General features: G+C 39.6%; 4 protein-coding genes across 8 annotated transcripts; 3 read left to right on the forward strand and 1 right to left on the reverse strand.

Moving 5' to 3' along the window:
• The first annotated feature begins 1,224 nt into the window (after positions 1-1,224).
• LOC137129948 (DOMON domain-containing protein FRRS1L) lies at positions 1,225-4,052 on the forward strand. Its single transcript, XM_067509427.1, has 5 exons — positions 1,225-1,769; positions 2,130-2,214; positions 2,488-2,626; positions 3,490-3,736; positions 3,820-4,052. Exons 1-5 carry the CDS (start codon positions 1,553-1,555, stop codon positions 3,990-3,992), a joined length of 861 nt encoding a protein of 286 aa, XP_067365528.1. The 5' UTR covers positions 1,225-1,552; the 3' UTR covers positions 3,993-4,052.
• A 142-nt stretch (positions 4,053-4,194) lies between these two features.
• On the forward strand, positions 4,195-20,759 carry tmem245 (transmembrane protein 245). 2 transcript variants are annotated; one of them, XM_067509419.1, is made up of 18 exons: positions 4,195-6,278; positions 7,568-7,685; positions 8,724-8,819; positions 9,225-9,332; positions 9,820-10,023; positions 10,116-10,285; positions 12,150-12,173; positions 14,853-14,957; positions 15,036-15,118; positions 15,208-15,298; positions 15,415-15,513; positions 15,627-15,758; positions 15,991-16,113; positions 16,537-16,682; positions 16,766-16,866; positions 16,972-17,146; positions 18,330-18,524; positions 18,613-20,759. In XM_067509419.1, the coding sequence occupies exons 1-18, from the start codon at positions 5,682-5,684 to the stop codon at positions 18,659-18,661; spliced, it is 2,616 nt and encodes an 871-aa protein (XP_067365520.1). In that variant the 5' UTR covers positions 4,195-5,681; the 3' UTR covers positions 18,662-20,759. The 2 variants fall into 2 exon arrangements, with proteins under 2 accessions (XP_067365520.1, XP_067365521.1); XM_067509420.1 differs by lacking the exon at positions 12,150-12,173.
• Positions 20,760-24,065: 3,306 nt separating this feature from the next.
• On the reverse strand, positions 24,066-56,248 carry galnt1 (UDP-N-acetyl-alpha-D-galactosamine:polypeptide N-acetylgalactosaminyltransferase 1). 4 transcript variants are annotated; one of them, XM_067509421.1, is made up of 15 exons: positions 55,799-56,248; positions 55,128-55,237; positions 43,526-43,632; positions 38,175-38,314; positions 37,918-38,086; positions 34,007-34,173; positions 33,327-33,454; positions 33,150-33,229; positions 32,568-32,738; positions 29,485-29,602; positions 28,980-29,160; positions 27,617-27,756; positions 27,437-27,535; positions 27,153-27,287; positions 24,066-26,311 (listed from the first exon to the last, which is right to left on the reverse strand). In XM_067509421.1, the coding sequence occupies exons 4-15, from the start codon at positions 38,311-38,313 to the stop codon at positions 26,165-26,167; spliced, it is 1,674 nt and encodes a 557-aa protein (XP_067365522.1). In that variant the 5' UTR covers position 38,314; positions 43,526-43,632; positions 55,128-55,237; positions 55,799-56,248; the 3' UTR covers positions 24,066-26,164. The 4 variants fall into 4 exon arrangements, with proteins under 4 accessions (XP_067365522.1, XP_067365523.1, XP_067365524.1 ...); XM_067509422.1 differs by lacking the exon at positions 55,128-55,237; XM_067509423.1 differs by lacking the exons at positions 55,128-55,237; positions 55,799-56,248 and adding an exon at positions 44,956-47,995.
• A 12,085-nt stretch (positions 56,249-68,333) lies between these two features.
• ino80c (INO80 complex subunit C) lies at positions 68,334-70,763 on the forward strand. The gene is made up of 5 exons (XM_067511721.1): positions 68,334-68,638; positions 69,321-69,437; positions 69,517-69,628; positions 69,899-69,966; positions 70,050-70,763. The coding sequence occupies exons 1-5, from the start codon at positions 68,462-68,464 to the stop codon at positions 70,179-70,181; spliced, it is 606 nt and encodes a 201-aa protein (XP_067367822.1). The 5' UTR covers positions 68,334-68,461; the 3' UTR covers positions 70,182-70,763.
• The last annotated feature ends 883 nt before the right edge of the window (positions 70,764-71,646 follow it).

Raw genomic sequence — 71,646 nt, forward strand, 5'->3', positions numbered from 1 at the left:
TCACCTACAGGATACAAACATGCAAAGTTCTCCTGTCTATAATAAAAAATGTAAACTTATAATATAATGTGTGTATTATATAGTTAATATATATAAGTATTTGATTTTACCAAGATAACTAATTCAAATGTTTTTATTTTGCAAAAACGTGTGTAATAAAATGTGTTGCATACCCTCCGCACAAAGTATTAAACGGCATTTAATTCTAAGGATCTGAGCACCAAAGCTGTCATTTTGAGTTATTGTAACAGTCTTTTGAAATTTTAAATTCTTTTAAATTTGATCATCTGTTAAAGTAGCAAGCAGTGTAAAATGTTTATAGTTCTGAGAGTATGTGGACTGTCTTCACAAGTAGCTAAGTATTCAGGATACTAGAAAATTACCATGATCAAGTGTAAGAACTCTAATTTCACTTTAGGCATTTCTGTCTTGATGAGTCTGTAGCATATTGCAATTCACTAATGCTGTTTCAAGAAGGGTCAAGAAGAACTGACTACAATTGCGTTTAGTTAGATTTATTCTGTGCTTCTATGGCAGTGAAGAAGGATTTACATGATTCACTGCACTCGCATCAATCAGCAAATGGTGTTGTTGAGTGTTATGACAAACCAAAAAAGAAATGATAAGGATAGTTAGTAGCTTAAGCAGAGTTTTTAAGACCACCTGAATGTAAGGCTAAAACTGTATATGGACTAATATCACCATCAAGTGGCAGAACTGTGTACATCCAGGACAAACACAAAGAAGGAAAAAGTAACAATGGAATGACTGAAAGCAGACAGGTGATGTTTTTGAACCAAGTTATGCAACAAATCATATTCACCCATTTAAGGGATTTACACATCTTTTCTGTAGCTGGTCACCTGCAGTGTTTCTGGTTCATAAGGGACTGAGAGACATAAACAGAAAGTGTAATTTACCGGGTAGGTTAACTGAATCAAAATGTATTTAAAAAACATCTGCTTTATATTAGTTAGGCTACTTTAGTTTGGCCATTTCCATATATTTATTGTTGTTGTATTCATGCTTTTATTTTGAACATCACCTTGGCGGAGACGACTCATACAGCTCAAAATCTCTGAAAGAGTATGAGCTGTGTTAAAATCACTAATGCATATCAATGTCTATAGAGCAAAATCCCTATTTGACTGATGCTGATAACGGCACGTTGCAGGTGCCCATTGGGCATCACAGTGATGGAGGGGCAGAGGAGAGGGAGGCCGGGCGAAACCATTCATCTGACCAATACATCTACAAAGATTATTGCGCATTAGAAAGCCTCTGGATTCAGATTTCAAAGAGGATTTGGGGCGTGTTGTTGAATTAGAGGATAAGATTATGAATCGGGGTAATTTAGACTTGTATTAGCCTCTGAATCACATCGCAAATCGCGGTGATTCCCCCCACGTCCCTGAGAATAAACAGCCTAACAGCGCGCTGGGATGCAGGGATGGTTTCTGTGACGCTGCAATGGGGAAGATGCCGAAATGAAAACCAAAATGATCCGATTTGATGTCAGGTTTGTTTAGTGGTTCGATAACGGCTCTTCTTTATGTTTTTGGTCATGATTGTCCTGCGGAGGCTCGTGCAGTTGCTGGTGCTGCTGATCCAGAGCGGATGGTGGGGGGTCGCAGCGAGCCCCACGGATGAGGGAGCATTCCGGACCGGCCACGGGGAACACGGAGATCCGGGACATCAGGAGCCTCACAAAGACTCTTACAGCACCTTCACCTCTGAGTTTCTGGAGTCCAGATATCTGTCTGATGACGGTAATGATCTAGCTCAATTTACCAAAGATTCACACATTGTGTATTTTGTTACATGCAGCACAGACCAGAGGCAAACAATTACACAAATCTAAAGTTTATTCGTAAGATTTAGGGAAGATGATTTATTTAGTCTCCAATAAAAACTGTCTGGTCTGCACAAGGCCTTTCAGCACCCAGGCCAGTTTCCTAGTGGTAGCTGCCCAGCCTCTCTATCCCCCCCTCTCTCTCTCTCTCCCACACACAAACACACAAACACACACACACACACTACAGATGGTCTCCCCCAGTTTGCCCTTTGACTGTCTTGAAAATAGCCAGTTTTTTTCTGGAACCAACAGTTGCTGACTTTGTATTTTGCAGGTTATCCTTTTCCAACTGCCCCACCAGTAGACCCCTTTGCCAAGATCAAAGTCAGCGACTGTGGAGTAACCAAAGGCTGCGTAAGGTAAAGAGGATGATGTTTGTCGCTAGCTTTGTCCTTCTGAAAACATAACTGCTGCTGTATTCCCTAGGGATTCTTAATCTTTTAGACTTTGGGCTAAAATTGGAAGCTCTCTGCTGTTTAGTCCTTAAAACCTGAATGAAATAATTGACTAATGCTCTACCTGTGCTCTTCCATTGCTGTAAATTTCTGAACATTGTGAACTGAATGTTATGTCTGTTTTAATAGTTTCATATTTTCCAATTAGTGATCAAATTACTGCTTGCGTTTGTCCAGATATGGCAAGCCAGGGTGTGATGCAGAGACGTGTGATTACTTTCTGAGTTATCGTCGTATTGGTACTGATGTGGAGTATGAAATGAGTGCAGACACAGACGGGTGGGTGGCCGTGGGTTTCTCCTCTGACAAGAAAATGGTGAGCATTTTGCACAATATCATTCTCATTAAGCTAATCTTATGTATTATTTGGGACAACACAGAAGAAGCTTGTAGTCTGTACAAAAAATAGTTAAATTAACTAATGCATGCTTTAAAATCATGTTTTATTTAAATTATACACTTCTAAACATGAATTTAGAAAAAGACAAAAACAGAATCACCTATGGATGGTGGTGAGGTGGTTGCCACTACTACTCTATGATAGTAGTTCAGCTCTGCTACTGGATATGCCATTTAATCATAGACACAGAATTTATAAATCATGTTTGAAGGCAGCAGGGCTCCCGTGATACATGTGAAGGCCTAAAGAATCATTAGAATAGAAAAAAATGTCTTTAACTTCTTTAATGTTTATTTACACTGTACTTCCTCTCAATTTTGTTTAGTGTTTTCACCTCTTTTAAAGCAACTGGTTTACGAGTAAAGTAATGTGAGAATACTGTTCGGCTGACCTGCTTTCAATATATGTATACACTTAGGACAGTACCAGTGATGAGGCATCACAAGTATAAACTAATATAATTTATTATTTAGTTTTTTCATACAGTGGGATCCAGAAGTCTGAGGCCACATCAAAATATGTGATATTTTCAAGAAACCTGGAAATAATGTGACAATTAGTAGTTTTAGAAACACAAGGAGCTATGGAGACATGGCAAGGTTATGTGCAATTTTTATGTCGAAAAACAAATGTTGTTACAGTTTATTAGCTGACCTGATGAGCTACAATATATCAGCACTTTAGAACGTTTGGCAAATGTTGCTTGCTACCGTAATAATAATAATAATAAGCAGGAACAAAGAATAAAATCTCGTCATAACTTTTTCTTATTTCTTTAGGGAGGAGACGATGTCATGGGCTGCGTCCATGATGACAACGGTCGTGTCCGCATTCATCACTTTTACAATGTCGGTCAGTGGGCCAAGGAAATCAAGAGGAATCCAGCCAGAGATGAAGAAGGCGTTTTCGAGAACAATCGGGTGACCTGCCGTTTCAAACGCCCCCTATACGTCCCCAGGGAGGAAACGCTTGTTGACCTACACCTGTCGTGGTATTACCTGTTTGCATGGGGACCTGCCATACAAGGTGAGCAATCAAGCACGTACATAAACTCATTTTTTCTACCCTTAATGCCACCTTACATCACTGTCTTACCCTTTTTAAAACAGGTTCTATCACAAGGCACGACATTGACAGTCCCCCAGTCAGCGACCACATGATCAGTATCTATAAGTACGAGGACATCTTCATGCCTTCCACAGCCTACCAGACCTTCAACTCTCCCCTCTGCTTACTGCTCATAGTAGCCCTCACCTTTTACTTACTAATGGGAACACCATAATGAGGCACAGCAGAGAAGAAGGGAAGAGACGATGAAGCAGCAATAAAAAGTTGCCATTTCTGTCAGATGCCACATTAAAATCTGCACTTTTCACACAGAGTTATTAGAAGAGGTACATTCTCTGGAAACACAGAAGATCTTGACACATTATTAAACCTATAATGTAGAAGCATCAGTGTAGGAGCAAAAGGCCTGATAAAAAAAGTAGAGTTATAGTATAAGTGGGCAAATTATTTTCAGTATTTATGACAGCTTCCAAGTATTTAGAAAATATAAGAAGCACACAAGTCTTCAAAAATTCTGCATGCACTGGGAAATCTGGTACTGATTTCAAAAACTAACCCTTCACTGATGATGAGAAGACAGTGCCTCATGTTGAACTTGGCTAAAACACAAATGTTTTCTGAGGACAAATGAAACTAAACAGCTTGCAGCTGTTTGCAGACCCTTCCTCTCCCTTTACTTGTGTTTATAAGGTCATTCTTTTTAGAAACTAAAGGTTATCTGATGGATTGTACTATCAAGTCTAGTTTCAGGTTGTATGTTGTAACATTTTAGGAACTGCCTACATTATGCATTTACGGTGTGAAAGATTTTCATTGAGGTTTTTTAACTTTTGTCATGTTACTTATCAATATTTTCACTTAAATTTGTTTTCACCTCATTTCTCAACCACAGGGACAGTTGTCTGTCATTACTGTGGCATTAACAGACAGAAAAATACAGAAAGAGACTGCTAGATCACTCACTATTGCCCACATGAGCAATACAACAGAGAAAATTATCAAACTGATGTAGAAAATTTTATTTAGACATGGACTAGTTGTCACCTGGGTTGTAAATGTAGCCTTTTGATCCGTATTATAGACTGAATATATGGAAATGCCTCCCGCTGAAGGACTCATCCGTAGCTGAGTTTATTATTAATAAACCTTTTTTAAAAATAAATACAATGGTGTGTTTAGAAAATACAGATTCTACTTTGGAGGAGCACACAGCTCTCAGTCTCAAGCCACTGGGCAATTAAAGCTGTAAAACGCTGTAGCCGACGTTAAGGTCATGTCACTGAGGTCATGTTTCTGGCATTTTCTGAATAATTTCAATTTAAGAACTATCTACAGTATAACAATTGGTCTAACTATCAAATAGTAGCCTCAACTATAAGCTTTTAACCATATTACACCAAAACAGTTCTTATCTGTAAAAGCACAAGCAAAATTTATCTCATTATTTGAAAGATACAAGTTATTAGTCAGCCTATTTAAAAGCTGTATGTGATTATATCCTCTTTCCCATTGTTACGATGGCAAATGTGCTGTCCTTTGCTGACCCCCACAGTATATTTATTAATATTTTATTTAATTAATATATTAATATGGGGCTTCTGCACATATTGGCTTTAAAGTTATAGAGAGACATCACCTAGTGTCACACCTAATAAACCAAAAACATTCAGTACTTATTTCAACATTTAAAACAAAACACAAACTATAAGATGTAACACGTAATAACACAAAATAGCCAATAAATACGAAGAAAACAAACTTTAAAAATAAAAACAGGAAGTGTGTGGGTTTTTTTTTCACTACATTACCCATGGTGGCACTGGCCACGTCGATAGTGCTACGTCTAATGTTTTCCTCCCTCACGCGGCACATCCCCGGGTGGAGCTAGGCGGAATCGGGGAACATGGCAGACGAGGAGGACTCGGCAGAGCCGGCAGCTGTCTCTGCGCCGGAGAGCCCTCACACTGGGCTGCCTCACTCAGTCTCCTTCCCCGAGAGCGTTCAGCCGGCCGTCGGGATGGTGAGCCAGCTGCTAACCCACCCCTCCTCCCTCAAGTTTGACAAAAACATCAAACAGGCCTTCTACAACACGGGGGCTATGATCTTTGTGGCTATCTGCTGCGGGGCATCTGTGCTGGTCTACTTCATCCTGGAGGCCTTCCTCCGCCCGCTGCTCTGGGCAGTGCTCTGCGGGACCTTTCTCCACCCATTCAAGTACTCCCTGGCCCGGCTCGGCCGCTCATGGCTCAGCAGCCTGCAGGAAAGCGGGACGCCCATAGTGGTGGGGACCCTGCTGGTTCCGGTGCGGTGTTTGAACTATGGGGTGGAGGCGATGGGCAGGCTGGTGCTGGAGAGGCTCACGGTACTGCTGGTGATCGGAGCCGGGACGCCTCTAGTTTATTTCCTCTACCTTTTCTGGAGTGTCATCGGCATGCAGGTGATCCTCGGGCACGTCTGTGGGATAATCGGGGCCGCCCTGGACTGTTTTCACGCCGTGTGGGTGAGTGAGTGACCGGTGGCAACCGGTTACAGCCCCCCACTACCCCAAAGGTCATGTCAGGGTGTGGGAGAGGTCAGTTCTGGTATCTGGGTGACCCTACACAGGCTGCTGCTCAGAATCAATGTCACTATATTAATAAGAATATTTCTCCCAAAAATTATATTCTGTCTATAAGGAGAATGGATGCAAAAAACAAACAAACAAACAAAAACAAAAAAACAGCAACAAATTGATAACGTGTAAAGCGGCACTGTTTATTGTTCTGCTGTCTTTAAACCTGTTCAACAAAAACGTAAATACTAAAATGAAACAGCTGATCAGTGATCAGTCCAAAAATAAAACTTTTTATTTATTAAATATGCCCAGTACTTCTGGCATGTTCAATGTGAAGATCTGCTGGTTTTCATATATGTTTTGGTTTGTTTGGAATTGTTAACAATTGCTAATTTTTTAGTTTAGAATCACTCCTGTACATGAGATATATTTGTAAAGAGATGACACCATCTGGTCATTCTGCTTCATTAAAAAATTATATCTAATAAACAATAAAAGGTTTGCAGACTGATTTACAGCCGATAGTATTACCTTGAATATCTCAAATAGCGGCTAATTTGGTTAACCTCAATGTGGAAGGTTTTTTCTCTGAACATATGCCTAAATTTGAATGTCAGCTGATCTAATTTCCCACAGTTCTAGTGTCTGATCGATCAATACCTTATTATTCCCAAACAGCTCTAGGGGCCTAAGACCAGCCTCACTTTGATTAGACACAGATTGCATTAAATTTTCCACCTTAGACAGCCTGTCCTTTCTTTAAATGCAGAGGTAGACTGACACAGGGGCCTTGTCTATAAATAGGAAGGAGCACACTATATTAAATTACATTGAATGATGTTTTTGTGTTAACTGGAACCAGCCAAAGACCTTTGTGACCAGCTGATTTCAGACTGGAGAATCATGTTTCATGCTTTTACTAACAAACAGCTGCAGATACTTCAGGCTGTAGGTTGATAGTAAAGCCCAGAAAGTGCATTGTGATTACATTCAGGTTAAGATCAGAAGAATTTGTTTTTGTGACATGAATGAATTTGTGAAGAGGCTGACATTGTTTTTAGAATCTTTCATTGACCTAGTAAAATTGGAACACAAAGTGACTGATGAATTAGCACAGCATTGTTGCTCAGCCTTACTAGGAGCATCGAGCGAATGGATTTCAGCATTTTCCCCTTATCTGATTGTAGCCCATACCAATCGCTTTCTGTTTCTGTTTCTCTTTCGTTTTATCTCAGGTGTGCACTGTGGTGTTTGGCTACTTGTTGGCAGTTTGTTTTAAGTGGAGTCCCCAAACTGAGTGCTACCTGAGGGCTCTAGCTCTTCCTGTCTGGGCCATCCTGCTCTTCTTTATTGGTAAGTGCATAAAGAAGGAGACCGGGGGTGGCTATAGCTCAGTTGGTAAAGGCAGTCGTCCACGGACCACAGGGTCAGTGTTTCGATCCCCGGCTCTGGCTATATGTCGAAGTGTCTCTGGGCAAGACACTGAAGCCTTAACAGCCCATTCCCCTCCCCAGCTTTATAGTGCCGGCCCAAGCCTGGTAGAAATTGGGGAGGGTTGCGTCAGGAAGGGCATCCAGCGTAAAAATTGTCCCAAATCAACATGCGGACGATGCTCCTCTGTGGCGACCCTGAACTCACGGGATAAGCCGAAAGGACAAAAAAGGAGAGGACAAGGAGACCCAGCAGAGTGGGCTCAGACATGTTGGTTATCATTTCATACTTTCATGAACACTACTTTGTTGCATTTGGGTTTCTCTAATTTTATATATGTAACAAGTAGCCCAAAGGGAGCTTTAGAGAATAAAGCAAAACATTTTTTTTTTGCCAGAAGGTGGAGCAGTTACAGGTCTATGATTCAATTAAACCATGAACAAACAGCAGCAGATACTGCAGGCTGTAGGTTGATAGTAAATCCCAGAAAATGCTTTGTGATTACATTTGGGTTAAATCAGAAGAATTTGTTTTTGTGACATTAATTAATTTGTGAAGAGGCTGACATTGTTTTTAGAACATGCAGACTTACACAGTAAGATGGGGAAGTATTTTTAGGGTGCTGAAAAAAGACAGACACCTCTAAGTGTGAAACTGTAAAAGTGACTGATAGCTGTTGAGACGTTCTGCTCAAGAGAAAAGTAAGAAAGATTGTTTTCTGCAAACGGTAGAAATTGTGTCTTTATAGTAATGTTAAAGCACAAAAATGATTTAACCCATACTTAATATTATGCCATTGCAAAACATTTCGAAATAAACTTTGGCTGCACACATCGAGAAAAAGTAGTGTGCCAAAGGTCAGGATTTATGACCAGAAAATAACTAATAATAATAAATAAACACAATAGCATGCATCAAGAAGATACTGTATAAAGCTGTCGCTCTTATTTCTGTTTATAGCATCTCTGACTGGCTCATGGAGAGTGCCCATATCTGTGGTTGTGGTTATACTCCTTGTCGTGGGCTCTCAAGAGAAACCACCAGTCCCTGGCAGAGGTAATGATTTATGGACATACACCCATGTTCACCACAGTAAGAGGTTTTTTAAACAAGTTTAGAAAAAAAAAATTTCACGTTAGGTTAAACTTGATGAAGTACCTTAGGCTCTCATCCAATCATTCTTTTGATGCTGCAGTGGGAAAGTACACTCGATACAATGACAACATTTATAATTTGTTATCATTAACAGCCATATTAAGTTATGTGGCCACAGTTTTTCTTGTGCACCTTTACCTACAACACAAATGTCCTTAGGTGCACAGTTTCTCTCTGAAATAGTGCACTTATGGTCATAAATATCAGACTATATGGGAAACGCACACACATGCAATGTTGCACAGTTTGTTGTTTAAATCCTCTGCTTCTGTTAATGTCCCTTTCGGTCTCTCTTCATATCTCCAGGAGAGCTTTCTGGGCAGGTGTTATCATTCGCTGCTAATACATTTTACATGGCAATATCCTGTAGTAACTTTCACTTGACAACTGAGCCCTGTGACAACTCTGTCAGAGGTAAGCTTACATTTTGACCCATGTAATTCAGTGTAATACTTTTCAGAGGTTTTTATGGCACAAGTCAGAGGCTGCAGATGATGTAAGTGTCACTGTTTATACAAGAAGAAACAGCTAGAAGGTTGCAGGTTCGTGGCCTTTCTATGGCTTTTCATGTTCTAGCATGCTCCACGCTTGTGTGGGTTTCCTCCGGGTAATCCGGTTTCTTCCCACAGTTCAAAAACATGCATGTTAGCTTAAGTGGTGAATCTAAATATTCCCATAAGTGTGAATGTGAGTGCGAATGGTTGTCTGTCTGTGTATGTCTCTCTCTGTTGGCCCTGAGACAGACTGGTAATCTGTCCACGCTGTACCCTGCCTCTTCAAGCCGATAGCCGTTGATCTTTGATTGAGACTCGGTACAGTAAACCAGCATTCATCCTCATTACTTCGTATTCAATTACTTCTGATATGCTTCCTCTTTCCCCTCACTCTCATCTTCCTCAAGATGGTGTGCAGCCTGTGGGCCCACTTCCCACCACCCCTGGGTTCCCTCGGGGCTCACGTTCATTACCTGCTGGCCTCTTCCAGAAAGAGAGAACCTCCCACAGAGCAAGTGATATATATTTTATTCTGTTGGTCTGGGCTATAGTGCTGGTTCAGGTCTGGCTCAACCTCTGGATCCTCCAACTGCTGCCAATTCCTGTGGCTGGTAACACCTTTGCACAAATTTACTGTATAAATGCACACATCCATTCATATGCTGCTTCTTTTACTAAGCTTCATGTTGCATTAACACATCAGTGTGGGTACTGAAGAAGCTGGTGGTCCATTTTGGCATGAAGAGCTTTGCACAGAAAACTCTCAGCTCATGGTGGATGGTGCTGGAGAAGTTTGGACGTGATCGAGAGGAGGCCCTGCTGCCTGGACCAATCAAAGGCTTGGCTCACTTCCTGCTGCGTGTAGATACTAAGGTAACACCTACTGCTGGTGTAGCTCCTGTTCTTATTAAGTTCACACATCCTCATTCATACACATTTTCTGTTAAGCTGGTACACCCTTCTGCACTTGCCCATTTCTTTCACCAATAATTACTGAAACTAAGACAGACAGGATATATTCAAGTTATTTCTTAAGGATTCTAGAAAATGTTTGTGCTAAACTCCTACTTACAAAAAACAAAATAAAAAAAACTAATCAAAATCTACTTATGTAAAATTAGATTAAAAATAAACTAGCTATTAGTTAGTTGTTTTTTTTTTTGTTTTTTTTTTGTTTTTTGCTGTTTGATGAACTTTGAACTCCAGCAATGCCTATTTTTGCTTATATCCTTATTTGGTATTAAATTCGAAACCAAAATGAAAGCCCCACTAATTATTACATTTAAATTGGATTAAAACACACAATGTTAAATGTATGACTTACAGTATATAGACAAACCCACACAATTATCATAAGACACTACGTTTCCCACACTGCACTCATTATGTTTTTTTTCTAGCAGCAGCAGGTTGCCGTTTTCACAGAAGAACCTCTAATAAACATACACTGGCTGGTGAACACATTGAAGCATTTAGCAGTGAAAATAAATATTTTCCATAGGAGTTGGTAGAAACCATAAAACATGGCTAGAAAGAGTGTTTGAATTATTTACTGGACCAGTAAATATACTGGTCCAGTAAATAATAGTATATTAATAAGAACAATATACTGTTGTGCTTAGTGTCCAAAATCAACCTTTTGCCAATATCACCTACTGTTTGTCATTGGTAACGTCCCAGAAAATGTCCATAGTTTTTGGCAATACCATACACCCCTTTTTAAAGGTATAGTCTATGATTCTAATTACATTACCAATTTTGTCATGTTTCTTTAATTGTCCCTCCAGAGTTTATGCTCAGAAAATATTAAAAGAATATGGATCACACACTCTTGCTTGTGCAGACCAGGGAGACATAGGCAGCAGAAAGCGGTTTCTGGAGTTGTTGTTAGTGTCCAGATTAGACCAACAGTGAGGGGAAAGTGCTCGGTTTCTGTGCAACAAGTCACAAACAGTTACTTTGTTAACCACAGACATGCAGCTAACTTGCTACTTTGCAAATGGCTGTAGTGGTTGTGACACTAGCTGCAGCTGCTCTAGAACAGTTGTAGTCAGGCAAACTCTGTCACTTCTTGTTGCTATTTGGCCACAACTAGCCTTCCGTTTTTGGTATTTGGTTGTGTTTTATGTTTATGTAGTCACATTACATTTTGTCTGAAAATGGTAATAGTGATAGTGTAATTGGATTGTTCTAGCTAATAACTACTATCGTTTCTGTGGTTACATGCTCTCCTGAATTGTTAGAGATGTAATCTTAAGTGACGAGAGTGGATTAGTTTATGTGCTGAAACAATGAATAACCATAGACTGTAATGTCAAAAATTGCTTGAATCATGTACTGTATCTTTAAAGAAATAAAGATTAAAAAACAAAATTTTCTGAAATCAGCAACTCTAGGCCAAATTGGAAAAATACTGAAGTAGATGTGACAGGTGTAGTCTTGACATTTCTTAGGTTGTTTATAGTAACAATAATCACATTGTTGCTGACATCTTTTACACATAAAGATGTCTTTGTCTTGAAGGTTTTGGGATGTGGTTAATCAGACTGAATTTGCATCCCACTGTTTAGCCAGTCAACGCACCCTATAATAAAACCCTGCCTGCCACTTTCTGATCCCTCACTGCTGTACCCAAAAAGAAGTTGTGTTCTTGTTGCACGGGTACATGTGATGACCGCTGCAAAGATCTTTCCAATAATAATCCTTCCTTCCAATGTCTCTTTGTCTCCTCCCCAAGCTCTGGCATTGGCTTAACAAGCAGGTAATGATTTGGAGGTGCAGAATGCTGACAGAAAGAGAGACTGACAGAGTGTGTGTGTGTGTGTGTGTGTGTGTGTGTGTGTGTGTGAGAATAGGATAAACGAATAATCTGGATATTTGTGTGAGCCTGTGTGGAATGCAAAGGCGATGAGAACACATTTTTAGTAGCTTGGACTGGCACTTTACCCATCCACTGTCATCACCCTTTCATCCTGTCTTTATGTCTGTACTCGTTGCTTTCCTGCTTTCTTTTATTTTTAATTTATTTCCCAGGAAGCTACGTTCAGGGAAGTGGGACTCTTTGGTCCCCCAGCCCGGCCCGTACCTTCCCTGCTGTAATGTAACTGCCTGGTTTGGCTTGAGAGTGTCTGAGCTGCATGGAAATATGTCGTATGATATGATGTAGACACAGCAGGGCAGAGCTGGAATAAAGGACAGTAATTTTCATTAGGCATTTGATAGAAATGCTGCCCATGACCGGACAGAAAGAACAGGATGTAGGGCTGTAGGGAAAGAAGCTGGGCATGAACAAATAAATGGAAACACCACACAACTTGTTAAACTGAATTGCTAAATTAAATGGACCACCATTTGGGTTTAGAAGAACTTATTTCTCTATCTCGCACTTACCACTTCATTAGGTACGCATACGCATACACAATCCAATCCAATCCCATCATGACAGCACCTCTGTTATAAATTCTGCTTTTACAGCCTTTGAAGTTGAAACCGTCAAAAATACTACGTGTTTATTATTAAAGTCTTTGGTGGTTGGTGGAGTTAGTTAGCTAGTGGTGGCGCTAATGTTTCGGCCCCCTCATTAATTTTAAATAAGGTGGCCAAATGATTAAAATCACCTTGTAATATGACTCCACTCACCACTTTGAACTTAATAATTTTAGGTTGGAACCTAAAAACTGAGAAACTATAATCTTGAAAAGGTAGAATTTATGGCAAAGCTGCTGTATTGGATTACATTAGACTTTACATGTATACCTAATGAAGTAGCCAGTAACTGTATCTGTAGTACAACATATAACATTTTCCTTTATTGTTTTAGGCACAAAGGATATGTTTTTAAAATTTAATTTTAGTGGATATTTTACTTTTCTTAGCATCATTAAATCCTATCTATATATCAAAACTATCAGATATTAAGCCACCTATTAGCTATTGTCTGTGAAGCCAAGTCCTATTAGTTTCATAACTTTTTTTGGGAATGATTTTTCCACCTAAGGTTGATTTGTTGACATAGGCCTCTGTTAAGAACAATGGACATATGACAGACTAATATGAAACAACATAAGACTTCCACGTTACACCCGAATAAAATGTTTGCTAAAAATTGCAGTGCACAGCCGTGTTGTGACATTACCAAATCACATTTCAGTGAACATTTAAAATAGAGACCTTGTGTGGAGATTTACATGTGACATTTTCCTGCTTGTACAACTCAGAACATGCCAATGATGGCAAGTGATCCTGGTCAGAGCAGCAGTAAAAGCTGGCACAACTTATAACACTACCATCAACATGTTTCACATCCATGTTTTACTTACCTTGCTCAGGGTGCATTTGTCTGTCTACCACTCCTGGTGACTGTTCTCAATTTGTACATGCTCTGCCGTACAGTGGACAGGAGTCCAAACTCTTCTTTAAATTATGCAGGAGCTTCAAAATCCAAGCGTGATTGTTATTCTGTTGATGGAATCCCTTTAATTTCCCCTTCAAATTAATTGACAATCCTAGTGGCTCATTTAAATTTTGTGTAGGAAAATATAACTTTCCAATTAAATGTTTTTTTTTTTCTAGGTTGTTGAATTTGGTTCCTCTCATCTAGATTTGCATATATTTTGTTTTAATGTTAGTCCACAGGCACTAATAAAAAAATTAAATAAATAAAACTGCCTTGACGATGGGCTTTATAACAGATATTAAATTTTTAGTTTAATATAGAGAACATGCTATGGGTGTTTCCATCTTTTTGTTAACCAGTATTTTTGAATTTTTATGACCAATAGTTTATCTGAAATTATTTATTAAAACTTCTTGGCTGTACTGACTGCCACATCATCTCACCATTCACATAATGACAAACCATTAGTACACAGCCTTATGACAACAGGGTGGCCACTAACAGAGCCTTTTCCAGTAACTTTAACAATATAACTTAAATATTTAACATGTGGTTTTTGTGACATTAACACACACATATGTGCAAATCGCAGCTGTTACTAGTTGGCTGGTGATGCACTTTTTGAGCATTGAGAAACCTGAGTTAAGGATTGTAGCACCTTGCAACAGAATAAACCTTTACCTTGCAGTTTTTCCAAAGTAAGACATTGATATGCAGAAAAGTCATACATACAGCAGCACAAAGGCTAAGTTTTCCACTTGCACATTTCAGGGCTAAAGTGCAAAGGTGTGTGTACTGTATGTGTACTGATATCCTGCCTGTTGGTTCAATAAATCAGCCATGTTATGGTCCTTGGGGGCCTAATAAGGCAGCTTTTAAATTCAAAAGAAAGACACAGGTTTCTCCATGTGTCTGATCACTCTGTTTTAACCGCTTCACAACGACACTGACTTTGATTCTACTCTTGTACATCCCTTTTTTCCCCTCCTTTGTTATGTGTCTTTGTCTTTATCTTTGTGTTTGTCATTTTCTGCCTGTATGTAGATGATCGTATGGTTGGAGCGATCTCTGGATAAAATCATCAGCATCTTCATTATCTTCCTCCTAGTCACTGGGACCTTGCTCATGGCTCTGCTCCTCACAGCTATGGTACAGGTTCTGTTACTTTACTGCATTTTGTTGATGCTAACATAGTTCTGGGTAACAAATCAACTTTGATTTTTGTAGGTTCATAATGAAAGTGTCCACATCATTGAGGTGACCAGTAATCTCATAAATGAGACTGTGTCTAACCATCCAGAATGGGCCAAGTATGCAAGTTTACTCTCTTCTTGTTTATTTCTTTTTTGAAATTTCTCCTCGGCTGATGAATTAACCTACTTACATTGTCCCCATCTAGCTGGCTTCCAGAAGCTCGTGTTATCCAGAAGGCCTTGAACTCAGCTGCAACTAATGTTTATCAGCATGGCAGAGAATGGATAACACAGAAGGTGAAAGTAACACACCTCTGTCATTTCTCTAAAATGAAATATGAGAGCTATGAAAGCAATTGTGAGTATTTTCATAATCAGATATGCAACAAATCTTTTTTTTTCTTTGTGTGCAGCTTCATAAGATGCTAGGGGACAAGGTGAACCAAACAGCTGTAATTGAAAAACAGGTTTTGGAGCTTTGGGACCGACTGTACCACTCCTGGTTTGTTAAGGTAGCATTGAATGTTGAAGGTCAGGCCAGTCCACTTAATGTCTCGATGTTGGGGATGGATGTTTACAGTGACTTAAAATACTAAAGGAAATAACTATTCTGTGCACATTTCAGAACATGACAAATTCTGGACGCCAGCGTGGCCAGAAGATGATGGTCCAGAGACAGAACAGCTGGTTAGTGGACATCCTGGACTGGAAGGACATTGCTTCATTTCTACAGGAAAATATTGAAACTCTACTGTCTGTAAGTATGCTTGTGTTTTTACAGTATTTGATGTTTGAAGGAAATTTGAGGATTTGCATATATTTTGTTTTAATGTTAGTCCACAGGCACTAATAAAAAAAATAAAAAATAAAACTGCCTTGACGATGGGCCTGCTTTGACAACTGCGTATCATAAATCACTGACATATTTATGATGTGTTTCAGAGGGATCGAGTTTTCCTTTGAATGACATGTTTAATGTTGTTTTGTAGATCCTGGAGTCCCTGTGGGTGGTAATGAGCAGAAATGTCAGTCTTCTCATCTCTACAACGACCACTCTCCTCACCGTCTTGTTCCACAGCGGCACGGCTCTGCTCAACTTTGTCCTAAGTCTGGTATGAAATATTGACCGATGTAAATCATCTAGCACAAATTAATAAGACTTGGGTTTGTTCACTAGTGAGAATCACATTGCTCAGGTTTTTGAAGTTCACTTTTGTTGCATCTTTATTATGTTCTAAAGCAGAACCCTAGCAGAAAGAAAAGTTTCAAAAAACAAATGTGTAGTGGGGATGGACCTCACCGACCCCAACGTACACTGGCGTATTTACGTAATCGATTACGTAGATGTGTCACCCTACCTCTACATTTTTAAAATATTTTTCCTTTTGTTTGTAATTGGTGCACTTCTAGATGAGGTCTCTTGTTTCAGAATGTGCTCCTCAATGGCATAAATACCGGTAGAATAATCTAATTTGGTCGCAGCGACAATGAAATGTGAATTACTTATATTTGTGCGGATTATTGTGTGTATGCAGGTCATCTTTCTGACCACTCTCTTCTACCTGCTAAGCTCCAGTGGAGAATATTATAAACCTGTGAAATGGGTGATCAGCTTGACTCCTCTCTCCCAACCTGGACCTTCCTCCAATATCATAGGCCAGTCTGTGGAAGAGGCCATCAGGTGATCATGTGCAAAATCACTACAGACTCTAAACCCTATATTAAGATTATATTTGACCTTGTCTGTGTGTGTTTGTTTGCAAGAGGAGTGTTTGATGCCTCTCTGAAGATGGCTGGCTTCTATGGCCTCTACACTTGGCTCACTCACACCATCTTTGGCATTAACATTGTCTTCATCCCTTCTGGTGAGTCAGCATGTTCACGTCCGATCATGCTGTCCTCATACCTGCACCTGCCAAAACACATTTAGTACTTTCACAGTCTTTGATTCCTTTTCTTCTGGCCTGTAGCTCTGGCTGCAATCCTGGGTGCTGTGCCATTTCTGGGGACCTACTGGGCAGCAGTGCCAGCAATGTGCGACCTGTGGTTGGTACAGGGAGAGGGCGTCAAAGCAGTGTTGCTGCTGATCTGCCATCTGCTACCGACATATTTTGTAGATACGGCCATCTACTCGGATATCTCTGGGTATGTATGTGTGACACTGTTACCAGCTTCTGTGTGTGTGCTGTGTGAGCTTCCTCTTGTAGTGTTGTAACATTTGGTTAACAAATTGCAAGAAAGTCTGTAACAGTAAATGTAATGGATGCAGGCCTGGTTGATGCCCTAAAAAGGCTTTCATATGAAACAATGTGTTTGCTCAAGTCAATAAACAGTGTGTCCACTTGTTTTAGCCAGTTTCATAAACTCTCAGCTGCTGGAGATGAAATGAAAACAACACCAGACCGCAGGCAGATAATACCCCCTCTGAGCTCTTGATGAAACCCAGCTTTGTGCTAAACTTTTTTTACTGTAGTGCATGCGTCCTTGGTCAGTTAGACTTAGAATAACCACAAAAACACATTTTGTAAAATTGCTGAATTTAACCACAAATGTTTAATCACACGGGTAGCTTTATGTTTAAGACACACTTTCAGTGCATTCATTTCATGGATATGTCAGTTTGCAGTGAAACTTGTATAGTCATTATGAACAATTGTGTTTTTTTTAAAAAATCTGTTATGGTGAAAGAACTGTCACTCGCAGTTTCATGCTTGTAATGGTGCTTTCAGCAGCACTCCAGTACTGATGCACTAGCCCCCTGCCAAAAAGTTTCATAGATGATCATCTGAGGCAACCCAGCTCTGCTGCAACAGCATTAATTGTGTATTTTGATATATTAACAATGTTTTGTGTCTTATTCTCATCTTGTTACCCTTTTATTCCCCAAAGTTTGCTTATTGTTATCAAATAATGACAAATATGTTACTAATACGTACACAGTAAGTTTGCTGTGCTTATCCTGTAAGTCACAGGCTTCAATCTAAAGCATTACCCAAACAACTAACCTAAAGATAAAATGAGGCACAAAAATGAAATTAAATCAACTCAGCATCTACATATTCATGTAGTTGGTGATTTGTCCCAGCAGTGAATCAGCTGTGGCTTAGCAAAGACTTTAATAACTTGAGTGAACTTGGGTGAAGTTCAGCAAACAAGAATTTTGGATTTTGTCCTTATTTTTTTTTTTTTTTTTTTTTCATCATAGACATAGAGTAAGCATTGATCGCTGTACAGCCAGTGTGGACAATAGAAATTATTAAATTATTATTAACTATCTTAATCAAATCAGTAACTGTAACTGTGACTTTTTCTTTTCTCTATGCTACAGTGGTGGACATCCATATCTGACAGGTCTGGCAGTGGCTGGTGGAGCATATTATCTGGGTCTGGAGGGGGCAATCATCGGGCCTATCCTTCTCTGCGTCCTGGTGGTGGCAGCCAACATTTACAGTGCCATGCTGATGAGCCCCAGCTCTGCAGTGCCAACACCAGTGCAGTCAAGCTGGCCCCTTCATCAAATGAGGTAAAGTCAACACCTGAAATACAAGATGTGACTCTCAGAAAAACGTAACCAAGCCACTTTCAACCGTCATCTTGTCTGTCGATCTCAGGCCCTTTACAGACTCCACCCCCTCTATTCTGAAGAAGACCAGTGAGTAAGAGGTGGAGGGTGCGTCTCTGTGAAGCATCATCTGGCTTCCTATTGGTATATTCCTCAGGGGCAAGTGCTCTCTCCCATAAAGCTTCTAGCTCAGGAGTCTGCGCCAAAAAGGAGGAGATGGCGACGTAATGGCCTTCTAATTCTTCAATATGTTTCTCTGAGCAATATGGCAACAGCTGCTATTATTCAAAGCCTTTAAGTTACAAATGCGAGCGAACATCCTGATCCCAAATGGGCCAGTAGCATTTATGAATATGAATGATGGAGATGTTGATGCTAATCGCGTCATTATTTTTTTTTAATTTACACAGTTCAACCACAACATTAATACCACCCAATAGTTTTTGTCTAATATTGGGGTTGACAGGGGTTAGAATGTGAAAAATATAATGCTGGCCATGATAGACAGGTGTCAGAACACTCTGCAGACTGGTCAGACTGCCAATGCTGACCCCTGTGTATCCCAACATGAACACCACCAAGAGGATGTAATATAGTGGCTGACTTGTAGATTTTCTATTCTTAGCCAATGGTTTTCAATTGTATTATTTAATCTACAAAGCTCCTGATTTCCTCCCTGCACACACCCTGACTGTCTGTTACAGTATGTGGTTGTGCAGTATTTGTACTCTCTACCTCTCCTCCTCACGTAGAGTTTGGGTAACGGGGAACTGAATCCCTCTTGCAACACAAATGTCTGACTAAAGAGAAGGAGTCGTTGACTGTAGTTTAACTTACTGTGTCCTTCAGTGACATTACAGTAGCTGTGAGTTTAACACTACATTATTGCTTTAACAAAGGTTCGATTGTGCCAGCATTTCAGTTTTCTAGTTTCTGTATGTTGAATCAGCAAATATCACTGTTTATTTTTTTTAATAGTTACAGGTATTGACAGATGACTACCATAAGTGGATCAGAGTGTGAAAGCAGAGGATTACTGAGGGATGACTTTTTGTTGTTTTTTTTATACCGATGGCACATACACATTAAGTACCAGTCAAATGTTTGGACAAAATATTCTTTTTTTTTCTCCTTCTTATAAATACTGAAGACATCAAAACTGTGACATAACACATTCAATTTTGTAATAAGAAAAATCAGAACAAAATATTTTTCTGTTTTTTTCTCTAACAATAGCTTTACACACCTTCTCTCAACTAGCTTCATTAGACATTTACCTCAACGCTTTTCCAACTGTCTTGAAAGTTTCCATATGTGCTGAGAACTTTCTCCGTCACTCTCTGGTCCAAATCATCCAAACCATCTCAACTGGGCAAGGGTCAGTTGTTTCTATTGATCTCCATCTTCAAAACATTTTGTCAGGGCACATGTGATAATTAAAAACCCTTCCTGGTGAATAGGCTATGAAGCTGGTGAAGACATTGCGAAGCTGCAAGCTAAACAATAAGTAGTTTTAAAAATCTCAATTATGAAATTTTTTGCTTTTATTACACTATTGTATATAATTATTATGTAGCTTAGATGTCTTCAGTATTTTGAGCTCACATGTGGAAATGACCTTTGAATAAGAAAATGTGTAAACATTTTACTGGTGCTGTAGATGCAACCAAACCATTTTAACACACCCAGCTCATCTTGAATCAAGTTCAGAAGTTGATATTAACAAGTTTGAGTATTTGTTTGGGCACTTTTAACTTTTTTTGGTTTAGTTGTTGTTACAACTGTGACTTACATCCCTCAGAACTGTCACGTATAATTTCTACTCACCTCTCTCGCACTCTTGCACTTGTCCACATACTTTACAGTCTGAGCACTTTTCTGAAATGAGAATATGAAGCTTTAACATGTTGTGCAGAAAAATCGTTAATGATCAGTGTGTCTCATTACATAAACGGCCACAGTGTTAGGTTAGTGATATAATCTGGGTTGGAACATGTGTGTGGCTTAGCAGAGGTTTCACTAAAAAGGCTGTAGTTCTCATTTAGTACTGTTGCTGTGTGTTATTTTTAATTACTGAATATGCACTGACCCAAATAAATATCATTTGAACTGCAGTGGCTTTCTTGGGGACCTCATTTGTAGCAACTAACGATTTCCTTTCCTTTTTAAACAATGATCAAATGTTCAGTTTAAACTTGTTTTGGAAAAAGTAAAAATGCTTATTTCTGTTTCTCAGAAGTGACTTATTGTGCAACTAACCATCTACAATCCCCAAAGACAATGCATTTATAATGATACAAGATGAGTTTTTTTTTTCCAAAATAAAAATAAAACGATGTAAAATACTTGTTATGCAATGGAGATTTGAATGTTTATTCAGTGACATTAAGAACAAAACTCCAAGCCAACATCTTAATTGCTGCTATACTGCCATTGTGCTTCAATAAAAGTATTAAACCTGTGCATTCAATTCTCATTACAAAGAAAAATATTTGTCTGTGGCTGAGAGGCAACTCTGCTTCTGCAGGGAATTTTTGAACTCTCTTCTGATCATTGTACAAGTACTGTTAAAAGAAAGGAAAATGATCCTATGTATGTTACACATGCTGAATGTCCCTTTCTCTAGGGAGAATTATGTTGAAGTGTGAGAATATATAGCAGGGTACAAACTGAAAAGCCATTCAAAATCCACCGTGGATACTTTAAGGATCACTAAGAGTCATTCTGTACTGTGGAGGGTTTACAGACTGTGTGTAGAGGAAGCAGCTGGGAATAAACTAAAAACCATTCAGGTATAAAGTACTTCTTTAGGAAAATCTCTATTTGATCTATATAGTAATGAATGTAGGACATTTTAATATCGTCCTGTAGAATCTATACTAAGGAGATGAGTTGTGAAGCTTCTTGGTTGACATAAATATAGGAAACCGAAATAAAACATACAGTACATGAGGGTTTTGCAGCTTGCAGAGAGTCCTGATGAAGAGAAAATGTAATTCTCCTACCTGAGAGCTGATGCTTTCCAAAGTTTTCCAACTGACTTCACAAATTTAATCTGTTAAACAAAAATAAACCAAAGATTTAGTTGTTTGAAAGTGAGAGGACTGGTTCAGTTCACAGAGGAAATGGATTTTTATTAACCCCAATTGTAGCTCTTAGATTAATTACAAGAGCCTGATCCCACAATGTCATAACCTCAAAAACGCACACTATAAAGTAGCAAAAAATATAAAGTTAATTTCACAAACAAGAATCAATAAAACAAATAAATTAGATGGACACACACTTCAAAGGAAAAAAAATAACTCTGTTCCTCTGAACATGCTTCAATATTCTGTCTTTTCGTGAAGTTTCCCTTTGGGCAGAAGACTGATTAAGTTTTGATCCATTTCTTCAGATCAAAGACATCACAAAGCTCTTCTGAAGTCTGCAGCACATAAACCAGAGCAAAGTCTTCCTGAGCTCTAAATCTGCTTTACGGCAGAATCATTCATTTCAGTCACACTGTGGAACAGAGTGAGGTGTGTCCTTGTAGAGGACTTTTCTTGAATCTACACAGTAGATTTATTTTCATCGAGGACCAGAAGAAAGTAGAGAACAGGACAAGGTTTACACTGATTTAGACTTTGACATCTGAGTTCTTCCTTTCTGACTTCTTAATAAATAAAAGCAATTCAGTATGGCCTGGTATACACCTGTTTTAGTAAGTATACAGACCAATTCACTTTTTGTGCTATAGATTTAATTTCACAAGAATAAAAGCTACATTTTTCAATCTACATTCAGTCACCTCTGATGCCAAATGACATAAGTCAAAAAAGAAAAAAGTAATTTGCTAAAGTAATAATTGTGTAACTTCATCAGCTTACATAAAGTGGTGCGTCTTTTGAAACTTTGTGCTGTAAAATCAATGAGCTTTACCCCACTTCAGTTCTAGACAAATCTCAAGTAAAACTAAAAGCAAAGCGGATCCCTAATGATAATTGGGCAGCATCATACCAAAGACAACGTAAAAGCTTTTGTAGACAGAGATTCCAGTTTTGCCAGTTGACCCACTGCAGATTACCTGGATCAGCTGTGTTCAGTCAATCAGGAGCTGAAAAATACCATGTCCGATGAGGATGGAGTTGGGGGAAGACAAAGTGAATTGCAAAGTGTTTTAGCACCATGTGGTCATCGGTGGGTTGCGTCACTGAGGACCAGGGTTGAAAACCATTGAGATATAAATGAGATATACAACACAAAGTGTGAAAGTGAAGGCGTCTGAATGCTTTGAGTTATTCAGAGTACATTGGATTTTTATCAGATGGAATAGTTGGTAATCTTAAATGCAGACATGTTAGCCAAAAAAAAAAAAAAATTACCTAATTTACTGTTCAGGAGACGCTCTTCATGCAGCAACATGTAATATTAAAAATCTTTATGCAAAGCACTAATATATCTTCTTGACAAATGAATATTCAACAGATCCAGTCAATGAGTCTGAATAATCCACTATCCACAAAACATATACTGAATCAGCTGCCTCACTCCATTACCTTCACACTGCTCTGCTGTCCCCGAAGTCCCCACAAGATTTGTTTGTCTGGACTCAAAGTATGCAGAAATTTGCTTCTCACTGTGGGGAGATGAGAGAGTAATCTTTTTAACAACCATGGGTCAAAGTGTACATTCTCTTCCTTCCCTACAGATAAAACAGAGCCAGACCAATAACTCCGGTCAATAAATTAGTTGAAATTAGCTTGTGGTAGATATATGGATCAGTATACATCTGCCAACAAAAAATGTCAACACAGATTTGGTTCCATAGATTCATTAACTACTGTATAAAGTATCCAGCTTATCATCATACTGAATACTAATAAACATGTGCTATAACAGACAATCAGTTCAGAAAGGGTGCACTAACCTGGCAACTTTAGAGATTTTGACTGCAGTGCACCGTCCTCGATGACAGACTTTTGCCTCGACGTGATGAAGCTGAAGCCAAACTTTTCTGTGCACTTCTTGTCTATGCTTCCTTAAAGACTGAGCTTGACAGTTCATTACTGAGAAAAACCGCTGCTGACAGAAAAAAAGCGACCAGGTCGACCTACTCATTTGTTCTCAAGGTTTCAACTAGATCACACTAAACAAAGCACTTTAAACACTAGTGCTCAAGAGATTTATGATTTTACCACTGATTTACTACTGGCAGCATTAAATTCTCAATTTGTGAACATGACAGGGTAGTTAACATGGATATAGAAAATGTGTGATTTAAAACTAACAAAAAAATAAACCTGATTATCATTTCAAACTGACTTAATATTTTTATGCTCTCAAATATTGATATTGCCTTAAAGAAATCAGTATCAGTTAAGCCAAACACTAAAATAATTCATCGCATTTTGTGAAATAATTAACCACATATGTCAGTGACCTTCGTACACAGTTACTGACCGAAGAGAAAGTGTATATCACAAGTAAGCGTGAGGACAAAAGAGGCAAAAAAACTCCAAGTACTGTTCTGTAAACTTTGTCTCCTTTATTTTCTACATTTGGATCAGCTCAGTGTGGAAGCCTGGACATGTCAGTTAACCTCCCCCTTCAAAACAAACACACAAACAAAAAATCTAAATCAGGACAATTGATACACTTCCTCTCCGTCTCACAGTAAAAAACAAAAAACAAACAAAAAAAAAGTTCACTTCTTCACCACACACTCTCTCAGACATGACAAACAAGTCAGTGGCCTCCTCTCGATACCGTGTCCACAACAAAGATGAACCAGTGACTATGTTTAAACCCTTCCTCCACTGGAGAAAGATGAAATGGTTAAAACCTTTAGGACTCCTGCCCTGACTTGCAGCTGCAGGAGTGATATAATAAAAGAATAAAAGCATGATGGTTGAAATGATACTACCTGTCTGGTTCACTTAGATATGAATAGAAAAATACTACAAATGAGCATTTGAATGTAATAATGGTTTAAGATATGTTGTCTGCTGCTGCTGCTGTGCTTTTTAAAATCCAAACTTTGACACTTTCACTCCCTTTAAGTTTTAGTCTGTAGCTGACTGACACCTCAGCAATGTCTCTTTAGTATTCTAACAAATATTTTCCAGGCATGCTTACCAACTGTAGATATGTTTCCAGGAGAGTGCGGAGACTTGGCGCTGTTTACAAAATAAAAGCAGCTTTTTTTTCTTGTTCAGTACAGTGGAAGCCGGAGCCCGCCGATCTGTCGTCAGTCTACGCTACAAGCTCTTGGTTGTCCAACGGTGAGGAATCTGAGAACGGTCTGCTCTAGTAAACAGGGAGCTGTTGGACTGGGATTAGTACTGAAGACACTCACTTCCACCCATACAGGCACATTCATTCAGACACTCCACTGGAGGAAAGAAGCCCTTGGAGTGTATTGTTTTGTAAGAGGTCATTGAGAAGTAGATGACAAAATGGATTAAAGTTTCAGGCTTCTGTCACCTTTTTCCTATTTGTATAAAGGATGTGCATGTGTGTGTGTGACTACGTAGTGTCTGAAGGGACAGTTCCCTATGGTTTAACACTACATTAGGCAGTGAACATCAGTTACATATGCAGAATCATTTTTGTGTGTTAGCTCTATGTTAAAACATCTTATAGACACCAGAGACAGACAGACTATGGGAGAGACTAGGGTTAGTGCTCTGTGGCACTCTCACAGGACTCTACAATCAGACAAATTCATGTAAAAACTGCACATAGAAATCTCAAGATATATGAAACATTAGTTTTCTCTATCTCTAGGTCTCTGCTGATGGCAGATGTCAGGTCCTCCTGTTCGGTCCTCTTGTTTTTGTTTTTTTTAGTAGTTTTTTTGTGCAGTCCCTCAGGAAATTCCTCAGGGAGGAGGCTTCAGTCTGTGGGATGAAGTTCTGATGAGCAACACCAGAGGGAGACATACACTGCTGCAAGACTGGAGGAGGGGCTTGGACACCATGAGTCTCACACATACAAACACTCTCTTCACACGCTTCTTCGTAATAGTTCACCAGTTCATTTTCAAAATCCATTATAAAATTAAATTTAAAAAAAAAAGAGAAATTAACAAGGAATTTAACCTCCTTTTCAAAGTATACATTCATCTCAGAGTGTACACCCACACACAGCACTCACACACAAATAAGTGCACACTCTCATAAGAGGCAGTCAGTAAACTTAAGTGATAAGTTGAGGGGTGGATTACTTTGTCCAGAGTAGCTGTGAGAGCAGAGCGTCCACTTCATCAGCCAGTCTTATATTCACACACAGGGGCAAGTCTCTGTCCATGGTAAAATCTCTTTAAAGAAACAAAAAATGAAAAAACAAAACAAACAAAAAACAGCCATTGTCTCCTAGAGAGTCTTTCCTCTCTTCTCGCTCTAAGGAGGGTCAAACACACTCCTGTCTCTGATCTCTGGGCAGAGGTAGTACCGTCCAATCTGTCCCCCTCTTCTTAAATCTCCTCATGGGACGTCTTTCCTTTCCTGGTCCCCAAATCTAATAAACAAGTTCGCTCCCCCGATTGGTTACTGTGGGCTGCTGTGTGTGTGTGTGTGGGTGTGTGTGAGTGAGCGTGTTTGTGAGTGTGTAGTGTGTGGTCAGAAGACCTCTGGTAATGTGACGTTGCGGAGCAGCCACTGTTGGGAGCGCAAGTGTGTACAGTCTCTGACGCTGGGCACCTGGCTGTCCTCCTCGCTGGCTTTGTCCAAACACTGGTTGCTGTTGACGTGGACCAGAGTCAGCTTCTGCACAGAGGAGAAACATTAAAGGTGTGTGTGTGCAAACCAGACTGTACACTCCTTTACCATTTTTGTTACTTCTGATAACTTGCACTAGCTGAATGTAGAGGTTTAGGGTTAAGTTTGCATCTCAAACATGCAGCTTCAGTGTTCAGGAATGCAAACGTAACCATAAGCCTAACATAATAACATTGCACATTCAGCTAGTGCGAATGTTCTTCTTGTTCTAATGAAGAAACATTCATAAAAGCCAATTGTGCCTAAAATTATATTGATTTTCAAAATAATAAACTTTTGCACATGACTGTATTTAAATACATCTTCACTTGAATAGTACATCCTTACACAAGGGCTTTATTTCAATATTGTCTTTTTTTGTAAGACTTACATTTTGAGGCACAATTTATTTTGGCTGTCAGCGTGAGAGCCAATTACCCAACACAACCACAGATAGAGTGACTGGTTTGGGTTGACACATTACCCAACCCAGTATATATAGCTCTATAGCTGACAATAAATATCCCCCTGACTAAAATGACAGTTGGGCTGAAAAATGTGCTGTTACTGGGAAACATTGGGCTTATTATTTTCTGTAAAAAAATCTGGGTGTTCACCTTTGTTGCCTTTTATTTATCAAGAAACTATTAAAAACTCGACAAAAAAACTCCACATTTTACAAAAATGAGCACGTAAATGTACTTGGATAATCTGCACCTACCTATTTTTTTTTTGTTAAGTTCTCATGACTTTTAATGACTGGATGCATATCTTGAATATTTATGATGAGCATTCAGAACAGAAGCATTTACAGGGTTTAAACATTTATAGCATTTTTTCCCCCACTTACCACAGGGTCGTACTCCCAGAGCTGGTTGCCTTTCAGATGGTGGCACTTGAGCATCATGACGGGTCCGTTTAGCTTAGACACATCTAGACATAAGTCGTCCGTCCTGATCTCCTTATTGGCTGTGTAGGAAAAAACCTGCAGTACACATATACAGTTCCAAGATTTTGTAAAAAAAGTAATATTCCTTAGATTGTTCCTACCCCTTCTCTCTTTCACACATTCACCGCAAAGTCACTTGGTATACATGGATTTATGTTTTTTGCTCTGTCTCAGTCCTCTGTTACCTGGTTGCCTCCCATGCCGTGGCAGTTAAAAATGCCGACCTTCTCATTCTCCTTGCGAGCCATGTTGTCCAGACACTGATTGGTCTCCACATTACGGATCTGAGCCGGACACACACGAACATCACAGTAAGAAACAAAGCTACCTAAGCAAAAAGCAGATGTCTGATTTAGACGCTGTACCTCTCCCAAAGAGTAATAGTGCCTGGGGATCTGAGAGTCAGGGTAGATGTTCTCCAAGTACCAACTGAAGGGTTTACACTGAAGCTTTTGTCTCAGAGCTGTACGAGACGTGATGTCGCCATAGTCCACTTTGGTCACACCTGGTGACACACACACACACACACACACAGAAACACGAAGATGACATAAATAGCACCAACACTTGAATTTATGGAGTTCTAGGTTTATTGAATGGCTGTTTGTTTGTTTTCCTATACAACCATTATGTGCGGCGTGTCACCTGAAAAGTAGAACAAGCATTACAAACATTAGTCTGAAGCACACAAACACAATGTAAGTAAAACACAGAGTTCAACTGTCTGATGGTCAAGTATTAAAGCTGAAGGGCTACAACAAAAAGCTATTTGTTGAGTATGCAGTCATTGTTAAACTTACAGAGCGGATTCATGACCGCTCGAAAAGATTTCACTGAATGTTTAGTTTGTAGTTTTGTCAGTCTAAATATTTTGAAATAGGGGCAAAATAATCCACTTCTTTTTCAGCACTCAGTGAACTGCAATATAATAATTGCTCTGTTCCTGAAGAGCGGGAAACAGGAACTCTTACATGTTGTATGGACTGGTTCCAACATGAGAGAATATTTTTTTTAAATGAAATAAATGTAAAGTTATGCCATTTGCAAATCAGTTACATGTAACAATAATATAGGGGAGCTCAAAGTTCAAGTTTTGCTTTTGTTTTGCATTGTTTTGGAAGTGAGGTGTAAATTAAGTTAACAACTGTCAGCCACCACCATCACTAGCCTCTTCTGTGTAAACTGTACATCATTGCTGGTGCATTGGTGTGTTGAACGCCCTGAAAAAAAAATTAACAAAACAAACAAAAAACTGCAAACATGAACAGAATGTCACACCAAATAATGACATGAAAAAGAACGATTCAGGCCAACAATGAGGCTGCATTCTCTAGTGTTACTGTAAAGACACCTCATGCAGATGGTTAACTGTTACCTTCATTTGCCTGTATACAGTCCTGTCAATATGTCTATATGGGAAGGTCTAAAATGAAAGTGACAAATTCACAAGGTGCATCACATCTACAAATATTTCTTTGTGTAGGGGAGTTTTGCTTTGCTTTTGATTACCTCCTCTTTGCCTCTGCGTGTGTGTGTTTGTTTGTTAAAAGATGCTTCATAGCATGAAATTACTTTCCGCCCCCATAGTCTTGCACTGCTGGTTCACCAATTTTTTATCACTGCCACTAGGTTAATAGACAGAGCACACCTGCAACCTCCACACACAAGCACATACAGTACATGGATACTTTTATGAGCACAAACACACTCACACACAGTCTAACTCACCAGGAGAGATGATGTAGAAGAAGTTTTTAAATTCATCCATCCACACTTCTGCCAGGCGTCGGTTGTTTTTGTTTATGATCTGTCCTGTTCCCCCAGGGAATGTGTAGGGTGTTGCCTTTCTGAACACGTGACCCACGTGAGAGCATGTGACAATTTCTAGAGTCCCACCACACTGCCAGATCTGTTAAAGGCCAACACACACGTCAAGTGAACTGTATAGAATAGAATTACTGTAAAGCCTGATCGCTGAGTGAGCAAAGGCTAATCAGTGAACTCTGCTGGGAGGTAATGACGGGGATGGATCTCGTCTGTGTTGGGACAGTCTGAATAGGTTTGACTGAGAGCATATCAGGATGACATCTGACAATTAATTGACTCAACAATTGAGTTGAGCAGTCAACTTAACATGTAAGGGTCTGAACCCTGCCAGTTACTGCTTAATGAATTCCTGCAAGTGAATGGAAAAATGCAGTCTAGTTAATTGGCAGCGGGTGTGTTCACTCACTCTGAAAGAGATTTCCAGGTTCTCTCCACCCCAGATGTCCATGCCTGCGTCATATGTGCCAATCTCCTGGAAATAGTCTCTGTCTATGGAGAACAATCCACCTGCCATAGTGGGAGTTCTGGGGAGAAACCGGCGAGCAGGGTAAATTAAGGGTGAGGTGAGTCAATGCCACTTAATTCACTAAAGGCCTGCTTTCTAAAGGTCACGCAGTATCTACAGATCGCATCAGTTTTATATTTCACTGCTGTCACCCCCTGTTCTTAGTCGTCTTCCTGTTTTTTCATTTTCTGTTTTTTTGTTCAATTCTGTTGTTGGGATGGTTATGTCAGCATTTAATGGACTTCCCCCCATTTCTCACCCCTGAGGAACAGTTTCCTCCATTTACAAACCAGGATTATTTTCCTTTACAGTCTGTTTTTGCTTTTGCTTAACATCTAGGTTCACTTACCAACACACAATAACATAGTAAAGTAAAACATAAACAAACAGATGAAAACATATCCTGAGAGTAACGGTTTGCTTGCAGTATTTAGCTGACAAAGGGAAACACAAAGCAATCCAGAAACAGAGAACAACAAATACTTGTTAAACAACATCTGTGTTGTTAACAATCAGAAATAATGAACCAATGCATGAATTAAGGCAATATTAATAACAGATGAGCATTTTTCTTTTTACAATAATCATATCAACCTTTTAGCTTACAAGTAAATTACTATTTTTATGAGACTCAAACATATGACAGTAGAACAGATAAAACCTACAATTTCTCTTTGACATGTATAGTGTAACAAAAAAGCATCTCTAATTAAAGCTATTACCTTAACAATGTGTTTACCACATAAAACACTGTTTATTTCCTAAAGCAACACAAAGACACTGAAATAGACAGAGACACAACAATAAAGAAATAGAAACTGTAATTAATTTCTACAGTCTTGCAGTAAATTCTTTGCACTTTTTGTCTGGAAGACTTAGTGGAGCTAACTGGAACAGGGATGTTTAATATGTTCAGAGGATTTGTCACAAGACTTCAGATAATTGTGTTTTTTTCTGTCCAGTACCTATAAAGAAAAATTTTCCAACTTACCTCAGAATTTTGCACTGTACTGTAAATTACGAGGGAGACCATAACAACCACTTTAGCTGTTGAGGTTTCCTCCTGAAACATCCTTTTTGAGGCTTCTCGGGGTGAGCATTGACCAATGAAGAGCTCATGTGTCATAATCATATTATCAACGATTTAACAATAAAAATTGAGATCAGTGTGCTTTACTGACACTTGCTTCTTCTCTCCTCTGTTATCTAAACAGACTTTACAGAATACCATTACACAAGCTTCATTCTAAACTCCTTGTTGCTCATGCACAATAGGTTTTATAGATAGGATAGGATAAGCTTTATGTAAATAATTATTTTAAAGTGGTTCTTTAATTGCCTGCCCTGACACTACTGTCTGACGTTTTACTTTTTTAGGTCACTCACAAGACACCCTTTGAATAATTGTGTCATGCATAAATGTGAAAAACAACTGAAAACAGGGGCACAGAGAGTTACATAAGATATATTATGTGTGAGACCTTGAATAATGGTGTCAAGAATGCTTAGAAACAAGAGCAGGAAAGAGAGATGACAGACAGGCTGAAATAAGCTCTTGATTTTACCTCCACAGTTAGAGAAGTGATATAAGGAATTTTTCAATAAGAGTGGTGACTTTACCTACATGGGGAAAGTTCACAAACCTAAATTATTTATTATTCCTGCCTTCAAAACTATGTGTTTTTTGCTGAAAACCAAACAGCAAAGTAAGTTTTTTCTATGCACAACAATTCTCAATGCCTGTCAGTAATGTTGAAGCTCACAGGATATACAGTACATTCAGAAAGTTTCAGACATCCTTTTTTCCATTTTTCTTATGTTGCAGCCTGATACTACAATCGTTCAAACTCATTTTTACCTTTTAACCTATACTTAGTACCCCATAATGACAAAGTGAAAACAGTATTTAGACCTTTTGCTCAGTACTTTGTTAAATCATCTTGATCAGCTTTTACAGCCTCAAGTATTTTTGGCTATGACACAACAAACTTTGAACACCTCCACTGGAGGATTTTCTGCCATTATTCTTTGCAAATCCTCTAAAGGTCAGTCAGGTTGGATGGGAACCGTCGGTGGACAGCCATTTTCAGGTCTCTCCAGAGATGTTCAATAGGGTTCAAGACAGGGCTCTGGCTGGGTCACTCAAGGACATTCACAGAGTTGTCCCTAAGCCACTCTTGTGTTGTCTTGGCTCTGTGCTTAGGATTGGTCCTGAGCACTGTGGAATATGTTTTCATTGAGAAATTTATTGTGGTACTCTATTCAGCTTTCCCTCAAACCTGACCAGGCTCCCAGTCCCTGCTGCTAAAAAACACCCCAGCATGATGTATCACCACCACCATGCTTCACTGTAGGGATTGTTTTGGGCAGGTGATGAGCAGTGCCTGGTTTCCTCCCGACATAACATTTGAAATTAAGGACAAACAGTTAAATCTTGGTTTCATCAGACCAGCAACCCTTAGTCCTCAGGTCCATTTTTGCAAACTCTACGCAGGCGTTCATGTGTTTGGACTGAGGAGGTGCTTCCATCTATCCACTCTGCCATGAAGCCCATATTGGTGGAGGGCTGTAGTGATGGTTTTCCCTCTGGAACTTAGTCCCATCTCCACATAGAAACAGAGCGCTCAGAGCGGTCAATTTGATATTTCAGTTTTTTTTCTTTTAAATAATAATACATTTACAGACAATTCCAAAATCTGTTTTTATTTTTTCATTATGGGGTTCTGAGTGCAGATTAATGAGAAAAAATAAATCTATTTGACTGATTGTAGTATCAAACTCATCTGTTATGATCTTAATGCCTTATTGTTGCTCTCGCAGGGAAATTATCTTTTCTTTCTTGTCCTAGGAGGGAGGTCACAGGTCAGCAGCACAACAGTAGCCCTGGAGCTGGCAGAGACTGAACAATTTGCTTAAGGACAATTAGATAATGCAAGTCAATCCCAGATAGTGATGCTGAAGGTTCATCCTGCAAGATCACTAACCTCACAGGTAGTGTGCGGTCTCCTTTGCGGCGGTCCATCTCTCTCTGGGGTACAGGATACCAGCGGAAGTTGAGCTTCCAGTTGAAGCCTCCGTATGTCATGTCGGATCCTGCCATATACTCGAACGTATCATCACTGATCACATCGATGATGGGGCATACCACAGTTCTTCTACAGAAAACAGTAACACAAACACTTTAACACACACATAAACACGCACAGTAGATTAGTCTGCTGTTTATAACCTGAGTTGTGATTGATGAACATCCAAGTGCTCATTTGTAAAGTGTGGGTGTTCCAGACCTAAATATTTTTAACAATGGGCCATGCTGGAACTTCTCCACAGTAATCACTAATTATTCATTACACCTCTGTAACATTTTTGTGAGTGTTGCATGTGTTTTGCGCGTATGTGTGTGTGTCAGAGTGTGAGAGGGGAGTACCTACTTGTGGGAAGCATTAAACAACAAATGAGTAATTAAGAATCAAATAAATCTGGAGGTTTAACAAGTTTATTGATTTTTTGTGCTTGCCAATGGTGTGTGCGCGCACTTGCATCTTTTGTGTATTTGTGTGTCTTACTTGTCATGCTTGATACGGGCCAGGAGAGGCTCTAGCCAACCTGTTGTGCATTCACAATGAGCATCCAGAAAGGTTATAACCTAGAAACAAGAAGACAAACACAGCAATGAACATACCATATGGTAAATGGAACATCCACACGCTCGCGCACATACACACAGACAAAGACACACACACCTGGCCAGTGGAAATGGATGCTCCTTTAAGACGAGCACGAATAAGTCCTGATCGCTGCTCCATCCTCACTACTCTGACAGGAACTTCAAGTTTTTTGATATATTGCTCCAATGGACGCTTTAGGAAATCTGAATAGAAAGGTAAGACATAAATGAATTAAATGTAAATCAATACACATTTATGTCAAAAGCAAATACAACACAACAGACGCTGAATTGGAATCTGGTATCTACAATTCAGGTTTACACATTTTGTAGCAGCAGAGATCAGAGGTAAATGTGTGCTTGTGTGCAACTGCCTTTAGCATGTCTGCTGACATCCCCCTACCTGCAGAGAGCTCCCCTTCTTCCCTTCACACACACACACACACACACACACACACACACACACACACACAATCCTGAAGTCCTATAGGGTGAAATGGTGCTGTGTGGTGGTGAACTGGGCTGGGGGGGTGGGGGGTTTGATGGTTATAACAGAGTGTAATCCCTGCGGCTGGTGAATTAAAGACCTAATCTCTCCCAAACAGGGATTAACAGCATTGCAAAGGGTGGAAGGTGCACAGCCACACGCACAAACCAGTCAAATCATACCACAGCACTAAAAAAATAGGCTAAGCCTCAAATAAGAGGCACTGAAGGAATTATCTGCAGTGTGTGTTAGAGTGAGTATCTATATACCTCTCTCACTGGCATCATCCACCAGGACTATCTCCTCTAGTAGAGTATGTGGAGAGCGGTCAATGACAGAATGGACAGTTCTCAGTAGCGTGGTCCAGGCCTCATTGTGAAATACTATTACCACACTGGTACGAGGAAGATTATCGGGGTATAACTTGTTTTTGCATCTACGGAGAAAATACAAAACAATCAGAATCAAATATTTAATGGCACAAAACAGGCCTCATTCTAAAATTATACAAAATCCTTACTACAATAATACATATAATTGTTCGGAAACTGAAATCAAAACAACAAATTTCGCAATGTGTAGCAAGTATTGTGTAAAACATATCAAAACCCAACAAAGACATGGTTAGACAAAGACGTGCAAAAAATTAAGCTGTAGGCTTTGAACACAGACAAAGCTGAACTGACAGAGAAACAGGGAGAAAAGAGAAAACGCTAGTAGAGACATCACAATCCAACCTCTGTCTGATTGTAAGAGACTGCTACAGACAGAGCTGCAGCTGAAGTGAGTCTATACAAGAAAAAGCTAAACAAGAGCGAAGTAGCTGGGACTTAAACCTCAATTAAACTGCATTACTGAGTTATGAAATCACTGAGTTAATCAGATTAATCAGTTATGGACCCGAGAAAAATAATATTTTTATTGAATTCATACAAAGAATACTAAGGGTAAATAATGTTTAGGCAACCAAGCGTAACACAAAAATTTAGACAGACAAAAGCACGTTCACAATCTCTGTCTCTCTCTCTCTCACACACACACACACACACACACACGCACACACAAACAAATAGTGAGTAAGCAAGATGACAGTTAAATAAGATGCTATTTAGAGTGTGAGTCCTTATCATAGCAGTATGAAGCACAAACATCAAACTCTCGTTGGGAGACAGAAAATGACGTGTCTTACAGAAGAGAGCAGGCATGACTGGGGAGACAAGAGAAGACGGATTTATGTGAAGTAAAAACTAGGACCTATTGAAATAGTTCCAGTATCCCAAGTTGTTCTTGAGGAATGACAGAATTATCATATTTGTTATTTTGCAGTGTTTTAGCTCATTAAACACAAAGTTTGTGTAGTTCACATGGTATCGATAAAAGTATACTTCTATATTGCACGTATGTGTTTGCATACTACATAGCTACACTCAGGGAAAATTTTTTAAACATTTCTAAATAATTAATAGTGTTTCAAAAAAAAGTACAAGGCTATTCGAACAAGGCAAGACAAATTGTCACATGTATCAACCTTTTCTTGAGACATATGAGTTTTTCATATTCATCTCAATAAGAAAATTACCACTTCATTTCCTGCTACGAAAGAATGTTTTAAGTATTCAGAGTAACACACATTTCAGAGATTGATTTGACTCATCTAATGCCAAATAAATGTCAAATGTTCCTTTTAAAAAATGTTTTATAAAAAAAAACGAGAGCAAATTACGTCAAGAAAGCAATATCCTGCCATGATACCTGCACCCAAGCTCTCTGAAATCTACCTCACAATCAAAGGGCTTTCTCAAAAGAAACAACCCAAACTGACAGCCCCTGACGTTCTCTCTGACAACCTCAACTTTCAAAAGTTCCCACCCCAATGATCTTTTACAACACTTTAATACTTCCTCGCTCTGCTGTTGATTCTTTCAAAAGAATTGCAACAGCATTGGGGGAGAGGAGGTTAAGAACATACTCCATGCTGCAGCTGTCTCTGGAGCATCTTAAATAACACACATTGATTCTCAGACTGTGGTGACCATGCTCCTGTTCTCTAGAAGGAAGGGAGGCTGATGAGCACACAAGATGATTCATTGTAAAAACAGAGACGCCCTTCAAGTTTTATACATTTCATTAATTCTTTCTCTCGTTTCACAAACACAAAGTACTGTAAACACTAAAGACTGTCCAGCCTCAATCTTTGCTGTGTAGCTCGATGAAAAACAAGATCTTTGTGTTTTCACCAAACCAACATATGCTGACACACCCACACACCAGTGTGTCACATGACGTAGATTTTTTAAAGTAGAGCAACAATTGGCAACAGCCAAACAGGGTAATGAATTATGGTCAGTTTTTTTCAACCAGAGGATCGTGGGAATAGTTAGGATGCTTCTGATTAAGCACTGTCACTCTTGCTACATGCACCCCCCCCACACACTTTATATATTGTTCACAAAAAATGCATTTTTCAGAATGTTTTTATCCCAAGGGGTGTGGTCGCAACAGTCAGTATATATAAAATCACAGGGCTTAACAGAGGCATGAAAAATGTTTAAGTCAGGATGTAGAAAAGGAAAAAAGGTTTTCTGAAAGGTGTGGTAATGTGGTCGTTTTTAAAGCACTGAACAAATGCATTTCTCATGATAATGAAATGAATCATAAGTGAGTTCAAAGTTTTACCTAATGGCGACCTGCTTGACAATGATGAATTCATTCTCTTCTGATCCACACACCCTCCCACCCGCAAACAAAAATACACAGGCCTACACACACAGGCGTGATATTGACTCTGCCTTATCTCCTAATTGAAAAAGCAGATAGACGGGGGAAGGCTAAAGGAAAACATACCTAGTAATCAACTCTCGTTCAAAGACTAAAACCCATTTCACGGATCAATGTCCTCTTTCTTTCCTGTCTATCCAGTGTGCATGTGCCCCTGCCTATCAGCCTTCTGTCTGTCAGTCAGTCTTTCTGTCTCTTTAAAAACCTTCATTGCTGATCTGTGCATGTTCCTTTTTCCCGAAGAGAGAAAAAGGTGGATGAGAGGCCGAGCTGGTTTCCATGTGCTTAAACTAACCTTGACACTTCTTCCAGACGGCTGGCTGGATGCACGCCTGTCTGCCTCTCTCTGCCTGCCTGAAGTCAACTTGAAGCCAATGGTACTGACAGACACTTAAGCAGAACACTAAATTCCTCATTATAGAAAAGGACACAAATAACCTAGAATTACTACAGCAAAATAACAGAGGTAGAAACAAACTGTCTACTATTTTAATTATCATAATTTCTGTTCACTGTGTTTGAGGGTGATTTCCATCACATCTTCGTAAAAGTGAAAGCCGTGGTAGATCACAAGTTTACAAGTGCTGTTATCTTCAAGGTCTCATGAAATGGTATCATTACTTCCTTTATGTGATGTATTTCCTGTTGAAATGTAAAAGTAAAAAAATCTTCATTGAGAGCCAATGGGCTATTATGTATGGAGAAAAAAAGTGCATGGAGCTTATTGGAAAGGCAGTAAGTCGGGACTGTTGAAAACGTTTTGTTTCACAGATCATGAACTTTATTGGTATTAGAGGAAAACTGGCCATGAAAAATGACCAACAAAAAAAGCATTACTATGAACTAATTTTGAGGTCATGCACTTTTTAGGGGACCTAAATAACTAATAGATGACTAAAGAGAAGGATACAAGCACTAAATATTTTGATTGACTAGTCTAAAAAAGGTCTAAATCTATAACACAGGTGACCCATGTGATGGGTTTAAAATTCTTTACATTTTCAGGCTCTTGAATTTTTTTGTTACTCTTTTGTCTCTGTGAATATTTGGAGATATATGTGGAGACCCCTCCAAGCCAAAAGCCATTGATCTTTGTTTTATTCTCTACACTGTATGTAGTGTATTTTAGGTTATAAACATACTGATTGATACAATATTATCCTAAATATTGTTGTTGACGTTATCATCTCTACCTCAATGTATAACCTTGCTTTCCTACATACCGTTTTCATAATTAACCTTTAGAGCACAAAAGCGGGTAGTGCATAGGTTTCAGGCCAGATAAATAGCTTAAGGTTGATCTACAATGTGCACTGTGGCAACCACTGACAGCCATTTAAGTAGGACTTTATGAGTGGAGTAAGTGAAAGAACAGATGATTAACTGTAGGGAGGCCTCTCACCCTTCCAAGCGGACGTCAGGCAGTGAACGATTGAGAGCAATCATCTCAGAGGCCATGAGGTTGAACTGGTTGATCTTAAACATCTCCTTCATCTTCTCCTGGTTCTCTTTTGGGATCACCACAGGCTTGCCCCCTTCCCCAGGCCCATCCCGCGGCCTGACCAAGGCATCTGCAGTGGATGCACAAACATACAATTAATCAGTAGATGCTGGAAGATGTAAGAGTGTTTCCATCATTAACTGACAATATTCACCAACCTTGTCTGCCAGGCAGCCCTCTCTCCTTTATGTTATCACATTTGTTGCACTCACTGAAGTAGAGCAGAATGAACATGTCCAGCATCACCCACACCAGAGAGGTGGCCAACACCACCTTACAGTAGGCAAACCTCCGCATCCTAAACAAGTGGTAAAAGAAATGGAGAGAGAAATATTAACGTTCTAGCTGAGGTGATGAGCGCTGCACACAAAATCACAGATCACTCCTCAGCTCTTCTCAGGTCCCCCTTTTTCCCCCTCAAATTTTTGCTTCTGAGTATCTTCTCAACACATCTACATCCTTTTGCCTGTGTGGATGCCACTTATACTCTGTCTTTTGGCTGTTATCTATACCTTTCCAAATAGGCACCTCCACATTGTGAAAGAGCCTCAAAATAGGCAATGCACATCGTTGGATTTTTTTAGTCACACTCCACATTAGAAAAATAGTAAATCTACAGTATGAGCACATTTTAGAAGATTTTCAGTAAGGTCGGAGACACCATTATAAGAAAAATGAACAGCGTCATTTGTGTTATTTGGGTTGATATTTACAAAGTAACATTTAAACAAACAAAATCTACTGTATCAACGCATCTACTTTTTGTAGATTTAACATAGTAAATCCCTGTGTGCCAAAGTGTGGTCACACACAGCAGAGCAGAGGGGGAGAGCTGTGATAGTAATTGCTTTTCTTTACTAGGCACTGAGAGACAGACAGATCCACATTAAAATTCCTCTGCTCCCCTTTCCTTCTCTACTCCAGCACCGTCCCTCCTCTGTTTGGCCGATTCTCTGCCTCAATGATCCCTCAGGTTGCAGCAACACAAGCAGAAGGGAGAAAATTAATTAGGCCACGGTGATTTCTCTCATGCCCCTGGGAAGAAAAAAAAAAGGTGTTCGTGCATAGCTAGCTTAGCTTAGCAGCCACAGAGCCTGCAACTGCAGAGAAGCATTTCTAAATTCCACCTGATAGGATTCTGGTTGCAGAAATCATATTAACAGCAGAAAAATATAGTGAAGATCTCTCTGGTCCCTAAAAGTGTTTCTTTGATCAGACTTTTGTCTGCAAAGCCAAAACACGTCAGTGTCCTGACAGTACAGTGCACTTGACTTCAGTTCCGCTAGCTTGACAACGATGTCTCATGCTGTTCACAAGTCGACCTATTGTCTGGAGAGGCATGGCATTTAACTCCATTTGCCCTTAGGTGATTGAGGTTCTGGGGTGCAGGGATAAGACCCTCTACACGACGACTAAGCTGATCTTATAGGTTTTCTATGGCATTCAGGTCTGGAGAAAGTGCAGAAAGTGCACTTCATATGAGGTACCCCACCCACTGGGGGACTCAATTAAGCAACTTTGGGTTGTTCCTCTTCTTAACCGGCTGCTTGTGGCACATACAACTGAATATTCCTACTAATCAGGATTACATAATTATTGAAAGACAATGTATAACTTTCCTATTTTCATAAAGATTGCTTATCAAAAAACTGAATTATAATAAAAATACATTTAACATTTTTCAATTTACAACTTAGTTTTACATTTATGAGGCCAACAAACTGAAACTTGTACATGGATATTCTGATATTTCAGACCGCAGTAGACATATCATAAGGCCTGTAATAAGTCAACGTCTATCTCTAGGTAATGCATGCTTCTCATTCTTTATGCAAAACGCAAGTTGAGTAGGACTTGGAGTGAAGTTTGGTGCAACAAGAACAGCTCTCTGATCCCTTCATGTGGTGACTGTACTACTATTGTAGGGGAAACACTGAACCAGAAATAAGTTCCTTTGCAGTGTAAAAAAAATTTAATAAATAAATTTTTTTTTATATACATATATTTATAGATTCACTACTATGGTGTACAGTACTCTCACCATCTTGACTCTTGTCAAACCGACATGTTCATACTATTGACTGCTGTATGGTTCTCTCTCTCTCACACACGACAACACAACACATAGCACTTCATAGTTCTTAATCTTGCTCTTGCACAACTACAGAAAGACAAAAGTCTAGTATATTCCTGTAAGGTAATGCTTTAGAAAAATACTGTCCAAGATACGGTATCAGAATTCATCCAATGGCCTATCTTTCCTCTCAGAATTCTTGAAATTCCAGGACCAGCAGGAAGCTTACAATTCTGTCCTCGCTTTTCAAACTCTCTCCTTTCTGTTTGTCTGACTGCTGCTGGAGTGTACCAGTATCACTTGACCTCCACGCAGTAACCAGACACAACCTGATAACAGAAATAGCAGAAACTTGGATATGTCTCACTTTTCACCTTTCCTGGTACATAAACACAGCTAACTCGTACACTAAATAGTGCACAGAGAGGGACACATTTGCTATTGTTCATAAAGTCATATCAAAATGCTGTCAGAGGGTGTCAACTGGTTTTCCTTAATGCTATTTGATCACAGCAAATGTGAGAAGCCAGACAGCAGTGCTCCAAGCACCAGCAGAGAATATTTATATACATAATATATTGACTTTTCACGTGTGCACGCACCCACACTTTCCCATCGCTTTCTCTCAGCCCTGCCCCTCCAGTCAAGGTATTTCTAATCAGGCATGGCAGAGGACACCTCAGGTCTACTCTGAGCTAACGGCAGCCTCGGGCCCTGCTTCTCTCTGTGTGTAGCCTGTACGTGAGCGTGTGTCAGTTTGTTTTATGTTGGGTGCTAGCCTCTTTGAAGTCTCTTTTAAACAGTCTGGCTCTCTATGACATTAAACAGACACATAATTCTCCACATCTCCATCTCTGTGCTCTCTTGCTAATCCATTAACATATCACGTTCCCTCATTTTTCTTTTACATCTCCATCCTGGGCATCTCACTCATTTTCCCCACCCCCACTCCCCTATTCATCTCTTAGTCATGTCTTCTTTCAAGAGCTGTTGCCATCACTACTTCCCTATGAGAACACAATTTTCCCCTTCACATCCTTCTCTGTGTCTCTACGTGTCCCATCCTCTCCCCTTCTTCACAGGATTAATTTCCCCTTTAGAGTTTTCACAACCATCATTTCTCAAAACCACTTGGAAAGAATCAGAGGGAGCAAGAGAATCCAGAGCTTCTCTTCACAATTTACGACTGAGAACATGGAGCCTCCCTTTTGGGGAAATGTTTATATGCATAAAGAAAATTAAGAGGGAGGCGAAGAGGGAGATGGTATTTATGTGAGTGAGTGCCAATGAGAGAGGAGAATTAGTGTGTTACTAATCAAAATTTGTGAGGCTAATTCATATAATAAACTGCTAACATTGTTTATTTACTTACTCTCTATCTACCCTCTAATTTGTTTAGTCTTTATAAAACAGATTTCTTTTCTTCTAACCACATTCTTCACTATAAACGAGAGTGTAAAATTCATCTTGCTCTTTTAAGCATCTTCAATGAGAAAAACCAGAGATGATGATCTTCAAGTGTGCGAGCTGTCTTTAGGTCAATGTGGGCTTGATAAGCTCAACAGTTTCCAAGACAACGCTGATAAGAGTAGTGATTTTCTGAACAGTGGCAATGCCTCGCTCAACTGGAGCAGAACAAGGCTCAGGCTAATATTAGGGAATTAATACAGAACAAGGTGGCCCGAAGCCCCATCTCCATTGCTCTCCATGGAGTAGTTGAGGTACAAAAGGCAGGGGTCACTTCATTTTCAGGTCACAACCTTGACTGCAGAGCACAGACTTGTCCCATAGAGGAAGGACAGTGAGATGAGGACTGGGACAGAAAATGACGGAGCAAAAAGAGAAAGTATACTTTATGCATATGATGTACACAATATGAATGCAGGGAATACATATTTCTGTATTACAGGATTTCCCATAGAATTTATTACACACATCTATGAAATAAAAAACTTTTAGTTAGAAAGAAGAGGTATTATTTCACAAAACAAAAACATTATTTAGGCCATCTATAACGAAATCGATTATAAGTCAGGATCTGCATTGGTTTTTTGGGACTTCCTCCTAAACATAGGCATTTAAAATTACCAGCTGATAACTGATTGCTTGGCACAGATGCAAACACTTCAATCTCCAATCACCTGCCATTTTTGGCCAAAATCAATACACATTATTGATACTGGGGTGTTCTCTTAATGACTGCAGAAAGCCCAGCTGCCTGGCTATACCAGCAAACAAGAACACACAGGCAAAACAGCAAATATATAAACATGTATCAATTACAAGACTAAAGAACACAGAGACCACAATAACATGCCTTTTGGTTTCTGCAACTGTGTGTGGCCGGTGTGCAGCAATAGCTTTTTTAATTACTCATCTGATAATGCCACATTTTCTCCCCAATCTTGTTTATTTCCAATTCAACCAGCTAAAGGGGGGGCGGGGGGCACAAGATGACAATTTATGCAATCAACATGGTACTCACACACAAAATATACAGCAATATACAACAGTTGTTTGACAGGACAGATTTGTGATGCAGTCCTCTGCTGTACAGTACACTATGTCTGCTGTTCTCATTTCTGATGCCAACCACACAGGATTTATGAGGCTCTGGCATCACAGCAGGGTTTTCCCTGCTTACTAACTGCTGTAACAGTCTACTTAGATTTTTTTCTAAACATAAATATTTGAAAAATGTGAAAGACATTACACTCTGCTTTTATTTAGCAGACAAGAATTTGTTCCAATTAAAGCAGAGAATTTTATGGCTATTTCTAGTAAATCCAAATCTTCTTACAGTGCCAAGAGCCATGTTCCCGAATCCAAATCCAGCATTTATGAAATCACTAAGGTTATTTAAAATTAATTTTCTTTCAATATTATTTAGTATTGCTTATACCAGAGTAGGACATAACTCATCATAAGTCATAATGAAAAATAATAAAAATTCCATGTGCCACCCACTACAGCTTATAGCCAAATTTGTTTTATTACATCCAAACATAAGCAACACAAAGTAATAAGAAAACATGTTCTTTGGAATTTGAGTTGTGTGTATGCTCAAAATCTCTCTACATTGAGTGTGTTCCCTCATTTTAAATTTAGCCTTTCATATAAATGCCTCTTTGTGTTACTATTTCTACAACACATCTTGCAAGGAAGTAAATGTCCTAGGGAATAGGGGGACTGCTAAAAGTGTTCAAACCTAAGAACACTGGAATATACTCTTTAGATTAATCTCACTTGAAATGCTCATTACCTTCAACTGAACAGAATGTATTTTTAGATGGAACGAAGGACTGTGGATCCCCTACTGTCTCTATGAAACTGAAAACAGACCTCTTTGTGGCAAGTATGAACAGATACTGTCCATCAACCGGTTTAATGTATGTAGGGGCCTGTAATGACAATCATTTAATTCTGTAAACAAACCTGTCCAAATGATGACAGGGCGCTCTTATGTGCAGGGTGCTCCACCAGCAATAGGGCGGAGCTTCAGAGATCCCACTTCCTCTTTCACTTGTTACTCAAACATGATCCTTGAAAGAGAGATAAGAAAAACACAAAGATTATTGTTTTGCATCAAACATCAAAAAGTTACGCGGAAATGTCCAACTTGTTGTGTCATTCTGAAACTAAGGGCAGAAAAAACCTTTAAGGAAAATGGTTCTTCCTGTTCATAAGAGCCTTTAACATTCCAGTTACAGAACATGGATTGGGGACTGTTTTTTCCAAACTGCCTGGATATCGGACCAGGAGCGTTCCAATCTTACCACAGAGACACAAAACTGCAATGTGACCACAGGAAGACAAGAGAGAATATGTCACTCAGTAGCCTTAATCACACTTCCTGGTTGTGCCTGCACAATAAAAAATAAATAAATTAAAAAAAGACTAAGCTTACTAAGCTTATATATTCACAGTCAAAAGTCACGTTTCCAGTTGCAGCCCCTTCCCAGTATTGGTGGATATGCATAATTACTCAGTCAAACGTATCTGAATATTGGACTTTGGAAAGATGTCATGTATTTCTTTCATTGTTGGCATAGCTCTGTATTTCTTTGTGTTGTGAGAATCCTTAAACCTCAGTCTTTGAACGCCTACCAAAAGGTCAAAAACAACCAAAGTTACTCTTGCCTTGAAACAGGATAAAAAAAAGATAAAAAAAAGAGAGAGTAATGGATAAGTCAGAAGGACAAAGGGGTAGAGGGAAATAGGGATGGACAACTGGCACATTCTCTGAACTGCTCATTTTACTGGATTAATCTGAATTATTTTTGAAAAATCCACACAGAACGGAGATGACAGTGAATATGACTTCGTGTGAGAATATGCTATGCTGTGTGCGTGAGTGTATGTCCTTCAATCTGGTCCTTGGCCTATTTTAAAGCCAAGTCATCATTCTAGTCCACCAGGATTTTATATTGCCAGTGTGTGTGTATTAATATAGTTTGTATTACAAGAAAAGTCATACCATAAATCTCTACTTTAATCTTTACTGTTATGCCACACACTCCTGCATATGAGGAAGCAGCACTGCACTGCAGGTATGCATCAGTATGTAAAGAGTCCTGGTCTCCAAAGCCGTCTCTGTGGCCTTCTAGGTGAGTCCTCATTTCCTCCTAAGTTTTCCCTCTATCCCCTTCTTTGTATTACACATGTCTCAAATTTTCTCTCTTTCCATAACTTTATTCTCCTTTCATCTTACTCACATCTCCACAACGTATGAGTGGGATATAATACCTCTGCAAATTGGAAGCAGGACAAGCAAGAGCTTCTAAAAATACTCAGATTCCCCTGACAATCAAAAAATAAACCGGCAGAATTACACACACAACACTGCAGTGCAAATAGCAACCTACTGTATCTCTGTCTGCAGAACAAGCCTCTCCCACTTCTTACTGTTTTCTGCATCCCTTGTGCTCCTAGTCAATCTATGAGTGCTGCACTGAGGAAGAGCAAGACCAAGACAAAAATAACACAGGAAGAGAAAGTGTGTAAACACCTTACAACACATTTGTGCAGTACTGTACTTAGTCGTTGTGCTAATAACATTTAAAATTGAATGAGAGAGACTCCCTGTTTATTTAATTGGGCTTCTTTCCAGCAGTGCAGAAAAGTTTGGAGGCCTTCCAACATATAAAGCTACCTCAGCTTTTCCTACACTTGGGCAATAATTGTCTTATTATAAATGCAAACTCACCTTATCTCTGACCTTGCACCTTAAAAAAAGAAGAAAAAAAAAGAAACAGAACACCTTATACATTAACATATCTTACATATCAATCTTAATATTACAGCTCGCTCTTATTAATTTTCTTCACTCTCATTTTTCTGTGGGGCTGCATCAATCCAACCAATGCCAATACTGACCTAAGTGGATCAGCTACTCACCAAATGTTACCAAATTACATTAAATGCTCTTTAGCGCCATTTATTTAAAGCAACAAGACACTTTGTTATGTTGTTGATGTTTTATATGGGTACAAAAGTGTTTAGCACAAAAAAGTGGCTACAGTTAAGTAGCTTTGTCACAGTTATAACCTACAGTAACTTACATCAAAATGACCTGTATATTGTTTGTATTAATAATACTGTATACTGTATTTTAAATTTGGTAAATGAAACCATTGGTACTGTAGTTGAACACTGGGGCAGCTACAAGGAGTATAGACTTCAGCCTGTTCTTGTTGAATTAGTGCATATCCAATTCTCATCTTACAGTCTTCGTCATCCCTCCTCATTCTCTTTGCTCCAGCTGTGACCAGCTGAGAACCAACAGAGAATGCAGCACAGCAGCCAAGAGGCTGGGCTTTCATTGTCACAGCCCACTCTTGCCTTTATCTATCCCTACATAACACTTCCAGTTATTAATTCACTAAGTCTAACCGTCTCTTCTCACATGGAGACTGCGTTCCATTCAGTCAAGACGGCACAAATCTAAAGGTGGCTATGTAGGTCTGCACTCACGTAACACCTTGCATGCTAAAGCTTGAGGCTTCAAAGCAGGACTGAAGCCAAACAAGGTTGAGAAGCTCTGAGACAACCTCTGTTCAGGACAATTTAGAGGGTAGTGTGGGCTGAGCTAAAACTAACAGACATTTAAATCAGTCCTTCACAATTCCCCAAGCTCTGTGTGAAAACACTGTGACAAACCAGCCATGGCCAAGCATTAAACCTAACTGTTCCGCTCTGTCTCTAAATCCTGCCACAGGAACAGAGACACGAAGGAGAAATGAAACTGTGTAAGACAGAGGGAAATGTCTCTTCTTAAGACTGTGTGATTGCTTGTTATCAACATGTGTGTGTGTTTGGTCTGCTGCCAGGTTTTCTCTATGTGTTATGTCACTGTGTTTGTAGCGTATTGTAAGAAAAGCAAACAGTAACAGCAAACAGCAAACAGTACTGTCCCAATTGTGTGACAACTAGACCTCCCCTCTACCTCCTTCAAGTCCTCCCCTCGACCTCCTTTACCATCAGACACCTCATGACTCCAGTGCTGTGGGAAAGGAAAACCTCGAGCAGCCTGAAGCACCCTATAAACACCAAATTCATGCTACAAAGGGACTAAAGGAAAGGCAACAAAAGTTGACAACAGTTTCACTCGAACCTGCAGCTGCATTTCTGACAGCTTTCCAGGGGAAGCCCAGGGAGGAAAAGCAGGAATTCCAGGAATAGAGCAGGGTGAAAATAGGTAAGGAGCAGCTGGTCCAACTTCCCTGGACACAGCACTATGTCATAGTTGTCCCGGATGAAATGGCTCGCACAACAGTTTGGTTTGCTTCCATAATATGGACGTACTCGGTAGTTGGTGACCCCACCAGTACTATAACTTTCTAGATACACTTTGCAAACTTCCAGGGGCAAGCAAAGTAGAAAGACGAATAAGTGCGACTAAAGAACAGACAGAAAAGGACAGATGAAAGGAGAGTCACAGAGAGAAAGAGAAATCTGTTTCCTGTTTACAGAGAGTAGAGAGCACAGGAAACAGAACAGCAGGCTGCTAGAACAGTGTTAGCGGGAATGACACTGACAATGCACACACATACTCACTACCTTCCCTCCTCTGTGTCCTGAGTGATTACACAGAACAGATTTAGCTCACAACTTTCCCATCTATCTGTGTCTAGCTGACATCTAGAGCCTAGTGATTTGTTCTTGGTTCCATATCTCCCTGCTGTTGCAGCTCTGGCCAGCAGCCATATTAACAGGATCAAGCTTAAGAGTGTGCATGCCCCCAGCTGTGCACTCAAACGCTTCCTGCAACATTTCCAATCTGGGACAAACGTCTTGGTAGTTCTACACGGCAAGTAATCTCCTCCTGTAGTGTGGTAGCAAAGTGTGAATTGAACACATTTTCCTTACAACAACTTTTTTAGTATATACACAGCAATAACAAGAATGATCTTGAAGAAAACTGTTTGTGTCCGGGATGAGAGGGGTCGGATGCAATCCTGGCTCCCCTTCTTTGTGTCCTGGAGATGTATAGCTCCTGGAGAGATGGGAGGCTGCAGCCAATAACCTTCTCAGCAGGGTGGATGATGTGCTGCAGCTTGGCCTTGTCCCTGGCTGTGGCTGAGCAAACCAAACTGCGATGGAGGATGCGAAGATGGGAGGATGGATTCGATGATGCTCCCACTCGAGCTCTTGGGTGATCGTGGTGCCCAGGAAGCGGAAGAACGTGACAGAGGTCACCTGAGTGTCGCAGAAGATGACAAGGGGAAGGGGGCTAGGTCCTTCTGAAATCATCCCCATTGTCTTGAGCGTTGATCTTCAGGTTGTTCATGCTGCACCATGACACCAGACGGTCCATCTCACTCCTGTAGGCCAACTTGTCTACATCAGAGATGAGGCCGATGTCATCTGCGAACTTCAGAAGTTTGACAGACTGGTGAACAGATGTGCAACTGTTGGTATACAGTATATATATAAATATGGTTGAAATTCACTCATCTGTAGCGGAGAGTCCAGGATAGGATCACACAGCCACATTTCCGGGAAGCAAAAAACACAGGACGTAGAAAAGTCTCAGTTTTTGTTCAGCACTACCGAAAACTAAAGAGTACATTTAATGTAGTAAAAAGAACTTTACTACAGTTCAGTTTAGGAAAACGTGTAACACATCTGGAGATGCCATATAATGCCACTTGCAATTTGAGTGTAGTCTATATAATACACTGCTTTATCCTAAAGCAGAAAGAAAATGTGTGAACAAGGGAGCCAACAGTAGGGAGACATTTTTCATCTCATTCTTAAACAATGTCATTAAAAGCCACTTATCAAACAAATAAAGACATCCTAATAGCTGCTGTCCATCACTGGTTGTCAGCGGCATTATGTATCCTACCTGTCTGGTTGCACACTCTGTCCTCAATCCCGCTGTTTACACTGCTGGGTCAGTTTAAGTGGTTTGATCTATGAGACTATATTTCAAAAAGGACACTCAATTACCTATTGGCTACAGCAAAATGAACAATCAATCACTTGGCAAAGATCTAAACACACACACACTCACACGCCAATCTAGTGATATTGATACTTCATTTAAGCAGTTCCGTCATGAGGTCAATATCCCCTGCACACACATGCTAACACAGACAAAGGCACAGAAACACAGCGCAAGTCACACTGCATACTGTACCCTGTAAAAAAACTTTTTATTTCAATTTTTTTTTGCCAATACCTCTGGCTTAAAAAGGAAATCCACTCTGAGACTGGGGCAGTCTTTACCAATCTGTCCATCCTCTTTCAAATTTTGCTCTGGTACAAATTACCAGATTTTTAATTTATGCTTCTTTCACTTAGACCCTGTTTTAATAAGGTTGTCTCCACACACATTACAGATGAACACGTTTTTAAACATATCTAACCCCAGAAACGACTAGAACCAAACACTGTTGTGAAAGGGTATTAAAATACACAAAATGCACAAATGAAAGAAAAGGTCGAAGCTCAAGTGCCGGCTGGCCCATGCTTCACTAGGTTTTTTTGCCAGCCTAGTCCCCTACAGCAAGTACTGAGGCTGTATCCTACCGCTGTATCTGCCTACAGAGCTGCAGCCACATTGACACACATCCTAACCTCTGGCAGATTACACCCCTGCACATAAGACACACACACACACAAAGATACAGGAGCATGGTACAGTTGACATTTGTGGCTCAGAGAAACGCAATTTCTAAAGGCTTAGTGCACGTGCACACCAAAACACACGCACACATTTAAATAGCAACAGGCTCACTGTTCTGTACTCTATCAGTACTAACTGTTTATATGGCTATCAATGTGAGCAGGCCACTACAACTCCAGTCCAAAAGTCTTGAGACACACATGCAGACCCACACACATACACATAGACATAGACATAAACATATGGAGTAGCAGCCTGGTAGCAGATAAAAGCAAAAGAGATGGATGGTTCTGTGTATACTGACCCAGAAGGGAGTGCTGTACCTTGGTCAGGGTGAGCCTGGGGCTGATAGCTCACTGTGTCACAAAACAAAGACAAAGAGTACAGACCTTCAGAGCAGGGACCTGTCCTTTCTGCCATCCTCTTGTTCTTTTCTTTTCTCCTTATCCAGAAGTTACAGAAGCAAAACCCATTTTGCTTAGAGTCATTTTTACAACATTTCATTGTCTAAACAACCTTGACAGTGCAGTCACACATTTGACAGTGTAGTCACACTTCAGATTTGCTTCTTCAAAGATTTTACACTGTTGCACTTGTTTGGGTTCACAGTGCCTAATTAGAAGCAATCCTGGGTAAGTAAACAAAAGCTACATGTTCACCCAATGCTGAACAAGAGCATAAATTTGAGTCTTCACAATTGATCGTCAATGGTGCTGAGAACAGAAGAGACCTGAAGATAAACACCGGTATTAGCTCTCTTTTGTGGGCAATAGTTTTTTTAAACCACATTTGCATAATTTGGTAGGGCTTGGTAAATATAACAGAAAACAAAAGCACTGTGACAGTCCTGAATCTCTTTGGACTGTCTTATCTGTGCATTTCTTGGTTTAGCAGATGTGCAAAACTGTGCCACAATAGCTCAGTGATTTGCTGTGTTGCCTTCGATCATGAAGGCCTTAAGTTTGACCAATATTACTAGTCTACTACTAGGTCTAAACACTAGTGATAGACCTGATACAGTAGGCATTACTCCTGTCAGTGCCCTTCACCAAGGCACAGCGTTGCTCAGAGTTAATCACTGCATCACACTGTGGCTGCCAGTTCTTCATGACTAGTGAGGTTCAGTCACATGCAGGAAAGGTACTGTAGATTAACCAGTAGCCAAGAAAACTGAAACTCTATGCTTTCATTTAACTCCGACAAAACAAACAGGCCCAAGGGCTAGATGGACAAGAAAACATCCTCCAACAACGTGAAAAACAATTTTAAAAAGCATAATTATTCCAATCTGGAGCAAAGAGAGACATCTGTTTGTAAGTCTGTGTCACAAAATTGTTTCTCTATGAGTCAGCAGAAATTGGACATATTCCACTTCCTCTTATGGTAGGTTTGGGGGGATGGGCAAGGAGCAGGGCTGTCACCATGGAAACTATGTCTTTTCCTGTGGGGTCACATCTCAGACTGAAACAGATGCTGTGAGCAACATATGGAAGCATGAACAGCATGCTCCTACAAAGAAGGTAACTACTGCACTAAGCAGAACACAGTGAATAAAGTTACTCTGTGCTACCACCTGGTAGCTGTTGACGTCTATATTATTTCCCTCTATTGGTGTGTTCAAGGTGAATCTCAATGCTTTGTGCTATCACAGCACAAGATGTGTTCATGAAGTCAACCGCAATGTCAAATAACAGATAGTTATATCACAGTGAGTGAAAACAAACCACTTGCAAGTGAATTACATTTGCAGATTTAATTGGATTTTATTCAAGCTAACAAATTTGCATTGACTAATCCAGGTGTAAAGAAATGGGGAAAATAGGATTTGCATCCTGATGAGAAAAATGAAACTGGGCTATAGTTTACAAATACAACAAAACAAAATTTGCTTTGTTGTTTAAAAAAGGTTAATTTGCTTTACCATTAAAAAAGAAGAGGGTAAGCTTTGTTTTCTCATTATTTACACATGCATTTCAGTTTTCACTTCATTTTTTTATGTGAAAATTTTTCAGCACTGTGAATGTAATGCAGGAGAGACTGACAAAACACAATATTATCCCCGTATTAAACATTATCGCTAATTTCTTCGATCATGGCAGATGGCTTTAAACCTTGCCTCGAACCATGGCCCTTCAGAACAACTATAAATCCCTCTGATTGCAGGGTGGTCAGACAATACATTTTAAGAACTAATTCTGAGAATACACTGGCCCTTGGAGTATCTTTGTGATGGTTATGTGGATCACCTGCAAGTTGAGACTCACTTTTTCAAAACACTTCTGTATTCCAATCGACAATAATGCATCAGACACATCACTTCTTCGCCAGATTTTTTTGCTGTAACTGTTTATTGTGTATTGCTGCACAGTCTACACTGAGCAGAAAAAGGCTCTGTAAATAATAAATACAGACTAGTATTTGCTGCTGACCATGTAAAAGCAGGTGCATTTTTACAACCAAGCACAGCTACAAGACTTTCTCAATGTCAGGATAGAGCTTTGTAAGACCAAGCATTATGTCGTTTGGAGCAGCTACCTTGATTTGTATGGGATGCAAGTTAATTATGTTTATATTACTTTCAGCTTATTACCTCAACATGTTACATCAATTCAACAATGAAGAGAAATAGGCAAGAAAAAAAGAACAGAAATGCCTTGTCAGAGGAGAACCAATGCAGAAAACAAGAGACTGAGGAATGAGATGAAATAAACCTCTGCTGAATACTGAGCTAAATCCTATTTCCTCATCATTAGAACAGCAGAAACACTGTCCATCCAGCTGAGACACACCAAGTGTGACAGTCTCTGAATCATCTGAAGAGGCCTTATATGGAGTCTACACATACTGCGCCCAGCTCTTAGGCTTAAAGATCTTTGCCTTTACAGATTTACAATATTTCTGCTTTTAGCAAAGTTGTTTATGAGGAGTACAGCGAAGAAGAGAGGGACACACAGCTCTTAAACAATGCAAACATATACAGTAAATACATGCACACAATAACGACCTGTATGTTTGTGTTGGTCTTTAGGTGCTTTCAGCCTGAGAGGGAGCAGGGAGCTGGCAAGATTCCCTAGTGGCACTGGCTGACCCACTTCTATGCAACTCTATCCCTAATGTGACCCGTTAGAAAGCCAGAGGATACACACGCATAGGCAAACATACATGCACACACATAAACACAACAGGAACTGCCAGACTAAAAACCCTAGAGGAATGAGAGGCAGAATGAAAACAGCTGAATTCTGCTGATGGCCATCTTTCTCTCCTATCTTTTTCTTTTCTCATTTTGTCTGCAGATCAGCCACTTAATGTTTCGGCTATCTGATCTAGCTAAACTAGCTATTAACATCCGGTGTGGTCGTCTCTAATGTGTACACTAAATCTACACTGAAGTGTTTCTAACAAACTAAACAATGTTATTTATGTTAACGTGGCTCAGCAATGCTAAGATTATAGGAATTAGTGGAAAAGGAATTTTACATTATGTGGAGCCGTGAGGAGCAGATTGAGTAATGTAAAGCATAGTGTCTATCTGATGTGTGGATGGTCAGACATTACTAAAAACACTGAAGTGCATTATATTATGAGATGGGTCTAAAGTTTTGGACACATCCTTCATTTTAAATAAGGAGGCCAAAACATTAAAACCGCCTCTTCGTAGAATGCACTCCAGTATGACTCCAGTACCCACTTTGACCTCGATCATAAACACATGGTAGATATATCACCATTCTGACAGTTTCCACCTAAACTGATAAATTATAACCTTGTAAAAGTAAAATTCATGGCAGAGCCACAGTACTGAATTGCATTAAATTGTACAGGTGGTCATAGTGTTATGCCTGATAGGGGTGTTTGTAATAGTTAAGAAGATGTTAATTTCAAACTCTTGATGTTTGTTTGCATTTGGGTCTGTAAGTATTTTCTTCATAATCACAACCCAGTCTGATGTCTTTGTTTGTTTTGTCTGACCTACCGCCTAAAACTCTTCTCATGTTTGCTGTTGATTCATTTTCTGTTAATCGACTAATTGACCAGTTGTTTTGGAACCAGTTGTTTTTTTTAATAACTTAAACTTGTCACTCACTTCCTATGCATGTGTTGAGTCTCAAGCATGATACAGTTTATCAAGTTAGCTAAACAGAAGTACAAAGAATGACATTTTGATATGCATACAGATATTAACAGTGCTTTGGAGCTAAAAATACTAACCAGTTACTCAGACAAGTCTTTTGGTCTACTATTGATGTCAGGTCTCTATAGGAGAGCCGCAGGCAAAGGCCTGATGTTTCACTGTCTATTTATGTAAGATTTTGGGAACCAGCAAACTACGAGAAATAGCCAGTGAACTAAGCATGTGTACATGCATGGTCTGTTTACGTGCATGTGTGTTAGCATGTGTGTCTGATCTGGCCATGGTCTAGCAGGAGGAACAATGGCATTCCTGTGCTCTGAGCTCCAGGTGGCTGTGGAAACCCAATCCGAAAGCAAGCTTTGCTGGCACACAGAGAGCAGGGAACGCCGAATGCTGCTGCCTCCCTCTGGAGACCTGGGTCAGAATAGAGCTATTGTTAATGACCAGCTCGAGGCAATAAATGCACCACGGCCACCCTCCATGATACACACACAAATACCAATGCAAATAGACGCAGCGTTAACATCAGAAATCTACACCTTTACATCACCCCCTTGCAAAAAAAGAAGAAAAATGAATGAGTCTACTTAATGAAAATGACAAAAGTATAGAAAAAAGGTGAAAGATTTTGGTTGCATTTGTGCATATGATTAATAATTAAGAGCTGTGCAAAAATTATATTAATTATATTCTCAAGTATGCCATTATTATGATTATAACCACCTGTGTTACCATTATACGCTGGAAAAAGAAACAGCTTATTACTTACTTAGACAATAAATTTAATTCCGCTAAAGTCTAATACATAACTCCGAGCAAATTCTATCCCACAAAGACTGATCAAAAAGTTCTCAATTTGCAAAAGTCTTAAATGTGGAAAATTGTGAAAGCAGAGGGACGAAAACACAAAAACGGGCACATCTGCCGAGGCCAGTCAACACACACAAGGCAGGAAGCACATCATGCCGACTTCATGGCCTTGAAATGAGGAACATGATTCACTTCCTTTCAATACTGGACAGTCATACCATAACACATGGCTGAGTTAAAATATACAGGTCAAGCTACTAAACATGACACAATTAAGGTCAGAAATGATGTTGCAAATCACATGTACTGTCTACACTTTAGGGCCATACAGTACCTAATCTATTTTATGAGATTGACTTAATGTACATGGTCAAGTCCATGCTTTGTTGTAATATAGCTGTACTACACAGAGGTTCAAGCTCAAAAACAGTTTAAAAAGTTACATGCTCATGTTCAGGCACCAAAGGACTGATGCTACAGGTAGCACACAAGTACCCAGCTTTCCTCCAGCAATGCAGCTTATTGTCCTACTGCACACGTACAGGCAACACCACATATACTCTGGGGATAAATAATACGCGCATCTATTTTCTCTCCTTTTATGGAACATGACAGATTAATTTAATTGGCTCGCTGTCAATCCTACATCTTTATCTGCCAACTCTTGCAGGATTGATAGTGAGTCCATTTTCCTATCTCTGGATATAATTACAGCATTGTTATTGCATGCTCACTTATGCACATTCATCTTTTTACACTCATTCAACCAGTCTCTCGTCTACACAGCCATACAGGCTTCAAGCAAACACTTTAAAGGTTACAGAGCGATTAAATTACATGTAATGAGATTAACATCTGTTTAACAAAGTAGGAGGAGGGCCCTCAAAATGTGCAGTCCTACAAGGACAAGGAAAGAGGATAATTCTGGCCACTGTAGTTTTCCCGATAAAGTGACTTACTCTATAGTATGAAGCTGCAGCCATCTATTAGGACACAGGAGACAGAGGCAACCAGAGGTTAAATTCCTAGTGCACGTCTGATCTCTCCAGGTTGTGATGCAGCACTGAAGCTGAAATGTTAAAGAGATAAATAAGTAAACCTCCACCATAAGACTACATGAACAATCAACTGGGACCATTAGCATCCACGTTGAATGAGAACTGCTTTATAATGTTTTTTGAATGAGTGATATCCTAGGCGTTAATGCAGGCTCTGATAATTGTCAGGACACCGTTACCTCATTTGGAAGACTTAAGTCAAATGCGGCAATGTGAGATAATGTTAACCTGGCAGTGGCCCATTGACCACAGAGCGACAGTCCAGAGTAAGCGCCAGTTAATTCAAATACTTAAAAGGTATTTATCACTGTTTAAAAAGGGGTTTTATATTACTTAATCGTGTTTTAGACAGCAATGTTCGGCTTATTAGTTGCGAAATCAGTGACAACGTGTGTGTTTAACGGTGAGTCGGATCACATCTCCGTTGCTTGGCTGCTTCTGTCAACAAGCAGCCCTCTGCCATAGTCGACTGCTACCTCAGTGCTTTACTGACCAGAAAGACAACCATGGCTCATAATGTGGCAGGAAAAAAACAGGAAAACACAAGGCTTTTATATATATGGTTCGCTTACCCAGAGAAACGGGTCACCCCGATCCGCCGCTGTGCCACAAGAGACCGCAGGCTAGCTACGAGGCACAGAACTGACGCCGATCCAAGTAAGGTTACCGCAGCTAAGTTAGCGGGCTAACTAGCTTAGCGAGCTAACGGCAGGAGAGGGGGGTGGGGGGAGTGTGATACTCTCCCTGTCGTCGAGACAGTTTCCTCAAAAAAAACAAGCCGACAAAGAGGCGTTCCTCACGGGGAACGCGATCACAAGAGCGCTGCTAAGTGTCAAAAGACGTTATCTGAGGAGACATCCATTTGAAAAGACCGTGAACATGCCAGCGGAGGGAGTCGGCAAGTAGCGCTATGCGGCGAGATCCCTCTCTCTTCGGGCGGACGTGCTGCTTCTGCCTCGGCAAAGCTGACTGAGAGGGGCTGGCTGCTGATGTGCGGAGCCAGCACAGGCAGCATCACTGCTCATCCCCCCCTACACTGTCAACCCGGAAGAAATTCTGTAACTGATCTCGTCCACTTTTTACACAGTCTGAAAATGTCACATCTGCATCCAAATGCGTAAGTTAGCCTTGGACTTTGGTTCAGACAAAATTGGGGTTTGAGGGTTAAAAGAGAAAGAAAAAACGATCATTATGCTCCTCTATGCAGTTTCTAATTCTCAAAAGTTATTTGACCAAAAACTTACATCAAACTTAGTTTGATGTATAATCTGAGCAGTAGACGTACGGGTGCCTAGTGTAGGCTGTATCTTTAAAATCCATCAAACCGTCATTATAAATAACTAACTGCTAGATCTAGCTATTTATCTTCTCAACATATAATCTAAACCATTTCAAATAAGAGTGATGTCGATCTTAGGTTTCTTAGTGTTCCTGAAAATAAAAAAGAATTTGAACTCACACATTCCAGAGAAAGATAGACTAAACATCAGTAAACTTCTTATGAACTGGCTGTAGCCTTTATCAGATTGTATTTTACCAAACCATGTGAAAAGTGAGCAGCTCAATCTCCTCCCATGTATATTTGCATATTTTCAATAAGCCATCCAAATGCCAGGATTTTTTTTAAACCTGAGGGCAGGGACACTCCTCAATACTTGATGAAAAACACATATTAAGAGCAAATGAGTTAAACTATAATCCCACATGGTGAATTTCATAGAGAAGTTCTGTGTTCCCATTCCATCCCATTATTAGATTGATAAAATCTTAAATCTAGTGGAGAGACATTTTAATTTTTGAATTTCAAAACAGCGATGTTTTGAAATAGAGAGTAGAGTTTAAATTAGAGTTAGGGGCGGCTGTAGCTCAATTGTTTAGGCAGTCGTCCACGGACCACAAATTCCTGGCCCCGGCTATACGGCTATAAGTGTAAGGAACCCCTAACAGCCCATTCCCATCCCCAGCTGTGCAGTGCCGGTCCAAGCCTGGTTGAAACTGGGGAGGGTTGCATCAGGAAGGGCATCTGGCGTAAAAACTGTGCCAAATCAACATGCGGAGATTGATCCGCTGTGGCAACTCACTGAACTCACGGCATAAGCAGAAAGGACAAAAAAAAAAAGATGTTTAAGACTAAAGTAATAAATGTGTGTCCAATAGGAAGATGCATACGTGTACCTCAAAGACTTTTGTTTGTTGTGAACACTGTGTTTTAAATTTTGGGAAGCTCTAACAGGTGACTACGACAGGGGAATATCACTTTTATCTTTTTTTATTGGCCACTAGCGGGAAAAACATATCATCAATCCCCAAGACCTTAGATGCAGTTAAGAGCTTTTCATATATTGTAATGTATTGAGGATGCAAATTGGACTGACCTAAAGGAGGAAGTACATAAAAGAGCGTGGAAAAGACAGCTGTTTATGGCAAATGGGATACTTTCAGTTACAAGAAGCTATAAATAAGAAGTCAACAGTATTGCTCGCTATTACCTGTTCCATCAAGGGAGTGTTTAAATGTCATGACTGTGGGCATTACGTTTTTATTTTTTTTATCACAATTTATTACCGGAATAAGAGAAACACTTGGGAGAGCTCAGTTCATTGCCAGTGCCAGGATGAGCTATCTGTCTGATTCAGTGAGTTCATTTCCTTCAGTTGATACCAATTTATTGACTGCTCATTCACAGGGATGGTAAATCTAGTTTCTGATTGGCAGTGCAGCTCTAGGTGTAATTCTGTGAAAGATTCTCTGTGGCCAATATGGGATGCGCAAGATATGAAGTCAGTCCAATTTCTCAGAGTTGCAAATGCAAATTGGTTTGTGTTAGCATCATTGCCAAACCCCTGTTGCACATAATGAAGTCGGCGAGGAGCCGTGTCTCATTTTTATGACTCCACACTCTACCTGCACTGACAGGAAACACTCTGTCTTAACTTGATATGAATAGCAATATAGCTACAGGCTAGGTCAGGTCATGCAGAATGTATTCAGGAATCAAGATTCGGCACAGTGACTGGTTCAATATATGATACACACAACCTATTTGCAGTCCCCCTTGATGATCTTGCAAGCTTGTATTAGTCATTATACATCTGCAAAATGCTCCCACAACCTTTCTTTTGCTTCTAATTTGATCTTTTATTCAGAGTACAAAACTTACTCCTGACCGCACCTAACCACTTTCAGCCTGTGAAGGTAAATTAACTAATTTGATTTCTTATACAAAAATTAACCTTGTCCAAATTTTGTATAGCAAATGTTAAGGTTTATCCATTATCTGTAACAACTTGTCCTGTTTAGGGATACACGGGTGCGCTTGAGCCTATCCCAGCTGCCACTGCGTAAGAGGCAGGGTACATCCAGGACAGGTCCCCAGACTGTCTCAGACCAGACAACCATTCACACCTATGGGCAATTTAACCTAACCTAGCATGCATGTTTTTGGACTGTGGGAGGAATTCCACACAAGCATGGGGAAAAACTCCACACAAAAAAGCCACGGTCACGTGGGGATACAAAACCACAGTCTTCTAGCTGTGAGGGGGCAGTCCTAACCAGTCCAGCACCATTCTGCCTTGAAGAAGATTTGGGAATAAAAAGAAAAAAATATCTAAAAACACTAATCAGGTAAGACAAAAAGCAAAGATCTGCCCTCTTGGCCAAAACACTACTGATACACCTTTGAGCATCCCACTATACAATTCATAATTTATCACACATTGAAATGAACTGAAGTGAGTGAGCATGCTAAACACACAACAGCCAGGCACTCTCAGTTATCTTTCTATTTTTTTTTTGTTGTTGTTGTGAAATACACATTTTGTATATACTTTAAATATTGCAAATGCAACTGCTACAACAACAGTTAAAAGCCCAGTTTTTTAATGTAATTGGTCTGTCATTACCCGCATCGATATATTCATTTTTCCCTATATACACATGTCACACATGTCACATGCTAACCATTCCCATTACAAACTCTGGCATATATCCACCAGTCAATGACCTACTGGTACAGATCAATAAGATGTGCTTCAGGCTGGGGCTTACACGTTTGATTTGCTCACTGAGAGACTACAACAGAGAACTCCATCAACTGTTTTACATGATCTTCTTTAAAATCACATCCCTAGCAGCATTTGTGTTTCAATTTGAAAATAAACGTATTGCTGCAGCAAAACAGGCAGGACTGTAAGCCCAAGTACAGTTGTTACGAAATCTTTTACTTGCTGCTGCAAACCTGGTGTCTGTCTGATACAATGGGCGATATATTCAGAAAGAACATTTGTCATGATCTGGTCCCGGATTTCAGTTACCAGCTTCACTTCCTGTTCTGGACTTTTATTTTATAGCCCCTTTCCCCCACTTTCTGCTCTCAGTTCATTTCACCCATTTCACCACTCATCACCAGTCCTGGTCGTTTTCACGTGTTCCTCTGCCTATTTACATCCAGCTCTCCCCACAGTTCCCTGCCAGATCCTTGTTATTCTTCCCTTTCTATGCCCAATGCCTGATTCTCATTTGTGGACTCTGTTACCTATTATTTTTATAGATTCAAACAACTTTATTGATCCCTTGGGGAAATTGTGTTGCCTTGATACAGCTGCTCTCCACGTGACAAGGAGAAAAGAAAGGAAAAAAACTCCCACAAAACCAAGTAAATAAACAAGTACAAGTACAAACTACTCATCAATAAGTAAGAAAAAACCCAGCTAAAGGAGTAAACATAAATGAAATAAAAATAATAAATGAAATAAAAGCAATACTATTTCTCCATTTGGACCATTTAGTTGAGTTGACCATGAGTTGAACAGTTTAATGGGCACTGGGAAAAAGGACATCCTGTGGCGTTCTGTGGAGCACTTGACTGTGACCAGTCTCTGGCTGAAAGTGCTTCTCTCTGCAGCCAGCACGCAGTAGAGTGGGTGGGAGGGATTGTTCCAGGATTGAGAGGAGTTTAAGGTCTCAGCCGCAACATGCAGAGGGTCCCCCAATACAGAATAAGCCCTCCTTATTAGTTTGTCCAGTCTGTTACTGTCTGTCACCTTCATATTGCTGCCCCAGCAAACCACAGCATAGAAGATGGAGCTGGCTACCACGGACTCATAAATGTTGAAGGACCTTAGTCTCCTTAGAAAATACAGCTTGCTCTGTGTTTTCCTGTATAGTGATGCTGTATTAACTGATCAGTCCACTTTATTATCCAGGTAGACAATAAATTGTAAACTGCTAAACAACTTTCACCCCCTCTCCCCATATGGAGAGAGGATTGACAGGAGTCCCGGACTTCCTGAAGTTCACCACCAGTTACATTGTTTTACTGACGTGGAGATGTTGGGTCTGAACTCTGGCTGCAACCAAGTGTATGACCTCACATGCGCCATTTTGGTCTAGGTTTGGTTTATTGTGTCCCTGTTTTGCACTGTTTGCATACATATTTCAGTTGACAGCTGTTTCTAGTCTGCTCTGTGGCATGCACTTATGGTTATCTGTTTGCATATATTCCAGACCTGCTTAGTTGATGCCCACATTTAGGTTACTGTTAACCTGCCTTACATCCATTTGTTTGCATTCTGCTTCTTCCTACTTATAATAGTTCTTAGTTATCCCAGCCCTGGTTCATGTTTAGCCTCCTTAGTTATTCTAGTCCTGTGTTGTGTTTTAGTCTTTCCCCGATTTGTGTTTTTTTTCATGCATTTCTTATTATTTTGGAGTGTTTTGGAGTGATTTTTAGGTTTACACTCTCATCCTTTGGTTATCCAGCTCTGTCCCTGCTGTTCCCTCTATTTTGTACTCTCTTTTGGATTCTTAGTTTCACTTACCCTGGTATACATTATCTGAGATCCTGTTTTTATTAATATTCTGATACTTTAGTCTTACTTCCCTAGTTTCATGTTTATTTCCTGTAGTTCCTGTATTATGTTCTTCCACCAGTGAGCTTTACCCTTGTTAAGTTCATTAGTGCCCGTTTCTGTATTTTGAGCTTCTTAGTTGCTTTTTAACATACCTGTCTCTGATCTCCTTTTAGAGTGAATTTTTGTTGCTCCTTTCTTTCCCTTTTGTTTCAGAAATAAATTAACTTATATAATCAAATTTCCTCTCCCCGTGATCGCATTTGGGTCCACTCTAATACAAGCGTGACAGTGTTTCCAATACTCTAAAGTAAGAAAAAAATAGTTTCACTTCACCAATAAAACATTCATCTGTTTGCAATTGAGCTTACACAGAGTCTAGATATACTTTATTCATGTAGCTGGCAGCAGCAGTGTGCCAGTACTAAAAAATGAATGAGACGTTTGGAAAGACCTTCCTCTAAATCAGCATTTCCCCTGCGAATGTGGTCCTCTAGTCACTATAAAAACAGGACAAGAACAGCAAAGGAGTAAGGCTTCTGTATTTGTGTCAAATCCCCTTCCACACATACAGGTATAATACCAGCATCATTTCACCGGGGTCTCTGCTGTTGCTCAGAGGGCACTGTGTTGAATTTGGATGTGGTACATCTTTGTGGAGATTTGTGGATGCTGACAGGCCCCTCCCTGGTGGGAAAGCACAGACTGATGGTTATGCTAGAGGCACTCTCCCCTCACAGGTGTCTGTGCAAAATACTGTGACAAGAGAATAACCATGTATCTAAGGCATGGCATCCTGCTCTAATCAAAAAGTATTACTGAAGGCCACCTAAGCCTGCAGGGGTACATGCTGCGTAAAATAAGCTTTTTTAATAACTACTTTAAAGAGCTCTGTAAGGTAAAGTTGCTCTCAGTTCCTCTCAAAAGAATACTGTTCTATTTTTATTCTACTGCAGTGCTTCCCAACCTATGATTTGTAACCCTGCGTGGTATTACAACACACATAGTGTATACAGTAAAGAGGCCATGAAAAGATCAATACGACAGGAGAAACTGTTTTTTTTAACTGGGTTATGACATTGGATAAGCCTAGATACTATTCTGGATATTTGTTTTCCTTTTCTCCCTATTGGCTTCTACATTTTACTTGCAAATGATTTAAAGTGGTTTCTTCTTTCGATCATTTAAAGTTCTTTGGTTAAATTTACTCTCAGCTTTGCCAAGCACACACACACCTTCATTTTAGGGATTATCAAGCAAAAAAAGCCTTAGTCAAATACTTAAACACCAATGATAGTTGGCCAGAAATATCAACAGAAATAAATTATGCTTTAGATTACAGCCCGTGACTTACAGGGTAAGTACAGTGAACTTAGTGTTCTTATTGGTAACAACAGTGTACCTCTACAGTACCTCCACTATACACATTTGTTTCTACCTAATAAGAAGACTTGGGGGAATACCAGGGTAACAAGATGAGAAGAAGAAAAATACCTACAGTGTATGTATTTTAAATACAATTATAATGTGAGTAGTTTGTTTTTAATTTCATCACAAGCACTCATATGCCAAAGATGATCAGGCTGAAAGTAAGGTGGCAGTGGTCACAGAATTTGTCCTGTGTTTAGACACACTTTTATCTGTCAAGGTTAGCAGATTTATACTTTGGGCCCACCAAAGAGATAAAATGCACACTTGTTGTCTTTCCATCTGTTATGTGATCATAGGTAAATAGTCTTGTTGATGAACCTCCTGTTAACCACATGGTGTCACTAACACTCCACTGACAGAAGAGGCAGTTCTACACAAACTCAATCGTCCAATACCCAATAGTTTAATTAAGTAATAAGTGTTTGTCTTAAAAATGACTCCACTGGAAATAGAAGTACCTCTTCAAATTTAAGTTCTATTGCAAGTTCAAGTATTAAGTACTTATTTTAAAATGTACAGACATGCATCTTAGGTTAATTGGTCACTAAAATGTAGGTGTGAATGTGTGTTTTGGCACTGATAGACTGGCGACCTGTCCAGGGTGTACCCCGCCACTATCAGTGTTAATTTTACCCAAAAAATAATGCAGGACAGGTAAGATAATGGAAGGCAGCAATGTATTTGTTCTTGGTGCAATAGTGATATAGTGAAGCAGGCGACGTGGCAAAATGGAAAGGCGTACGCTGAAGAGAGACGGGGTGGAGGTGTGGAGATCTGAGAAGGAGAAGGTAAGTAATTGTTCGAACACTGAGGTTATTTATGGTTAAGAGTTCTTATGGCAGAGTGAAGGAGCAGAGATCATCTGCAGTGGAACCTGGAGACTGGACGGAGAGAAAGCCAGTGCAGGTGAGGAGGCAAGGAGAAAAGGAGAATTAGGGCGGCTGAGCATATCAGGGAAAAGGTAACAAAAGGCTTAGAAAGTAGCAACAAAAAACAAAGTAACAACTAAACGTGTCCGAAGAAAGAAAACAGAAAACACAACAGTCTTGTGCAAAAATCCAATTCAGCTACACTAATGATGTAAAAATCTACAAATCTATTGCAGAGTTGTAAAAGGAGCATTCGCTGGTAGTTTCTGTCCCTCAAAATTCCACAACAGAAATCATAATCTCTTTACAAAGTTCCCAGATTGTTTTTTTAGTCTGATTCAACTTCACTCTGAGGGTGGCAAAGAGGCACAGTGGTTAGCGCTATAGTCACACAGAGAGAGGCTCCAGTTCTATATGTGGGTAGAGTCTGCATTGCTCTCCATGCTCTAAACATATGCAGTTATGTTAATGAATTACTCTGAATTTACCCCTTTGGATGAGCCCTGTGACAGATTGACAAGTACATCCAAAGTGTACTTTGCCTCTCACTGTAATGTCACCAGGGGCTCCTGCCCCTCTGTGACCCTGCAAAGGGTGAGCTGGAAATATATTAGGATATCAATTTATCAATTTGTTTATTTAAACAATAAATTATTTGTACAACATTTATTTATTTTATATGTATTTTAATTTCTTAAATGAAATTAAATATATACTATTAATACTGTTACTGTCAATCTATGACTGTCAATTTTTCAAAGCAAATTTAATAAAATTCAATTCCATACATTGTCATTTGTCTATCTTAAATTTTACTGTCAAAAATGTTTATCATCATCTCCAACAAATAAAACATGTCAGCTTTGCTGAGCAGAGTATCACTTAAAATTTAAAAAGTGAAGGTGTTAATTTGACTGCAGGACTGTTTTCCATTTTCTGCTCTGTTTGGAAAACAAAAACAAATTATTAGAGGTGTTAGAAGTACACAAAACCAAAACTCAAGGGAAAGCACAAAAGAAAATTCTACTACAAGAAGAAGTAACGTCAAAGTACATGCAATATATATATATATATAGAGAGAGAAAGAGGGAGAGGGAGGAGAGTAAAAGTGAAAATCACAAAAAGCGGTAATACTAATAAAAGGTAGCGTACCTCAAATTTGATTACCTAACTTAGTTTGTTACCTCTTCTGAGAAAAATTTTCGGATCATAAGTGTTTATTTTTAGTCCTCTTAAACTTGGCAGGTCTAAGCTGAGTTGGAGTGTTTACTCAGTTGGGATGTGCTGACTGGAGCCACAGATTTTTACACGTTGACAGCTGACAAATTTAACAACAAATTAAAATAAAAAAGACTCACAAGTGCCATGTGTTTGGCTTATTAGATTCTTTCAGGGATTTTGCACTGGGATGATCTGTGTGGAAATGAAATGCTATTTGGGAGCATCAGATGCTCTTCCCTAACTCACTCTCCTCCTTGTGCTATCAACAGACACCCAGGGGTGATTTCTTCTTAAACCGTTTTTCATATTGAAAGTACTGCTAATAGCAGAGACCACAGGTGTTGAAGTGTTGCACATATTTTCACATTTTCACACTACTTTCTTCCTCTCATTGTCACAGTTAACACTAAATCTGTATCACTCCCATACAGCTGACAAGACTTGCTGTGACAGCTGTACTCAGCTCTGCCAACTTCACCGGATTATGTGTGAGACTTCTAACTATGTATATTTACACATTCTTTCTGTTCCTGTTTCCACACCCAATACTTTTGGGTGTCTTTCCCAATACTTTTGGGAAGGACACCACTCCATCTCATGCCCCCTTGGCCAAACCACTCCACTTGTAGACATATAGTCCAAACCTTCCCCCAAAAGATCTGCCAAGGCTCATTAATTTCAGCAGGAGAATGCATCCTGCCACACTGCAAAAATTGTTTAAAAATGGTTTGAGGAACACAACAACCAGTTTGAAGTGTTGACTTATCCTCTAAGTTCTCCAGATCTGAATCCAGTTGAGCATCTGCAAGATGTTCTGGCAAAACAAATCCAATCCATGGAGGACCCACCTTGCGGTTTACAGGAATTTAAACATCTGCTACTGATGCCTCGATGCTGAACAGTACAGCATACCTACAGAGGTCTAGTGGAATCCATGCTGTTTTGGTGGTAAAAGTGGAACCTATGCAATATTAGACCTATTCATAATATATATCTTATCCGTCACATCTTACCTTACTGGGACATTGGACGCTTTTGCTGTTTAAACTAAAACGTACATAGTATCTAACTGTTTAACTAGTAAACAGGTTTTTTTTTTCAGATTCCTGATCATTTTTAATTATTTTCAAAAATCTTTTGTTAATGCGTTAAAGGTTGTTATGTACAGACATAGCCATGCTGCTATTATACAACCTTGGAACAAGTGAAGTGTTCATTCAGATTTTCAAGTTAAAATATTTAGCTTAGGTTTTCTCAGATAAAAAATTATAGTCTAATGCTAAATTCTTGTGGACTGCTACAGATGCACCGTAATACCTGGACTAATTTCTTCCCAAATCGTTAGTGAGTCATGACTAAGTAGCTCTCTGTAGAGTCGAGTACTAATTGTTAAAGGAAGAAAAAAATATTGAAATATGATGCAAATAAATTCAGGCTGGGGGAAACCTTAATATAACCCTACTGTACAAAACAAGCAGCAATATGATGAGATATTGTTTTCATAAAGGCCAATATCAGAACTTTGTGTGAGTTTGGCTAATTTTAAATATACAACATACTAGTATAAATCCACAGGGCGTAAGAAAACCTCTGTGAAAGAATAGATATGACTTACTGTGCTAAATGTCTAAAGTGTATTTCATTATGTTACAGAAAGTGCCTTATGTAGGTTTCTGATGGAATAAAATTTACAGCACACTGTTCAGCAGTGGAACAATATCATGTTCAGAAAAAACAGCTCATTGCATATGCAACTGTATATCTAGTTTCTGGTAAATGGTCTGCACTTACCTACCAGTATGTAGCGCTGTTCTACCTATTGATACCCAAAGCTTTTTACACTAATTTTTATTCACCCATTCACACACCGATCACTGGAACCAACAACCCGAGGGTTGGTGGACGACTGCTCTACCTCCTGCCCCAAAGTTGCCACTTTGATCTGCAGTCTGCAATGTTTTTGTCTTCTGATATTGAAACAAAGCAGTGCCTGTGCATGTCACCTGATCAGAGGAATCAGGAGGTCAACAGGCTGAAAACTCCTCAGTATATACACTAATATATATTCAATTCAATTCAATTCAACTTTATTTATATAGCGCCAATTTACAACAAAGTCATCTCAAGGCACTTTACAGAATAAAGTCCAGACTACACAAGTATGTAGAAGCAACCCAACAAATTCCCCTTGAGCAAGCCCTAGGCAACAGTGGAGCGGAAAAACTCCCTTTAACGGGAGAAACCTACAGCAGAACCCGGCTCAGGGTGGGCAGCCATCTGCCTTCACCGGTTGGGGTGAGTGGAAAGTGGAGGGAGAAAAGAACAGAGCAACGAAAAGCAACATCAAAACAACAACAAAAGCAACAACAAAGCATTGTACAGGTTGGTAGGACACAAAATGAATGGCATACAGTGGTGACGAATAAATGTATAGAGAAAAAGAGGAGGGGAGCTCATTGCACTTGCAGGAGTCCCCCAACACTCTAAACCTACAGCATATTAAGTAGGAGCTAGTTCAGGTTGAATGAGCAGTTTTAACTATAAGCTTTATCAAAAAGGAAGGTTTTAAGCCTAGTCTTAAAAGTAGAGAGGGTGTCTGCCCCCCGAATTTGGATTGGAAGCTGGTTTCAGAGGAGAGGAGCTTGATAGCTAAAAGCTCTGCCTCCCATTCTACTTTTCCAAACTCTGGGAACCACAAGTAGGCCTGTATTCTGGGATCGAAGTGGTCTAATCGGGTGATACAGAACTATGAGATCTTTTAAATATGATGGAGCTTGACCATTAAGAGCTTTGTATGTAAGGAGGAGGGTTTTGAATTCTATTCTAGATTTTATGGGAAGCCAATGGAGAGAAGCTAGTGAAGGTGAAATATGATCTCTCTTTCCTAATCCAGTCAGCACTCTTGCTGCAGCATTTTGGATTAATTGAATTCTTTTTAGAGAGTTATTAGGACACCCCAGAAGTAGGGAATTACAGTAGTCCAACCTAGAAGTAACAAATGCATGGACCAGTTTTTCGGCATCACTTTGAGACAGGATGCTTCTAATTTTAGCAATGTTCCGTATGTGGAAGGAGGCTGTTCTAGAGATTTGTCTTATATGTGACGTAAACATCAAATCCTGGTCAAAAATAACTCCAAGGTTCCTCACCGCAGTACTGGAGGCCAAAGTTATGTCATCTAAAGTAACTATATTGTTAGACAGCATATTTCTCATGTTTTTAGGCCCAAAGAGGATGATTTTTGTTTTGTCTGAATTTAGAAGTAGGAAATTTTAGAACATCCAGGTCTTTATGTCTTTTAGACATGCTTTGACTTTGACTAATTGGTTAGTATCTTCTGGTTTCACAGATAAATAGAGCTGGGTATCATCTGCATAGCAGTGGAAGTTTATGGAATATTTCCTAATAATTTTGCCTAAAGGTGACATATACAGATTGAAAAGTATTGGTCCTAACACAGAGCCCTGTGGAACTCCATAACTAACTTTGGTGCATAAAGAAGAGTCATCATTAACATGAACAAGTTGGAATCTGTCTGACAGATAAGATTTAAACCAATGTAATGTGGTTCCTTTAATCCCAAATCCATGTTCTAGTATATCATATATAAAAATATATATTATTTTTTGTTACACATAAATGGAGGGTGAGATGGGGGGGGCGACAGTGGCTAACTGTAATAGAGATAATGCAGGAAATAAAATTGCTTTAACGTAAACCGGAAGTGGATTCGTTTCATATCCGGGTAAAGCGACGTTTACGCTCCGGATAGTCAACGCTTGATGCTAAGTGTCGGCTGAAAAGGCTTAATTTACAACGTAATTCTCCATATTACGGCTAAATTAAAGCGGTGTCAGTACAAATGGCATCCCAGCTCCCAATAACCGTGAGAGCTCAGCCGGCAGTAGGCAGCTCCGCCGCTCTCCGGGTGAAGAAACGAGCCGGTAGCCCGGCGGTATCTGCCGCTCCGCAGAACCCGGGCAGCAAGAAGAAGAAAGGACAACCGACAGCGACACCCCCAACACACACACATGTGACGGTAAACTGGTTCTCACACACACACAGGGTGATGCGGGAAATAATCTCGTCCTTGTGGCTTAATTATAGTTGTTCTACCGTGACCCTCTTTAGGGTTTAGACTTTTACTTTTACTCAGTTACAACATGTTGCAGGTTCCTAATTCACCTGTATGCATAACATGTATACACAATAGTGTTCATTAGTTCATTAGTTACAGTTGTAAACTCACTTTACTTATTGTACCTTAGTTTTATTGCAAATGTTCTGGTTTTTGGAATCTAATCAAACGTTACTTTATATGTTTTACATCCAGATAATGTAAAATACCTACTGATTACGACGATGACCTGTATCGGAGGCGTTTATCCTTCCTAAACAGAGGAGGCGCTCATTAGCATTTTTCACATTAGCATTGTATTTTCAAATGCCCCCCCAAATAAATGCTTATTCTCTAAGTGTTAATTTAACACTCTGTTAACCCATAATGAGAGGATGAAAACTGTCCACTCACACTCCCATCATGTTTTCAGTAGGAATTGTATTCCTATTCTGGGGCACTGTGAACTACACTGCATTGTGCCTTTAGCTTCCAGGTGACACTGTGATTTCCAAACTTAGTTTGTGTACATTCAAAACACAAGTGTAAAGTGAAATCTAAAGTGACCAATATTTTATTGTGACATGTATGTATGTTTCACCAGATTACAGCAGTAGAGATGGGTTCAGAGGTAAAGGCTATGGGAACTGTTGACAGCGGTCTACCTGCTCCTACAGAGTCCACAGCAAAGCCTCCACCATTCAAAGACCCTACATTTATGGTGAGTGTCTCTCCACTTGAATTGAAGTTTATATGTTTCTGTTGTTTTCACATGAATTTCTATTTCCTATTCTTGGCAGCATTCTGGGATTGGTGGAGCAGCAGCAGGTAAGAAGAACAGGACCTGGAAGAATCTCAAGCAGATCCTGGCTTTGGAGAGGACACTACCCTGGAAGCTCAATGATCCTAACTGTAGGTTTTCTTGTTTTTAACTAGGACCTGTTTTAAATGTTTAGCATTAGGGCCTGTTTCTATATTTAATTTTCTATATTTAATTTTTAAATGTATACTGATAATAATGGGGAAAGACTTTTATTAAAGCAAAATGTAGTTTACAAATAAGAGTGAACAAACCTGTCATTCAAAAAAGACAGTTTTGCCATTTTGCCAATTGTGGGAAAAAAGCTTATAATGTTTCAGTTCTAATCACTAATTCAGTTTAGGACCTTTCTGTGTTCACAGACTTCAGCATTGACGCACCTCCCTCCTTAAAGCCAGCCAAGAAATACTCTGACATCTCTGGACTCCCGGTCAGTAATCACATAGCTGAAATTCACATTGTATGATAATACTTTTTAAAGCCCACAGTGAATAATCTATTGTTTTCACTCAGTCAAACTACACAGACCCTCAGACAAAGCTGCGCTTCACATCTTCTGAGGAGTTCTCCTACATTTGCCTCCTCCCAACGGATGTTGTTACAGGCTACCTGGCCCTTCGAAAGGCAACTTGCATTGTACCCTGAGAGCAGAGCAGCACTGGAAACCTGAAACAGGTTCAAACCAGAACTGAACACATGTCAGTGTAGGACGCTTTTGGGTCAACCAGGAGGCTGAGAGCAAATGCCGCTCAAACAAAGGCAACTCAGTGGTGAGCATCACTGAAAGGCTGACCTTTGCACTGCACTGCAGAGTCATACTTGTTACTGTGTGATAAATGTTAAATATTTTATTTACATTGTCAGTAGCTAGATGTTATAATGTCCAGTGAACTGTACAAAACATGTTTTCTCTTCAAATGTTTGTTTAAATGTAAATAATCAGTAGCATTCTTGATACTGTGTTTGCACAGTTTTCTGAGCTTGGAATGGCTTAGTACTACAGTATAGTGCCTTCTAATGTACTAAATACAGGTATTACTGGCTGGACTGCTTTAGGTGATAAAATATCATCTATATTGTTTCCATTGAAGAAGAGAGAAGTAAAAAGAGAAGCAGAAAGGCCCTATTCTGAGTGTCACATTAGCACGAACTTAAGTTGGAAGCGCCCTGGCAAATGAGTGCCACATGCCATGTATGTCCCGTATTAAAGCCCAACTTTGGACCATACTTCCTGCTTTGTCCCATGTTTCATGTCCACTTCTTCACTAAACATAAAAATAAATCTAATAAAAGCAAAAAAGAAATTAGTATTAGTCTAACATAGACATACAAAAACCTGCAAACACATTTGTTAATTACTGACATAAAACACTTAAGACAATGAGTGTCCTACATGATAAATCTGCTTGATTATTTAGTTGTTTGCCTGATCTTCTTTTGCATGCATGTAATACATGTATATCTAAATGGGCCAAACCTGCTTTGTATGTGAAGGTTAAGGTCTGATTTAATTCTGTAAATGAAAAATTAGTTCCACATCATTTTTGTTTAACAGCTGCATTTGATCTCTTGTTTGCCGTCTGACTGGTAGCCATCTAGGATAATTCCAATGGTATATCTGATGAAATTTCTCACGACTTTACTGAACAAAGTCTAATTTATCTAAGTAAATCAGTATAAATCAGACAAATAATAATTTACAGACACTGTGAATACACACTGGCCAATAGTCTGTGTCTGTGCGCAAAGCAATGAACCTTATTGTTTTTTGAGAGGCTAAAACACATAAATGAGCCATTGGATGACTTCTTCCAAATGACCAGTTACACATGCCATGTGAGTGTAACTTCTCCCAGCTCTGTACTTTGGTAATGCTTATAACAGCAGAATAGTACGTCTGGCAGTGTCCACCATTTCTTGTTATAACATGCAAAAGTCAGTGTGATTAATGAACAGTCCTACAGCTTTCTGCTGCTAAGGCACATGATCCAATAGAGTTTGTTTATATGTGGAAGAGTATGTGTTGACATTTTGGACACTTTGTGCAATGTGTCTACCCAAAAAACTATACAGTAGTGGTAGAAGTTTACTGTTTTTCTAAGATATGTTT

This window comes from Channa argus, chromosome 7 (assembly GCF_033026475.1).
Source record: "Channa argus isolate prfri chromosome 7, Channa argus male v1.0, whole genome shotgun sequence".
Classification (NCBI taxonomy): Eukaryota; Metazoa; Chordata; class Actinopteri; order Anabantiformes; family Channidae; genus Channa; species Channa argus.

Excerpts from the sequence above, each read along its gene's own strand:
- ino80c (XM_067511721.1), top strand. The coding sequence starts at position 68,462 with ATGGCATCCCAGCTCCCAATAACCGTGAGAGCTCAGCCGGCAGTAGGC. Across the intron at positions 68,639-69,320 it reads CAACACACACACATGTGACG|ATTACAGCAGTAGAGATGGG; the intron begins GTAAACTGGTTC and ends ATGTTTCACCAG. Across the intron at positions 69,629-69,898 it reads GAAGCTCAATGATCCTAACT|ACTTCAGCATTGACGCACCT; the intron begins GTAGGTTTTCTT and ends CTGTGTTCACAG.
- tmem245 (XM_067509419.1), top strand. The coding sequence starts at position 5,682 with ATGGCAGACGAGGAGGACTCGGCAGAGCCGGCAGCTGTCTCTGCGCCG. Across the intron at positions 8,820-9,224 it reads ACCACCAGTCCCTGGCAGAG|GAGAGCTTTCTGGGCAGGTG; the intron begins GTAATGATTTAT and ends TCATATCTCCAG. Across the intron at positions 9,333-9,819 it reads CTGTGACAACTCTGTCAGAG|ATGGTGTGCAGCCTGTGGGC; the intron begins GTAAGCTTACAT and ends ATCTTCCTCAAG.
- LOC137129948 (XM_067509427.1), top strand. The coding sequence starts at position 1,553 with ATGTTTTTGGTCATGATTGTCCTGCGGAGGCTCGTGCAGTTGCTGGTG. Across the intron at positions 1,770-2,129 it reads CAGATATCTGTCTGATGACG|GTTATCCTTTTCCAACTGCC; the intron begins GTAATGATCTAG and ends TGTATTTTGCAG. Across the intron at positions 2,215-2,487 it reads GTAACCAAAGGCTGCGTAAG|ATATGGCAAGCCAGGGTGTG; the intron begins GTAAAGAGGATG and ends GCGTTTGTCCAG.
- galnt1 (XM_067509422.1), bottom strand. The coding sequence starts at position 38,313 with ATGCGGAGGTTTGCCTACTGTAAGGTGGTGTTGGCCACCTCTCTGGTG. Across the intron at positions 32,739-33,149 it reads GCCCGTATCAAGCATGACAA|AAGAACTGTGGTATGCCCCA; the intron begins GTAAGACACACA and ends TGTTTTCTGTAG. Across the intron at positions 29,161-29,484 it reads ACCTGGAAATCTCTTTCAGA|ATCTGGCAGTGTGGTGGGAC; the intron begins GTGAGTGAACAC and ends GGCCTTTAACAG.